The sequence below is a fragment of the Lacerta agilis genome, chromosome 2 (assembly GCF_009819535.1).
Source record: "Lacerta agilis isolate rLacAgi1 chromosome 2, rLacAgi1.pri, whole genome shotgun sequence".
NCBI classification, from domain to species: domain Eukaryota; kingdom Metazoa; phylum Chordata; class Lepidosauria; order Squamata; family Lacertidae; genus Lacerta; species Lacerta agilis.
The window spans coordinates 106,183,722-106,254,168 of NC_046313.1; the positions used below are offsets into that span (position 1 = coordinate 106,183,722).

Sequence of the window (70,447 nt, forward strand, 5' to 3'; positions counted from 1 at the left end):
TGATGCCCCTCGTGGTCCCTTCCAACTCTACAATTCAATGATTCTAGGACCGCGCCACCCAGCCCCTATGACGAGACGGCCCTGGACTTGAGTGCCTTCAGTCTTTGGGAAGGCAAGGGGGTATGGTTGGTTAGGGTTGTGGGCTGAAAAGAGCCCCACACTTCCAGGCCCACTAGGAAACACAGAAGAATCAGCAAACAGGACGGCCAGCATTTCATTGGGAGGAGAGTGGGACCTTATGATTATGATTAGGGTGGATGAAGGGGTGTATCAGGATTCTGTTATTTTCCAGGATACAAAAGGAGACATTCATAGTAGAGATTCCAGATTCCTAACCATCTCACCTTCTTTCTCCCTTCCCAGGGTGTTCAGAAGCTCCTGAATAAGTGAGTATGGTGTCTTTCCGCTAGTTTCATGTGTGAGAGAGCAGATGGCAACTTGCTGTAACTGGTATTCTGCTCCTCTTCCCACTAGGCTCCCTGCTGAAAAGGAAGCTGAGGACGTAGGAAACCAGGTTGACCGCTCTGTTGTTTGCAGGGAACTTTGCCTGGGCAAGTTCAAGGGTCCACTGCAATACCTAGCATGGAATAAGATGAGATCCATCGTCAGAACAGGTAACTGAAGGGAAGTTCAGGAATGATTGAGAGTAATGTCAGATCAGACGAAAGAAGACCATTCTTCGTACCACACGTGATTAACACATGGAATTCTATGGCAGAAGATGTGGCAATGGTGGCTTGCAAAGAGAATTAGACAGATTCGTGGCACGTCTGTTGACTTGCCATGGCAAGTGGAACAAAATGTTGCATTGTTGTGTGCTGCTGTTCAGAGTCCCAGACACTCGGTTCCAGGCAGAGGGCCTTCTCGGTAGTGGCACCCACCCTCCCATCAGATGTCAAGGAAATAAACAACTATCTGACTTTTAGAAGACATCTGAAGGCAGCCCTGTTTAGGGAAGGTTTTCAATGGTTGGTGTTTTATTGCTTTATTATTCTTACTAATATTCTGTTGGGATTGGGAAACCCAGCCAGATGGGTGGGGTATAAATTTATTATTATTATTATTATTATTATTATTATTATTATTATTATTATTATTATTAGAAATGGAAAATTGCAGGTGGGGTGACAGATGATGATGATGATGATGATGATTATTATTATTATTATTATTATTATTATTATTATCCTGTCACCCCACCTACAGTTTTCCATTTCCCCATCCCAGTCAGTGTACATTCTGCAGCCACTATAAACATTCAGTCCTCATTCGGACTCCCTTAGGTTTCCTCTCTCAAGATTTATCTATACCTCCGCCGTTCTCCTGAGGCCGCTGATATTTCCTTCTGGTGTGGGGGTTGTGTGTTTTGGTTACATGCCACTTACATCCTGAACACCTGATAATCAGAATAAAGGACATGATAGTGAAGTGGAACCTCTACATGCGGAGGCAGGGCACTGCTGGGGACCAGTCTCTAGGAACCAACAATGGGAGAGGAAATTTAATGCTCGGAGCCTGCTTGTGGGAACTTGGGCTACTGTTGAAGACAGGATGTTGAACAAGGTGGGCCTTTGGTCTGATCCAGCAGAACTCCTCCTTACATCTCTGTGTCCTTACGTGCACGGAGGCAGAGCTTGCATTCTGCAAGGATTCAGCAGAGGGACGACATTTTTATGTACAGCGGTGTTTACAAGTGGCAACCATTCATGTGGGAAAAGGCACTGCGACACTGTCAGGCTATGGTTTAAACCTGCCTGATGACTCCAGAAACACCATTCATATACAACCAAGGCTGTTCCTTGGCTCCATTCTGGCTTCTGTTTCTTGATGACGTTTATTTGTGGAACTGGCTTCTATAAAGGAAGAGAAGATACTTTGCCATTTCTTGAAAAGCTTCCGTCTAAGCAGGGATCACACTCTTTGCTTCGCTATATTTCCAGACTATTCACCCACATGAGGGCTAGGAGCTTGCATTTTAACATGTTAAACACCAGATTTCATTTCATTTTTAATTTGTATTTCTATACAGTGGTACCTCGGGTTAAGAACTTAATTCGTTCCGGAGGTCCATTCTTAACCTGAAACTGTTCTTAACCTGAAGCACCACTTTAGCTAATGGGGCCTCCCGCTGCCGCTGCGCCGCCAGAGCACGATTTCTGTTCTTATCCTGAGGTAAAGTTCTTAACCTGAAGCGTTATTTCTGGGTTAGCGGAGTTTGTAACCTGAAGCGTCTGTAACCTGAGGTACCACTGTATACGCAAGGCGGCTTACAAGCTGAAGAAAACAACAAAGACTGTGTGGTGTAGTGGTTAAGAGTGGTAGACTCATAATCTGGTGAACCGGGTTCGCGTCTCCGCTCCTCCACATGCAGCTGCTGGGTGACCTTGGGCTAGTCACACTTCTTTGAAGTCTCTCAGCCCCACTCACCTCACAGAGTGTTTGCTGTGAGGGAGGAGGAAGGGAAAGGAGAACGTTAACCGCTTGGAGACTCCTTCGGGTAGTGATAAAGTGGGATATCAAATCCAAACTCTTCTTCTTCTCCTCTCATCTTATGTTTTTAATGTAAGATGAGAGCCAAAGGAAGGCAAGGCACCCATGCCCACTTGTTTCTTTCCCTTTTGGTAACCTAGGATGGCGCTAGGGTAAAGGTAAAGGGACCCCTGACCATTAGGTCCAGTCGTGTCCAACTCTGGGGTTGCGGCGCTCATCTCGCATTACTGGCATGCCCCAATTTTATTGAACTCATTCTTTTCCTTTGCTTATCAGAAGCAGAACCAATCCACCTGGACTGCGGCACTGCTCATCCCGAATACACTTTCTTATTACAAAACTATCGTACAGTGTTTGGAGTGCTTAAGAAACCCTGGAGCTATCCAGAAATATTTCAGGACTCTCCCGTTGTGCTGGGGAAAGAGGGGTTCCATTCAGGAAGACACTACTGGGAGGTTGAGGTCCAAAGCAAGGGAGACTGGGTGATTGGCGTAGCCTTGGAGTCCATCCCAAAGCAAAAAGGCAAGGATCCCACTTCTCTGACGGACAAGATCTGGTGTCTGGAGCCAACGGAGGAGGATAGCGAGCCTCAAAATGGATCGTCTTGGTGGAAGGTTGGCGTGTACCTGGACTACGAGGGAGGCCAAGTTTCTTTCTATGATGTAACCGCCGGGTCTCACCTCTGCACACACACGGCCCGTTTCAGCGAAAAAGTCTACCCTTTCTTCCAACCTACACCAGCTGCTTTCAGGCAAAAAGGCACCATAAGCTTGAAAACCTGTCACCGTTAGGACATTAAAGCAACTCTTAAGAGGGTTATTATTATAAAAAGGAAAGGTAGGTGTGTCCGCCCATTAGATGAAAGTCCAAAATCCATACTAAGGCAGTGCTTTGATTAGCCCAGCCAAATGTAAACTCCATGACTTCATCATCAGCCAACTTTCCTCCCACCTCGCCTTATTTGCTATCCAACCTGATGAAGAGCTCTGGGTAACTTGAAGGCTTGCTCACTATTCCGTGACGTTTTAGTTGACCTATAAAAGGCATTGCCCTAATGTGGATTTTGGAACGATGTGCGCCACAATTCTCCCAAGCTTTGAGAGGTGTGTGCCCCTGGGAAAGAAATTGTTGGTGAATTCAGGCCTTTTGTGATATATACAGTGGTACCTTGGTTCCCAAACTTAATCCGTTCTGGAAGTCTGTTCCAAAACCAAAGTGTCCTAAAACCAAGGCGCGCTTTCCTATGCAAAATGGATTACTTTTTGCCGTTCCAGTCTTTTAAAAACAACCCCTAAAACAGCAGTTTAACATGAATTTTACTATCTAACGAGACCATTGATCCACAAAATGAAAGCAATAATCAATGTACTGTACTATAAAATAAATAAGACAGTATTGTAGATGATAAAAAAATAAAATTACTTTTTTTCCCCTTACGTGCACTGATGATAGTCATTGTTCGGATGGGGGGGGGCTTTTATCCACTTCTGCAGTCCCACAATCAGTCAATCAATCAATCAGTAGCTGAACTGGGTTCCACACAGTCACAAAAACGAAGTCACAAGCCACAGTCACAAGTCTGTCCCATAAAACGAAGAACAAGTCACAGTCAAAAAAATGAAAAAGCCAAAGCTCTAAATATCACCTCTGTGGTACTCAGGACTCAACAGCAAGCCTCTGAAAAGCAACTAAGGGACTCAATTTACAAAGCGAACACACTCAACAGGAAGCGGAACATGTTCTGCTTCCAAGGCAAAGTTCACAAACCGAAACACCTCCTTCCGGGTTTGCAGCGTTCTTAAGCCAAGCTGTTCGTAAACTAAGCTGTTCTAAAACCAAGGTACCACTGTAGTTCGTTTTCACAGGCCTATAGGTTAAGGATAGGTGGAGATTCACAGGCTTAACAGCTCATCAGATGCTGCATCCCTGCTCTGTCTGCAGCCTGACTCTGTATTCAGTCTCTCCATCCTGCACCTCCTCAAGGGATTTTGTTGTTCATGCAGTTTCAACCAGAACTCCTCACAGCTCTTTCCCCCTTTCAAAAAGTTTTTCCTCCTTGAGGAGAGACAGCGGTCTCCCTTATGAGGAAAGCTGCTTGCCCCCTTGGCCACTACAGAGGTACTGCTGTATCTGTATCTGAAGCCCTGTTCCGGGAAGTTTTTAATGTTTGATGTTTTATTCTGTTTTTAATCTGTTGGGAGCCACCCAGAATGGCTGGGGAAACACAGCTGGATGGGCAGGGTGTATAAATAAAATTATTATTATTATTATTATTATTATTATTATTATTATTATTATTATTTCCAGTGGGGGGGACTTTCCCGTAAGGAAGCAGTGTGGTGGGGACTGAGAGTACCCCACTTATGGGTTTTTTTTAAAAAGGCACAAAGACTGACTGAGGTGAGGACAGGGGAATGAGGAAGAGAAGGAATAATAATAGTAGTAATAATAATAATAATAATACTTATTATTTGTACCCCGCCCATCTGACTGGATTTCCCCAGCCACTCTGGGCTTCCAACAAAAATCAGATACAAAAATATCACACATTAAAAACTTCCCTGAAAAGGGCTGCCTTCAGGTATTTTCTGAATGTCAGGTAGTTGTTTATCTCCTTGACCTGTGATGGGAGGGTGTTCCACAGGGTGGGCGCCACTACCGAGAAGGCCCTCTGTCTGGTTCCCTGTAACTTTGCTTCTCGCAGTGAGGGAACCGCCAGAAGGCCCTCGGTGCTGGATCTCAGTGTCCAGTGTCTCAGGAAAGGAAAGGGGGAAAGACAGGGGTTGGCAGATCCAGCTGGAGTGACTTTTGCAGCACTGCCCACCACCGGTGTGCAGCCAGCTCCCCAAGATTAACCCCGAGGGAATGTTGCTCTCAACATCAGAAAGAACCCTTTCCAAAACACACCTATGAAGGCAAATGATTAATCATCCCTTCCTTATTGCAGGTGAGGAGCTGCAACTTGCTCCATTCACCCAGCAAATTCATGACCCAGGGACTTTAAGCTTCTCAGCTCAATTTCTTAACTGGGCATAACGTAAGAGCTCTACTAGATTAGCAATCTGATAGTTACAGGTGGGTAGCCGTGTTGGTCTGCCATAGTCAAAACAAAATCGAAAATTCTTTCTAGTAGCACCTTAGAGACCAACTGAGTTTGTTCCCCCACTCCCTCACTATATTTAAGGATCTGGTGACTTCTGTTTCAGTGTATCTGAAGAAGTGTGCATGCACACGAAAGCTCATACCAGGAACAAACTCAGTTGGTCTCTAAGGTGCTACTAGAAAGAATTTTCGATTTTGTTTTAGCAATCTGATAGATCACTGAGGGGGGGGGGGGAATCAAATAGCAGGCAGGGGATATGTATGTGTGCAACGCAGGCTGGAATCCTGGGAGGAAGGTAGATGAGGCCACCTGTCATTTGCACTGAAAGAAAAAGTTTCCGTTGGGTGCGAGGGGGGAGCTCTAGCTTTTCTTTCAGAGCAACAAGCAGCAGGCACGGAGGCCCCAATCCAGAATGAAGCACAGGAGCAAAAAAGCCCTTCTGATTCCCACAACCAACAGGGATCTATGATCTGGGTTAGGGCCTGCTATTCACTTTTTTTTTTTAAATCAAAAACACCCACCCACCCCACTCACACAGGAAACCAAAGATCACCACAGCCAACCACAAGTGAACCACCACACCCTACGCCAATCCCGACCTCTCTCACCGCCAAAGAAGCGCAAGCGAGCAACAGAGAACCTACACAAACAACGCTGACACCAAACCCTGTATATATTAAGTAAAATAGAAACATCGTCACCTCACCTCACCCATCCCCCCATCCTACCCACCTCTTTCCCCCTTTATGTCTCAACAACCAAAACTGATTTGTAAAAATGTTACATGGGGGAGGGGGAGAGAAACAAGAGACATTGCACACACTTTTGTAAATCAAGAAAACCTTTAATTAAAAAAACAACAACTATTCATACCATTGGTCTGAAGCAGGTGAAGCCAACACAGCATATTTGGCAGACTACAACTCCCATCATCCCCGGCCACGCTAGCTAGCTGGGGTTGATGGGAGCCGGGAGTCCAACCATCTCTGGAGGTTACGACAAGGGCAAAACTAGTTCTTGTATGGCCTGCCCTTTAGGCACATTTGCTAACATTGTTTTCGTACTAGTGAATCGTGTCAAAGATGGCCTTTCCTTATAACCACGAGGGGTAGCTCTTCCTTACTACATCCAAAAAGTATCAGAGAAAGGGCTCAAGATGGTTTGAAAGCAGATTAATTTGTGATTGCAGTGGATTGGATTTGTTATAAACTGGGATGTTTTTAACTGAAAATTAATAAAAAAATTATTTATAACAAAAAACTTGAACCTGCTGAGGCAGAACTGCAGAAAGCCCTGCATGAAAACAAAATAGAAAATTCTTTCCAGTAGCACCTTAGAGACCAACTGAGTTTGTTCTTGGTATGAGCTTTCGTGTGCATGCACACTTCTTCAGATACCTGTAACTGCATGAAAACAGTTCAGCTTCCATACAATTCCCCCCCCCACCCCACCCCTTGGCACAGCCACAGGAAATATGCATATGGGTATAATTGGAAATGAAATTCCCAAAAAAGATATAAATCTGTTTATGTACGGTACGGCGGCGGCAAGGATACTACTTGCCCAGAAATTGAAGCAGCAAGAACTTCCAACATTGGAAGAATGACAGACTAAAATGATGGAATACACAGAATGGGCAAGGCTGACGGGGAAGATCCGAAACCGGCGTGACAAACTGTTCGAAAAGGACTGGAGTGAATTCATAAAATATATGAAAGAACATTGGAAACATATGAAAACGTTTGTAGGGGTTGAGTTAAAACGTTTTGCAATGTTAATATTTGGAACTGATTACAACTAAAAGGGTAAGTTTTAATAAGACAGAAAAAAGGTAAAGAGGTTATTATGAAAATGCTTTTTGGTGATAAGATTAATTAATGGAATGTGCTTATGGAAAATGTAAACTCAATAAAAATTATTATATATATATATAAAAAGGAAATATGCACACCCTTTTCCACAGATACACGATTCCAAAGGAACCAGGTTGCTTTTTATACCCATTTTATTGACAGTGGTAAAAAAGAAAAAAGAAACACAAAGGAGTTATTTACAAGTTTAAGGCAACGTTGCCATGAGGTTCGGTATCAATGCCGCCTCTTGGCTCTGCTGGGCAAGGCTGGGGTTGCTGGCGCCGCAGCCGCCCTCTTCCTCCTCGTCCTGGTCGGGGGAGCGGCAACGGAGGGGGCGCTCATCCCGTCCAGCCTGTGGGCGTCCACATCGAGCTTCTGCCTGCAATATACCTGTCAGGATGAACTCTGCGTTGGCGATGGGGAGCTTGGCGTCCTGAGCCGCTTTGCAGCGGGGCAGGTCTTCGGGACAACGAAATCACAACGCACTTGTCCTTCAGCAAATAAATAAATAAATAAATAAATAAATAAAGGTTGAGAGTAAGGTCTCGCTCTCGGGTATCCCCCCTTTGCCTCAGTGTTTCTGCCAGCACAACCACAGGACGCCATGTAAACACGCACGGCTCACCTTGTAGGCGCGAGGCATTCTGGGTAAGAACTTCCCGCCGCCACACTGCACAATGTTCCTCATGTCCTCCAGCTCCAGGTTGACGTTAGGCGTAACGTGGATCTCGTAGCCCTGGAAGGGAAAGAGGCGGGTCTGTGATGTGTCAAAGGGGAACTTATGAGGAACGGCTTAGGGAGCTGGGTATGTTTAGCGTGGAGAAGAGAAGGTTAAGGGGGTGACATGATAGCCATGTTCAATATATAAAAGGATGTCATATAGAGGAGGGAGAAAGGTTGTTTTCTGCTGCTCCAGAGAAGCGGACATGGGGGAATGGATTCAAGCTACAAGAAAGAAGATTCCACCTAAACATTAGGAAGAGCTTCTGACAGTAAGAGTTGTTTGACAGTGGAATTTGCTACCAAGGAGTGTGGTGGAGTCTCCTTCTTTGGAGGTCTTTAAGCGGAGGCTTGACAGCCATCTGTCAGGAATGCTTTGATGGTGTTTCCTGCTTGGCAGGGGGTTGGACTGGATGGCCCTTGTGGTCTCTTCCAACTCTATGATTCTAGGGAATCTGAAGCTTAGCAAGGAAGGGTTGACCAGAATTGGATTACGCCTGCGACTCCAAGATGAAAGCTTACACCATAGAAATGATATATAATGAACTGAAAAAGATGTTTTAAATAACATTTGCGAAAAAACAACACACCCAGAAGCTTTTCTCTTGGGAATTATAGGGACAGAACTACCTAAATTGTATAGAAATTTATTTATGTATGCTACTACAGCAGCAAGAATGTTACTTGCCCAAAAGTGGAAAGAAGCAGAAGTCCCAGAAAAGGAAGAATGGGTACAAAAACTCATGGAATATGCAGAAATGGTGAAACTGACCGGAAGAGTAAGAAATCAAGAGAACAAGCTTTTTATAAAAGAATGGAAATGGCTTATTGAATATTGACAGATAAATTGAAAACAGGTAAAACACTGGCAGGATTAATGTAATAACCTGCCATTTTATGAGTACTGTATACCGGTATATCTAGAGCAGGTAAAGAAATGAGTAAATGTAAATGAATCTGGATATGTAGAAGATAGGAAAATGAATTGTAAGGATCCGCAGAAAGAGGGGAAGGAAGTAAAATTTCGAAATGTTAAATTGATTGCAAAACTAATGAAATGTACGAATTGAAAATATAAAGAAAAAAGAAAGAAGCTTACACCATAATGAAATGTGTTAAGTCTTTAAAAGGATTAGCAAGGCTCTAGGTTGTTTCTCCTGCAACAGACCAATACGGCTGCTCCTCTGAAAGTTGGAAGACGTTTTCTGAGCCTTCGTGCTGTTCTTGCCTCCCAGTTACCCTCAGGGGCGGTTTAGCATACTTCTCCTCATCCTAATACTGTAACACACACCCTGTGGGGGGGGGGGGGAATTCCACAACTCAGGGGCTGCCACAGAGAATGCCAAAACTTTCAAGGGCAGTGGAACTACCCAAAGGGACCCTCTGGCCGATCTTGCCCCTCAACCGCCAAAAGAACTGTAGGGCATGGGCGTCGCAGTGCCACTCGCTGTGGCCTTACAGCCCGCAAGAAGTGGGCGGTTATCAGTTTCCCTCTCCTTTTTGGATATCATTTTTAATTAAAATTTTCTGTTTTACCATTTAAAGTACTCAGTTTACATCCTTAAGATATCAGTGACTTGCCCTCTTATCCTTGCATGGTTCATATTTGTTGTTGTTGTTCAGTCCGTTCAGGTCGGGCTCATCCTCTGTCGTCCCCTTCTCCTTGTGCCCTCCATCTTTCCCAACATCAGGGTCTTTTCTAGGGAGTCTTCTCTTCTCATGAGGTGGCCAAAGTACTGGAGCCTCAACTTCAGGATCTGTCCTTCTAGTGAGCACTCAGGGCTGATTTCTTGAGAATGGATAAGTTGATCTTCCTGCAGTGCATGGGACTCTCAGAGTCTCCTCCAGCACCATAATTCAAAGCATCAATTCTTCGTCGATCAGCCTTCTTGAGGTCCAGCTCTCACTTCTGTACATTACTACTGGGAAAAACCATAGCTTAACTATACGGACCTTTGTCGGCAAGGTGATGTCTTTGCTTTTTAAGATGCTGTCTAGGTTTGTCATTGCTTTTCTCCCAAGAGCAGGCGTCTTCTAATTTCGTGACTGCTGTCACCATCTGCAGTGATGGTTCATATTACATATCATAAATCCCTACATGTTTTACAGAAACTATACCATTCAGTATTCCATTATACGTCCATCATAACTTTTTTACACTGTGAATTTATCTTAATGCTGTCAGCATTTTCAGCTGTGCCCAGTTATTTCCCATATATTCAAAAAAATTTCCAATCTTCTCTAAACGTATGTTCTTCTTGTTCTCTTACTCTGTATGTTAAGTCGGCAAGCTGCACGTATTCTGTCAGCTTAGAGTTGCCACTCTTCTTTGGTTGGGACCTTAAACCAGGGGTCAGCAACTTTTTCAGCAGGGGGCCGTCCACTGTCCCTCAGACCTTGGGGGCGACGGCGGACTATATTTTGAAAAAAATAATAATGAACAAATTCCTATGCCCCACAATAACCCAGAGATGCATTTTAAATAAAAGGACACATTCTACTCATGTAAAAACACCAGGCAAGGCCCCACAAATAACCAGAGATGGCATTTTAAACAAAAGGACACATTCTACTCATGGAAAAACACGCTGATTCCCGGACCGCCCGCGGCCGGATTTAGAAGGCGATTGGGCTGGATCTGGCCCCCGGGCCTTAGTTTGCCTACCCATGCCTTAAACTTAAAGGTTATCAGTTTCTTCCCTGACAGGGTTCCTGCTGCACATCGGAGAGAGAAATTCAAACCGGTGCAAACCCCATTCCAACAGCTCCGGGGCTGGGGGGAAATCCTCTGCCTGCTTCGCAGTGCATACCTGGGCTAGGTGCATACCCAAAGCTAACCATGACCTCACCTGGAGCACACCTCCCTCTTGCCGGGCCTTCTGCAGCGACGCGGAGAGCTTGAACCGGAAGTATCCTCCTTCTCGGGGTCGGAAACGAGGAAGCTGTTCGGGGCCAGGAAGAAGGAGTTCTGCCGGCTCTGCGAGGAGAGGAAACGTGGGAAGCAGGTTGGAGAATAGGCAGGGGAAACCACTGAAAGACCACCCCCTTCCCCTTAAAGGAGGCCGCCGCACACAGCCAACTGCGGAAAAGGTATAAGGCCCTACCATGATACCAACTGCTCGCTCATTCACCAAAACAAGGAGAGCCCTGCTGGAACAAGTCAATGGCCCTTCTAAACGGTCTCGGCCCTGTATACCTGAAGGAGCACCTCCACCCCGCATCGTTCAGCCTGATATAAAAATGTAATAAAACATTAAACACGTCCCTATTCAGGGCTGCCTTCAGGTGTCTTCGAAAAGTCAGATAGTTGTTTATCTCTTTGACATCTGAAGGGAGGGCGTTCCACAGGGAGGGCGCCACCACCAAGAAGGCCCTCTGCTTGGTTCCCCGTAACTTCGCTTCTCGCAGGGAGGGAACCGCCAGAAGGCCCTCGGAGCTGGACCTCAATGTCCGGGCTGAACGATGGGGATGGAGACGCTCTTTCAGATCACGGCTATGGAGCCTGATCAGGCGTCAAAGGCGACAATACACAGTATTCTCTCCCAGACTACTCCCTGGGAATAAAATGCCACTGCCCACCCCAGGACTGCAGGAGTGGTACATTCCTGCTGTAGAACAGAAGTAGCCAGTGAAGAAGAAGAAGAGTTTGGATTTGATATCCCGCTTTTCACTACCCAAAGGAGTCTCAAAGCGGCTAACATTCTCCTTTCCCTTCCTCCCCCACAACAAACACTCTGTGAGGTGAGTGGGGCTGAGAGACTCCAAAGAAGTGTGACTAGCCCAAGGTCACCCAGCAGCTGCATGTGGAGGAGCGGAGACGCGAACCCGGTTCCCCAGATTACGAGTCTACCGCTCTTAACCACTACACCACACTGGCTATAGATATGGTTGGCCTACAGCTTCCACCATCTCTGGCCACTGGGGCTGATGGGAGTTGGAATCCACTGGCACTGGAAAGGCCCCCTGGTGCCTAACCCTGCCCCAGAGGATTATGGGAGGGAGGAAAGTGAAGCAGCTCACCTTCTCCAGCCAGCTGAGGGTCACGATGGGAATGCCCCGCGCCATCGCGCACAGGAACTTGACCGTACGCCGGATGCGGTCCGTCACCAGGTGGGTGCAGTCGAAGACGGACTCTGCCAAGGAGCCGCCCAGCTCCGTCACAATGTGCTCCCCTTCTTCGCCGGTCCCTGCCATGAACAGCACCTGAGAGGGGAAGCAAGAGAAGGAAAGGGAAGTCACTGGGGCCAGAGGGGAAGGGAATATAACCACAACCCTCAGCATGCAGCCACCGGCAAGCCATTCAAATCCACACTTCTCAAACCCTACAGAACAGCCCCTTTTCAACCTTGGGTCCCCCAAATGCTGTCGGACTACGACTCCCATCATCCCTAGCTAGCAGGACCAGTGGTCAGGGGCGATGGGAGTTGTAGTCCCACAACATCTTGGGGAAAGACTACTGCAAAACTTGGGCCACGACCTCTTCTGAATTCCCTTTGTGTGTCTTCGCTCAACACAAATACGTGAAACAAGAAGCTGAGGCACGGTTTGCCGACAAGCTTCCCGTCACACTCGGCGGCCTGTGGATTGGGCTCCTAATCGAACGCTGACAGGAAAAAAGCAGAAGACGACATTTTCTGTGACCCCTTCGGCACTACTATCTCCCAACCCCACATCAGGGATGGGGAACCTGATGCCCGTGGGATATTGCTGGACTACCAACTCCCATCATCCCTCAGACCGCTGGCCTAATGGGAACAAGGCCAACGACGTCTGGAGAGCCACAGCTACCCCTCTTGCCATTCCCAAGATGGTGGGGGAAGCATTTTTTTTTTTTTTGCCCTGTTTCATTCCATGTTCCCTCAGGGCAGTGTTTCTCCAACTTGGGTCCCCAAGCTGTGGTTGGACTACAACTCCCATCATCCCTAGCTAGCAGGACCAGTGGCCAGGGACGACGAGGGCCTCAGCCCAACTACAACCAGGGACCCAAGTTGGAGAAGCACTGTCTCAGGGGTACAGGTCAACGGAAGGCCGAAGCCAGCGGTGGGCATGAGCCTGAGCCAAAAGTGGATGGAGAAAGGGCTTCTTTCTCTCTCTCTCTTTCGGCCATCCTATTTTCCCTCTCCCTCTGCCGCCCCCTGATCCCACTTCCCATCCCCGTGGCCCACATGAAGCAAAGCCAAGAGCCGCAAGACCAAGTATGTCGCAGCAACTTCTTCTTCCCTGTCTAGCCAGCCACAATTCACCTCCCCTTCTTCTCTTGCTTCCCTTGTGCCTAGACCAGGGGGCGGCCGACCACCCTGGCCCCATCTGCCTCACCAAGGCCATTTTATGTCCCAGCCCAGCCCCACTGGTTTTGCAAATAATAATAATAATAATATTAATAATAATAATAAAACGCAGTAGACACAGCACTGCGGCTGGCAGAGCCCAGTGCTATCGTGGGGACGCAGATGAATAGAAGAGAAAGTGACACCCTTTCCTCAGCTGGAATACAGATCTGCCAAGGATGGGGGGCCCCCCAAGAGAGACAGCGGGGTGACCACAGCCATAGGCAAGGACAGGCAAGGGACCACCTGCCCTAAGAGGGAAGCGAGGGAACTCTCGATATGCACAAGCCTGCATATTTTTGAAAGGTCTGTGGCTAGCCAAAAACGTATACATGCATTAACAACTGAAGCACATGCTTAATTCTCCCACAAAAACACTGTGAAATTGAAAGTGCGGAACCCTGGGCTAGATTGTGCCCACGCTGTTTATTGTGCTGCATGCAAGAAAACTGCTCTCACAGTAACAATGCGAAACTTCATATATAGCATTTTGCACGTTTCTGTACAAATATGAAACGGTCTGGACATTTCGAAGTCTTGATGTACTTTCCGTGTTACCTCTGCAAACGTCATCTTGGATTAAAACAAACTCGTCGTTATTTGACCTCAGTATTCTTGGCCTGTCCATAAACTGTGCAACCGGCCTTCATTACTGTTCCGACCGTAACAAAAAACCATTCCCGTTCCTTATCTTTTAAAATATTTCCATGAAAGTAGTTAAGAACTTGCTGGTTTTACAAAATAGCTTTCCCCCTGTTTACGTTCCAGTTGAGTTCAGAAGGTGGATGCTTGGATTTAAAAAGTCATTAAGTGGAAAAAAAGAAATAAAATAAATATATGCACAAGCTACTGCTTCCCTGCTGCCAGAACCTACGACCCCGGAGCTCGCCCTCTGAGGGTGTTCTCCCTCCAACCCCTTCCTCCACCCCAAAACGTGTGTGCAGTACCTTTGGGACAGGATTGCCCAAGACCCCCGAGTCCTGGGTCTGCCTCCGGGGCTGGCTTCTTGTTCCCCGGCTTGCTCCCTGTGCTCTGCTTCCGTGACCTCCTTCCCGAGGTCGGAGTGGACTGTGTTGGCTCCTGGGGAAGGGAGGCAAGCAAATAATAATAATAATGAAGAAAGGGTCATATCGAGACGGAAAAGTTCGCCGTCTTAGCCAATCCCTTGGCTCGCAAGCCCTTCCCCGCCACCGGACATCCCGCCTCCTGATTGTCAAGGCCCAACTCTCCCTGCCTACAGGTTACCAAGACTATCACACCGGAGCCAGGAGGATTCACACAGGAGGCAAGGCTAAGGCGGGTTTACTGCATGGGAGCTCAGCAAAGGAGCATTTTCCCCACAGGAAAGGTGCGGCAGGATTCTGGAACCCGCCCGCACTCGTGCACCTGACTTCGTTTTCAGAACAGGCTGCCCAACGGGATTCTGAAAAGGCCAAATCCAATTTAACCCGTCATCTTTAAGACCAGGCAAGAGACCGCCTCATCTAAAAGAGTCATTAATGACCTTCGAGCCGCTGTGCTGCTGCTGCTTCCTCCTGCTGCTCCCTTACCCCCTGCCCAGGTTTGGCTTCTTTCCCAGAATCCTTTGGGCTGGGCACGCTCACTGAAGAGCAGCTCGACCGGCTGCTGGATGCTCGGGTCCTCGGGCGCGGGGCCTCCTGTTCTTCCGCAGACTCGACCGCTGTCCCCCGTTTCCCTCGCCTTGCCCGCTCCCTGGGGCCAGGGCTGTCTACGGTCGTCGTGGCCCTTCCTGAAGCCTGCTGGCGGCCCCTGTTTTCCTCTGCGAGCCCCTGGCTCGGCCTTGACGCGGGGTGGCCGCCGGCTCCCTGTTCTTGGTCTTCTTGCCGGGGCTCGGTCCCTCTTCTCTCCGGCTGCTCTTCCAGCTCTCCCATAACTCGGGTCGGCTTCCTCCGCCGCCGCAGCCCCTGGCGCCTGGTGACAGGGCCGCCGGTTCCCTGGACTCGGCCGCATCAGCAGATCCCACACGGCTACGGGTCAGTCGCTCTGGAACGGGAGCTGGGGAAACGGCACTGCTGGCAGACCGCAGACCGCGCCTCCGCGGGACAACAACAGAGGCCGCCGCCTCCTCCGGCACCTGTAATATGAAGGGCGATTAAGGCCTACGGGAGCTACGCAGGGAAATTCAGGGAGGGAGTAATGAAGGGCTGTAGTGGCCAAGTCCAAGCCCACCTGCTCAGAATTCCCTGCTTCTCCTGCCGGAGCCGAGCTCCCGTCTTCCGACTCCACGTCAACAGGAGCTAGGGAAGAAGCAGAGTGAAAAGCCTTTAAGCCGAGTGGCGCAACTTCCACTCCAGCCACCAGGAGGCAGCGCCGACCGGAGGAACCGCCACTCCTTTCCCGTAATCGACCTGGAAGGGGATCTCCGGTTCCAAAACACGAACCCGACTAAACCCTGGCTCGCCCCTCCCAGAGGATTCCCATAAAGTCGAGCCTCCCAGGTTCGTCAGCTATTCCTAACATGCAGGAAAGAAAACAGAAACCCACCATGGTTTGGCCTCTGCCTCCCCCAGTCTCCCTGCTAAGCCCCACTGGGCCTGCTGTTTGGAGACTGGGCCAACTCCCGCATGACAGACCCTTAAGAAATCCTCCAATGAACAAACAGGGGGTTTCCCACCCACCCCCTATGAAGGGTTGTTGCCCAAGATGAAATGGATGGAGCCAGAGAGAACGCCGGGCAGCCCTACACAGCGCTCTTTCCCTGCGATAGCAGAGTGCTACTTCACCCCTTCCCTACCATCCACCCAACTTTCATACATACAGCAAACCCCTCTTTACTTGGGCTTTTGATGCATATTTTTAGGACCAACCCAATTCTGGAGATTGTATGTATTTACCCTGGTTTTGGCGTTGTTGTTTTTGATTGTCAAAACCTGCCCTGGGACCTAAGGGCTTCTGCTGGTGGAGTTTATTTAATATACACAGAGAGGGAAAGATACACAATGCACACGCAAGGAAGGAATTCCAAGATAGCAAATGGGGGGGGGGGGGGTCCTGCTGTCACGGAAAGCCAGACGACGAGCAGTGTCTCAACGCACTTGCAATAGCCATATCTGCAATTGGGACTCTTACTCTCGGGGTCGTGGGTTCGAGCCCCACGTTGGGCAAAAGATTCCCGCATTGCAGGGGGTTGGACTAGAGGACCCTCGTGGTCCCATCCAACAAGACTATTCTATGATTCTATTATTAGTCCTTTCTTGGACGACCACACACTCCCAAGCCTCCAGCCATGCCCACCGCTCACCTGCCTCGTTCTGTGCCTCTAACTTCGCTTCTGTGCTTCCACCTTCGTGGGCTGTCACAACCTCCTGTTTCGGGCTCCCGGAGACCTCTTTCGCCAATGTCGAGGGTTGACTCCTGCCAACAGAGGGAATCTGCGCTGCGCAGATCAGCTGAGCTACCTCTTCCTGCTTTTGCCGCTGGGCAGCAGTGCCCCCTACTGGCTGCGATGCAGGCTGAGAACGGGGCAGTCGTGGAGTGCTGGTCCCTAGGAGGCTGCCTGCCTGCTGCCCCCTACAGGCTGCCCCTGAAACTACCATCTGCGTCGCCTGCTCGGACGAACGCGGCAAGATTAGTTCTGTATCTTCCTCCTCTTTGCCAAGAAAGTCCTGAGTGGGATCTTCCGAGAGCCGCCCGGGGTCCTGGCAGAATGGCTGAGTGGCTTCCATCGTGTAAGCATCCGAGCTGTCATCATTCAGAAAGCAGCCGCTCTCTATGCAGAGAGAAAGAAGAGGGGCGATCATTCTCCCCCGACTCTAATCTAGGGGATGGGGGATCTTCTTGCCAGATGTTACTGGACTACAACTTCCAACAGCCTCGACTGCTGGCCATCCTTGTTGGGGTTGATGGGAGATGTAGTTCAGCCACATCAAATTCTCGGCCCTTAAATCCTCCATCACGGCCTTATGGAAATAAATTGGAGGTGCTTTTTAAAGTGGCCCTTTGACTAGTGTGATGACCCCGGGTGGGGTAGGGAAATCGACCGAGAGTCTTGCAGCAACTGAAAAGGCCCCAAAAAATGGGTAACGAAGATGATGGACTATGCGGAAATGACTGGGAAGATCAGGCACCAAGATGATGATGAATTCAACAAAGAATGGCATAACATTATAGAATATATTAAAGAACGCTGTAAACACTTAAAAAACGTTAGCAGGATTGACACAGCACTTGTAATTTAAAAAGACAAAGGATAAAATTAAACGGTAATAATTTAGATAAACATAATTAGATGCAGAAAAAAGGAAGATAAATTTTGGAAGCCATGGAAGGGGGGGGGGAAGCCCGGGGGTTCAGGGAACCTTATAAATGTATTGATATGGACTATGGTTTAATGTAAACAATTGTGTGTGTGAAAGAAAGAAAGAAAGAAAAAGAAAGAAAGAAAGACCCAATAAATTTTATTACGATCTTTCACAGAGTAATGCCTAGTTCATCTGTGCAAATCTCTTTACCTGCATTTATACAAATATATTTTCCTGGTGGTAAGAAAACTAGGAGTTGTAAGTGAAGCCAAAGGAAATGAACTTAATATACCTGTATGTATATATGTGTGTGCGTGTGTGTATATATATATATATATATATATATATATATATACACAATATGTGTGTGTGTGTGTATGTATATATACAGATAGGGACAATTCAAGCAGAGCTGATGAAGACGACAATCTAATCTGCAAGAGTTTATGCCATGAGATTTTCAGCAAGATCTATTGCTCCCTTACGGCTTACACGATGCTGCCCCTTCTCCCTTTGCTGCCCCTCATGCCTGAAACCACCCTCCAAAGTTTGGATTCCCTATCCCCATCAGCCCCAGCCAGCATGGACCAATCAGGGCAGGCCCAGACATTTGGTACTGAACCCCAATACCAAATGGTGGAACGTGTAGAACGGGGTCACCTCAGACCATGTGGTGGGCCAGACTATATTTTTTTGGGGGGGGGGGAATTAATGAATTCCTATGCCCCAGAGATGCATTTTAAAAAGCACACATTCTACTCGTAAAAATATGCTGATTCCCGGACCGCCCGCAGGCCGGATTTAGAAGGTGACTGGGCTGGATCCAGCCCCCAGGCCTTAGTTTGCCTACGCATGGTGTGTAGACTATAAGGATTGAGGCAAGTGGCGCAGTCTGGAAGAGTCCATCTGGACAACCGCGGGGAAGAAGCTGCCGTGTGGACATGGGTCAAGATGGACTCACCTTTCGCAGCCCAGAGTCTGCATGGCACAGAGGGGGACTGAAAGACAAACGCTTCTGCAGCCACTTCTTTGAGAGCACAGCTGGCACCTGGGTGGAGGGTGGAAAAGACAGGAAAGGTGTTCAGCCTTTTGAGAGGCTCCAATTTTTATATATATATAAAATGTGCTGGACCTGTAAAAGGGTAAAGCATATTGGGAAATAATTTATAATGAACTGGGGGGGGGATCCTTCCAGTAGCACCTTAGAGACCAACTAAGTTTGTTCTTGGTATGAGCTTTCGTGTGCATGCATACCATGAACAAACTTAGTTGGTCTCTAAGGTGCTATTGGAAGGATGTTTTTTATTTTTTATTTTGTTTTGACTATGGCAGACCAACATGGCTACCTACCCGTAACTGAAAAAAAAATGTTTAAAAGCACTTTAAAAACAAAAACCCCAGAGTCTTTTTGGTTGGGGATAATTCAGACGGAAATTCCCAGGTGTCAAAAAAGGTTATTTATGTATGCCGCTACTGAGGCCCATGTTTTGTTAGTCCCAAAATGGAAAACAAGCAAGGTCTCAACTAAAGAAGAATGGCAACTTAAACTGATGGAATATGCGCAGCTTGCGGACCGATCATACAGAATAAGAGTACAAGAAGAACATACATTTAAAGAAGATTGGGAAATGTTTATTGAATATGGGAGTGGGATTGTGTGAAAATTAATTGTTCCAAAAATGAAACTTTCATCTGGTTGTAAATATTAAGATTACACCAGCAAGAATGAGTCTTTCTGTGAAAAAAAATGATTTAAATCAAGTCTTACTGCCTAGTGATTTAAATCAATTTGATTTAAATCAAACCACCCTGCTTTGTGGCGAATCAGATAATTGGTTACCTTGGCTCAATACTGCCTGCACAGGCTGGCAGCAGCTCTCCAGCATCTCCAGCTCTCCCAACCCCACCTGGGGATTGAAACTGGGACCTTCTGCATACAAAGCAGGTGTCCTGCCACTGAGTTACAGCCCTTTCCAATGGGTGCATTATAACACAAACCAATGCAACAAAAGAAGAGGATAAAAAAAAAATCAACCAGATAAAAAATCGTAAGAGGAAATGTTTGGGCAAATAACAAGGCTTTAACTTGGGGCTACTGGATGCCCGGCGTACCTTCCACTGGTGGGTCGGGGCATTCAACAGCCAAGGTCCTCTCTCTTTTCTACATATTCCCCCCCCCACACACACACTGATACTGCAGTGCTTAGAAACGACAGTGTTGGTGTTTATAAGCTAAGGCCCAAATAGTGGCCCCACGTGGTCTCACATGTTTTCCCCTGGGAAGCCAGTTTCTCAACCTACCCCTGTGACAGGGACGCGAGTGGCGCTGTGGTCTAAACCACTGAGCCTAGGGCTGGCCAATCGGAAGGTCGGCGGTTCGAATCCCGGCGACGGGGTGAGCTCCCGTTGCTCTGTCCCAGCTCCTGCCAACCTAGCAGTCCCAGAGCACGTCAAAGTGCAAGTAGATAAATAGGTACCGCTCCGGCGGGAAGGTAAACGGCGTTTCCGTGCGCCGCTCTGGTTTCGCCAGAAGCGGCTTTGTCATGCTGGCCACATGACCCAGAAAAACTGTCTGCAGACAAGCGCCGGCTCCCTCGGCCTATAGAGCGAGATGAGCACGCAACCCCAGAGTCGTTCGCGACGGGACTTAACTGTCAGGGTCCTTTGCCTTTACCCCTGTGACAGCTGCCATGGGCTTCCCTCAGAATCCTGCAAAACTCCTTACCTGCTGGGGATGGATCTCTTTCCTTTGCAGCCACGGGATAGGAGGTCTCTGCAGGCAAGAAACACTGAGTGTCCTGGAGAGCCAGGTCAGGCTCCTCTGGTGAATGAGAGGGAAAGGGGGAAAGAATGAACCTTATGTTTCTGATGTCGAAGGCCATGCATACGTAGGCCAAAATGGCAGCACTCCCACAGAAGTGGGTAGTAATCAGGTTGGCTGAAGTGCAAAAAACCCTTGGAAAATGGGGAAAAAGTTCAATGGGGGCAGAACACAGTCAGTGGGTTGAGAAATGCGGGCTGATTATCGGCAGGGAATGGAATGGAGTATTCAAGACTCGCTGACTTGAACACCGACACTCGGCATTGCCACCTTTCCTGGCGGGTCCAACTGCGAACCCGACACCCAAGTAGGCACTGCTCCTGCACAGAGCTCAGAGCTGCCGAGCCCCTCTCCCTTGGCTCCGAGCAGGCAGGGGGAACCTTGGCCCCCACAGCTTGTTCATCGACAACACTCATCAGCCCCTAGTACAATGGCCAACGGCCAGGGATGCAGGAAGCTGCATTTTGGGAACACCTGGAGGGCCAAAGGTTCCCCACACCTGGCTCAGAGCTGCTGAGGGAAAAGCAAGGATTTGAGGGAAAAGATACTGGGGCCTGTAATGCAGGATAGAAGCAGTCTAAATAAAATACACTGGTACCTTGGTTCTCAAACACCTTGGTACTCAAACAACTTGGTACTCAAACTTACCCGGAAGTAAGTTTTCTGGTTTGCGAACTTTTTTCAGAAGTCAAATGTGCTCCGTTTTAAGTGCTACACTTCCGTTTGAGTGTTACGCTGAGGTCTGTTTTTGCTATTTATTTTGCGTTTTTGTTTTTGCGGCTTTTTTTGTTTTGTTTTTGTGACTGTGTGGAACCCATTTCAGCTACCGATTGATAGTGTGACTGCAGTACATTGATTACTGCTTTCGTTTTATGGATCTCGTTAGATAGTAGAATCATGTTAAACTGCTGTTTTAAAGGGTTGTTTTTAAAAGTCTGGAACGGGTTAATCCATTTTGCATTACTTCCTATGGGAAAGTGCGCCTTGGTTTTGGAACGCTTTGGTTTTGGAACGGAGTTCCGGAACGGATCGAGCTTGAGAACCAAGGTACCACCGTAAAATGAATCTAAAGGGCACCTGACTTGTGCAAGGCCCTGCTCAGGACAACTGCACAAGCACAAACCTGGTACCGCATCTCAAGTGTATTCCAAGTCCAACGAGAGACCCAGTTTTTCGTATCGCTTTACTTCATACCCACCATCAGTGTTGCTGCTGTCTCCTGGGTGGGGCTCCTCTCCTTCTGCATCTGTATCTTCATCCTCTTTGCAAGGTTCTCGGCCGACGCTTGCTTCCACCGCGGAGCCAGTAGACGTCTTCCCATTCAGACAGGGTTTCACGGGGACCAGCTGCGTGCCTTGCTCTTCCGAGGGCTTCCCGGGAAACGGTTCGGCCTCTCCCTCCACGTCCGTATCGCTGCCTTCAGCCACAGATTCCTTGTGGGATGGAGACGTCGCTTCCGCATCTGTGTCGGCGTCCTCTCCTTCAACGGTTCTGGAGATCTCCGAGGACCAGAAACGTCTGGTTTCTCAAGAGCGATACATCCTCCGCTGAGCCAGTGGCTGTGTGGTCCTTGTTTGAGCCCACATCTGGATTTCCAGCCTCCTCCTCCTCTCTTCCACATCTGTATCACTGTCAACAGAGAGAGCAGCTAAGTGTTGACTTCCTGCAACCTCAGGTTTCCCCAGGGGCTCCTTCCCACCTAAACCGCTGGACTGTCCACTGGCAGCTTCACGACTCCTCTGGGGTCCAGCGCCAGGCTCCTTTCTCTCCCCTACGGCATCAGCACCATCCCTTACACCGTTGCCCGGGCGACTGTCACCCGGCAGCGCAGCCCTCGACCGAGACCTCTCCCGCGCTTGTCCCGACAGGCTTGCAGCTTGACGGACGGGGCCTGTGAGCAATGTCTGAGTTCTCCAGCGCCAAGTCGGCCATTTCTGCATCTGTGTCGCCACCGCTGTCCCCACGCCTCGTGGGTCTTTGGAATCCCAGCTGGATGCTCCACGTCGAGGGATGGGTCTTCTTCCACATCTGTTTCGCTGTCCCTCATCCTCCAAAGCAGGCTTGGTCCTCCTTCCATGCACAATCCGGGTTAGCTCCTGCCTCTTCCCCATCTGTGTCACTGCTCCCCATTCCCATTGGGCTGGCGGCACTCATGATGCGCGGCCCCTTTGGCCCCTTTGCAGCCAACCCCCTCCTTTATGGGACAGGGAGGATCCAGGCCTCCGGAGATGCAGCAATTGGATTCTCCAGTCTTTCCTCTGCATCTGTGTCGCTGTCTCCATCTTCAACTGGTCGGCGCGCCTGCAAGCCCACAACCCCAGGGCTCTCTGCTGGCTCCACATCGGTGGCGCTGCCCACCGTTTGGTGGCTCTTCCGGCAGCCGGTGTCTGGAGCCCCCACCGCCGGCTCCTCCTCATCCGTGTCGCTGCCCACCTCTAAGTCCCAGCCCACTTTCCCTCAGGCCCCCCGACTTTGGCGTTTTCAGGGGTGCTGCCCGCTCTCTGCGCATCCTCCACGTCTGCATCGCTGTTCCTGGTGGGAACGGACGAGATTCAGCTCTGATGGGGGTGCTGAGTCTCCCGACTTCACTCCCGTCCCTGTGATTCTTGGCTGGAGGGGATGCCCCTCTTGGCCTGGTTTACCATCCTGGCTCTCGAGAAACAGGCGCAGGGATGGACAAGGCGGTTCGCTGGCAGAGGGTTCCTCGTTCTCTTCATCACTGCGGTGGTACAAATAACAAGCAGTTGGGGGGCGGGGGAGATTAAAGCTCACAGCAAGTCCCTCCACTGTAGAACCTGGGGCTCTGACCCATTTAGAGATATCTTAGTCAATGAATCTAACAGATTTACGTAGTGGATAAAGCTTTTGGTGGGAGTTGTCGCCAAGACCACATAACACCGGTCCTGAAAGACCTACACTGGCTCCCAGTACGTTTCCGAGCACAATTCAAAGTGTTGGTGCTGACCTTTAAAGCCCTAAACGGCCTCGGCCCAGTATACCTGAAGGAGCGTCTCCACCCCCATCGTTCAGCCCAGACACTGAAATCCAGAGCCGAGGGCCTTCTGGCGGTTCCCTCCCTGCAAGAAGCGAAGTTACAGGGAACTGGGTAGAGGGCCTTCTCGGTAGTGGCGCCCACCCTTTGGAACTCCCTCCACCAGATGTCAAGGAAAAAAACATCTATCTGACTTTAGAAGACATCTGAAGGCAGCCCTGTTTAGGGAAGTTTTTAATGACTGGTGTTTTATCGTAAGTTTTTAATATCCTGTTGGAAGCCGCCTAGAGTAGCTGGGGAAACCCAGCCAGATGGGCGGGGTATAAATAATAATTTATTATTATTATTTCGGTGGACTTTATGGATGTCTACTTCCACTGTCAGAGGCAGCAAATGGGCTCCGGGGTGTCAGGGGAATACCAAAAACCCTGCAGAGCTGGTTGGGGCCACAGGGCATTTAGTGCTATTTCGAAATCCATAGTATTATCATATTGTTGCTATTACAAGTATAGATTGGAAGTGATGGGTGATGAGGAGGAGAGAGAGAGACATAATACAGGCAACTCCCCGTTTTACGTGGAGCTTCCTTTCCGAGGCACTGCACGTCTAAGTGAAATTGCGTATATTTGAAACACAATTGGAAAAAGCCTGCAAACACCTTGTTCTGCTCATGGTCCGTCCGCCCATTTTTGTGACATTTTGGGGTTAACTTCCAGGTTTGGCGCGATGCTTGCATGGGCCGTGGGCACATATTGAACGCGCATAAATTGGGGGGGGGGGTTGCCTGTACTTAAATTGGCAGTGAGCAAAAATATTCCCCACCTAAAAAAAAAAAATTAGTGCTCTATTACTCTTAACACTCTTTCATATAAGGAGCATTCCGAGGGTTTAAAAATATGTATGTAACTGGGAATGTGTTTTGGCACTAATTAAAAATTAACACCACCCCTTGTTGACGCCTCCAAGGGTCTGCTAGTTGAGGATATACCATCACTGGACATGGGGCTGCATTTCTACCTATCGTCGCTATGAACCCACGGATCAGTCCACAGGTACGTTTAACCCTTCCCACAATGCTTACGCACCCTATTTCTTCCGCAGGGACTGCCATATTCCAGGCCTGCTTCCCTTGAGAAAAGGCAGCTAGAAAAAAAAGGCATTACCTTTCAGGCACGGCAGTAGCAGAGGGAGAGAAGAACACAGAGGAACCCAAAGAGGAGCATCTTCTAGCAACATCTTTGATAGAGGAATCTGACCCTAGTGGGGAAGACAGAGGGAATTTAAAGAATCAGGAACGGCAGGGATGGGGAACTCCAGATTAAACAAACCTAAACAAATATTCATACACACACACACACACACAGAGTGGTACCTCTGGTTGCGGACACGATCCGTTCCGGGGTGCCATCCGCACCCCGAAAAGTCCGTAACCAGAGCGGCGCTTTTGCACATGCACGAACCGCGCAGAACGCTTCTGTGTGTGGCGAAACCCGGAAGTAAACACTTCCGGGTTTGCCGCATTCTTAACCCGAAAAAAAACCGCAACATGAAGCGTTCGCAAGAGGTATGACTGTATGTGTGTGTGTACTTTTCAAGTTTATACATTTTACTAATTTCCAATCACTTTGACATTTCAAAGCCTGACTTCCCCCCCCCCTCTGCGGTTCCTTAATTTTATTTTTAATATCTTCTGCGTATCCAAATTAACATAATCTGCTCATTTATTCTTCCCCTTTAAATATATACTCTTATGAAACTGCAGGTCATTACAATATAATCCTGCCAATGTTCTTATCTGTTTACAGTTTATCGGTGAAAATTCAATAAATTATTATTATTATTATTCAACTTAAACCATTTCCATTCTTTTATTTGAAAAAAATTGTCATCTTGATTTCTCAAGCAATCGATACATCTAACACACAACAATTAAGAATGTGCTGCCTTCTCTTCAAAAAGGAGAGGGCTGAATTCTGGAGTGTGTAACTTCCAAGGGGCTGATGTCCCGCCATGCTACAGGAATGGCTGACCGGGTGTGGGTGTGTGTCAGGAGGTCCTACACACGAGTAGGAATCCAGCAAAGACACATGCCTGGCCGGCATGCTCTTTCCCTCCTATCGGTCGTTCGGGAGACTCAAAAGTCTTTCTCCAGCCCAAACGCCAGATGCATCAGCACACTTCAGGAACAGCAGAGTATGGGTAGCCAACATAACAGGTTCAGTAGCGCAGCATTTTGGCTAAACTACTTTATTTACATATAATACACTCAAGAGCATTCTAACTCAGCTCCTTCCTCATCAGTGAAAGAACTAAGGACAAAAATCCTACGTCACGGAAACACAGTAATTAAAGCATCCTGTCTCCGTCACTTCCCACAATGTGGAATGAAACATACACCACCATGTGATATAAACAATCCCATGACTGCAACACGGGGAAAGAATCCTAACAGTGTGTGTGTGTGTGTGTGTGTGTGATGCTGCACACCTGTCCTCCTGGCAACGGCATCTCTGCTACTTACTGGGACTCTCTTACCTGGCACTCTTGCCAATGTGACTGTCACAGCCCTGGCCTCCCAACCCATCTCTCGCAGTTAAGTGGCAACGCCACTGGGAGCCCAGGTGGCAGGGTGGATTTGATTTAAATCAAATCGATTTAAATCATGATTTAAATCACTAGTCAGTAAGACTTGATTTAAAACATATTTATTTTACAGAAAGACTCATTCTTGCTGGTATAACCTGAATGTTTACAACCAGAGGAAGGTTTCATTTTGGGAATAATAAATTTTCAGAGTACTTTTTACAGTTATATCAAAAATCACTCATTTGGTTATACTGTTAGAAATACGTAGACAGATAATTAAGAAATCATTGTGAGGTTCAATAAGTTAACTGTTTATATTTGGACAACTTTCCTGCTGCACTTTATTGGAAGGAGAAAAAAATAATCATTTCCTTAATAACAATTTTAACAATTTATTTAACTAAGCAATAACATTATAGCATATGTACCTATGTTTGTTAACTGATGCGATTAAACAATTAAAAAAAAACCCCACACAACTTCGACTGAGTTTTAGCACGCATGAAAAACTTAAAACAAATCCTTATTTCCCGATGAATAGCCTTCGGGCTATAATGTACGGTAACTTAAAAACTGAAAACTATCTTTAGAAAGATTTTTCCTCCAAAAGCATCTTATTTTAAAAATCTGATTTAATTTTTTTAAAAATCCGATTTATTTATTTTTAATCATTGATTTTTATCCACCCTGCCAGGTGGATTTTCCCACCCCCCCTCACAACACCCACTTACCATCACTTGCTGGGAGATGTCGGCTCCTGCCTGCCCCATTCACTGATTCCTCTCCATCTTCCTCCTTGTCGGAATCCTGCACCAGGACTCCTACAAAGGCCATCCGCTTCCCCGGTGCTGGCGTCTCCTCAATGGCCAAAGCACCGACGTCCACAATCTTCTGCGTGGGTGGCACCTCCTCGGACTCATCGAGTGACTCATCGGCGCCTTCCGGGACCAGCATGAAATACTGGCACCCCACATCCCCAAAGAGCAGGGCGTCTCCATCCTGAAGGCTGTATCGGACATGTGGGGTCAACACCATGCGCTGCCGCCGTGTGCGGTTCAGGCTTCCCTGGTCATACAACAGGTGGGGTCCCTTGTAAGAAGGAACCTCGATCACAGCGTGAGTTTTTGGAAACCGAAGCGGCGGGCAAGCAGACCTGACAGCTTTCCAAACGGCCAATGACATTCTCCCCAGGGTAGATCCAGAAGTCTGGAAGGATTAATTGATTAATCAATCGAAAAATATTTATATCCTGTCCTCCATCCAAAGAACTTGGGGCAGGGAGTAATAACTTCAATACAATAACTACCGTAGGCCAATAAAATAAAAATACATATAAACTCCGGCATATCAAAGAAGAGTTTGGATTTGATATCCCGCTTTATCACTACCCATAGGAGTCTCAAAGCAGCTAACATTCTCCTTTCCCTTCCTGGAAAGAGAAGTAGACTGGAAAGAGAAGTGGCTGAATTGCAACTAATCACCAAACTTAAAACCATGGAGAAACCTGGTCTGAACAAAGACATTGGATTCTTATCTCATTATACATAACAAAGCTATCTTTAGCCATCTCACCCCTTGCCTTTCCCTGCAAGACTAATTGCAGCTGTTAAGAGTTTCCCACACCTATCAGCTGATCACCCATTCCCACCACCCTTCTGAGTAATACCCCTCCCCACTCCCTCACTATATTTAAGGATCTGGTGACTTCTGTTTCAGTGTATCTGAAGAAGTGAGCATGCACACGAATGCTCATACCAAGAACAAACTCAGTTGGTCTCTAAGGTGCCACTGGAAAGAATTTTCTATTTTGTTTTCCCCACAACAAACACTCTGTGAGGGGAGTGGGGCTGAGAGACTTCAAAGATGTGTGACTAGCCCAAGGTCACCCAGTAGCTGCATGTGGAGGAGCAGGGACGTGAACCCGGTTCACCAGATTACGAGTCTACCACTCTTAACCACTATACCACACTGGCTCAGCTGGGCATAAGATAGCTCAGCTGGGCATAATTTCCAGAAGCTACGTTTTCGTCACCCGACACCAAAATGGTATCAGCACCGATGCCAACCAGATTTCAAGGGGTGTGTAGTTTCGGGTGACCTATTCACACCTCCACAATGAAGCTCTTCATGAAAACCAGGAAGCAGCCCTTAGGTAGTAGGAATCCCGAGAAGGAAACAAGTTCTCTGAAATATTAACACACCCTCCCTTCTTCTCTTCTGTACAAGGAAGGCCTTGCCTTTTATGAGTAGCATATATTCTCCATAAGTACTTCCAGTAAGTTGCACACTCGTCCTAGTGAATCAGGAAAGTAGTTATATAGTTATGCTTGAAGTCAGCCCTCAACCAACTTCCAAGTCCGTCCCTCAATATGATCAGTGCTAGACACTGCACGGAGGGAACCACAGCTCTCCACAATCCAGGAGATCCACTCTGCCCACTCCATTCCTGTTTTCCACCGAACTCTGTTATTTAGGCGGTTATTTTTATTCGATTGGTGTTAGTTCTTAATTTTTAGCTCCCTCTTGGTTTGTTTCAATTGCTTATAGCTGCTGTTCTGTGTATTTACCTCAATATTTTGATTATATGCTTAAGCAGGTTATGTTGGACTATGCCAAAATGGCAAAACTGACTGGAAAGCACAGGAACCAGAAAGACCAAAACTTTAAGAAGAAGGGGGGGAAATATAATTTATCTTGGAGACCACTGTAAGCAGTTGAAAACATTAGCAGGATTGCTATAACACTTGTAATGTAATGATTACTATGGACATAAAGGAGTTATTAAAAACATGCATTATTGAAAAAAGATGCAGTAGAAAAGGTTTAACAACAGAAACCCATGGAGGGGAAGGTGGGAAGTCCAGAGATTCGGCGGAATCTTCTAATTGTGGATGTGTTGTGATATTATTTTCATTTTTAAAATTTATAGAAGCAAATAAGAAATATTTTTTTAAAAAAATAAAAAGTGCTTAAGCAGGTTAAGGCACCCTGACCACTTTTCTGAGCAAAAAGGCAGGATAAAACTCCACCAACAAACCTACAAGTCCCTGACTTTCAAACCTCCACCTGTGTTCATCCACCTGTTCAGAGGCAAGCCTACTTATATGAACCATTAATCAGGTATAACCACACCTGAATTGTTTACATAACCAAGGGTAAATCAGACCATGATCAATGGGATTTGGCAACTCTGGCCCATCCCTAAAAACCACAGTCTCTCTGGTGGATGAAATTTCCATAAAGAAACGCAAAAAGAGCCATCAACAAAGGGCTAACCCATGCAGAAACTGATGCTAAGCCATAGCTGTCAACTTTCCCATTTTTTTAAGGGAAATTCCCTTATTCCGAATAGGATTCCTCGCAAGAAAAGGGATAAGTTGACAGCTATGTGCTAAGCACGATTCCCAAGTTCAGGTTACTCCCAGGTTAATCAAACTCAGGTTTACAGCATTTGACCCTTATGTATTGCGAACTGCTATTACTCGCTTTTAGTCAAGGTGAGCTCCGAAAGTAGTTTACGAATTATGATGAGGAATCCAAAGGAAGGCAACACCAAATTAGGGACAAGTGTGGAGCAGTGTGTTTTGGCCCTAGGCTACTTGCCTCTGGGAGGAGCAGCAGAAATATTCAAGGGTAGGTTGAGGTGGGCTGATGGCAAAGATGCCAGCATATGTAAGCAGCCCCTCTGTTGCTCAAACTGGCCCTCCTTCCTACGCCCCACTGCCAAGGAGTAACTTTATATTATTCACGAAGCAACCCACACTTAACAGTAATCAGCAAAACCCCTTTTCTCCCGGCAGGAACTGAGTGCCCCAGGATTCAACAAGGCAAGGGCTGGTTTTAATTTGCATTCCTTCTCTTTCTCTCTTCACACAGATCGAAAGATAGCAATGGCTCCTCGTACAGATCAGAGATGCATATAACCCTTCATACCCAATCAAACACAGCAGAAAAGGCTTGAGAGCTTCTTAGGAAAATTGCAACCGGAGGAGGCACCGTCCTCACCTTTCTCGGGGCCATACTTGCTGCTCAAGAGGTGCAAGCGTCCCACGGGCTTGGGGGGCTTCCCAGAGTCGCCGGCCGGATCGGAGGAATCGTCAGGATCCCCTTCTTCCCCATCCCAGACCAAACGCTGCGTTAGATCCATTCTGCAAGAAACAAAAGGAGCCATAGCCTCGCATCGTGGCAGGAGCGCGCACAGAGACACACACACGCCCCCTTCCCCAGATCTCAGTTGCACTGACCCTGACCCTGCAGAAACCCCCCTGCCAACCCATTTCTGACGCCCCCTCCCTTCGATTTTCCACCCTACCCGCAAACCCATTTTCCCAACCAACTTTTTTTTTTTTTGCACCTTTCAATCCTAAAACCTCACCGCCCCCACTGTCAGCCCCGCCAATAAACCCCACTGCAAGCGGCTTCAAGCGACCAACCCCTGAAACCGAACGCGGGACAAAAGTCTCTGCAAGCTGCAGCCCCAGGAATTGGGCTCTAGGGCTCACTCTCTGCATGCGACCCGCCTCTCTCGGAAGCGACTGCTTTCCATTGGTCAGCCGCGCCGCCACTTCAAAGCTCTCCTCCTCTCTATTGGTCTGTCCGCCGGTAGGAGGGAGAACGGAGAGGGTTAAACGGTTCTCCCGCCTGCCCGGGAGCCGAATGGCAGAGGCAAAGAAGAGAATGACCACGGAGAGGAGAAACGTCGGGCTAGAGGGCCACACAGGCACGACAACCATAGAGTTATAGTAACATGGTACAAAGATTTCAGCTTCCGGTTGCCACTTTTTGGTGTTTGTGTGTCGGCCCGGATGCGGAAGTGAATGTTGCACATGCAAAAATAAAGGATAAATATTATGTTTTATCATTTCCGGGTGCCGCGCGGATGCTGATCCTGATATCTCCGACAGTCTTCGCGAGGGGTTAGGGGAAGCGCAAAGGCTGTTGTTGTTGTTCAGTCGTTCAGTCGTGTCCGACTCTTCGTGACCCCATGGACCAGAGTACGCCAGGCACGCCTATCCTTCACTGCCTCTCGCAGTTTGGCCAAACTCATGTTAGTAGCTTCAAGAACACTGTCCAACCATCTCATCCTCTGTCGTCCCCTTCTCCTTGTGCCCTCCATCTTTCCCAACATCAGGGTCTTTTCCAGGGAGTCTTCTCTTCTCATGAGGTGGCCAAAGTACTGGAGCCTCAACTTCAGGATCTGTCCTTCTAGTGAGTACTCAGGGCTGATTTCTTTGAGAATGGATAGGTTTGATCTTCTTGCAGTCCATGGGACTCTCAAGAGTCTCCTCCAGCACCATAATTCAAAAGCATCAATTCTACGGCGATCAGCCTTCTTTATGGTCCAGCTCTCACTTCCGTACATTACTACTGGGAAAACCATAGCTTTAACTATACGGACTTTTGTTGGCAAGGTGATGTCTTTGCTTTTTAAGATGCTGTCTAGGTTTGTCATTGCTTTTCTCCCAAGAAGCAGGCGTCTTCTAATTTCGTGACTGCTGTCACCATCTGCAGTGATCATGGAACCCAAGAAAGTGAAATCTCTCACTGCCTCCATTTCTTCCCCTTCTATTTGCCAGGAGGTGATGGGACCAGTGGCCATGATCTTAGTTTTTTTGATGTTGAGGTTCAGACCATATTTTGCGCTCTCTTCTTTCACCCTCATTAAAAGGTTCTTCAATTCTTCCTCACTTTCTGCCATCAAGGTAGTATCATCAGCATATCTGAGGTTGTTGATATTTTTTCCGGCAATCTTAATTCCAGTTGGGGATTCATCCAGTCCAGCCTTTCGCATGATGTATTCTGCATATAAGTTAAATAAGCAGGGAGACAATATACAGCCTTGTCGTACTCCTTTCCCAATTTTGAACCAATCAGTTGTTCCATATCCAGTTCTAACTGTAGCTTCTTGTCCCACATAGAGATTTCTCAGGAGGCAAATGAGGTGATCCGGCACTCCCATTTCTTTAAGAACTTGCCATAGTTTGCTGTGGTCGACACAGTCAAATGCTTTTGCATAATCAATGAAGCAGAAGTAGATGTTTTTCTGGAACTCTCTGGCTTTCTCCATAATCCAGCGCATGTTTGCAATTTGGTCTCTGGTTCCTCTGCCCCTTCGAAATCCAGCTTGCACTTCTGGGAGTTCTCGGTCCACATACTGCTTAAGCCTGCCTTGTAGAATTTTAAGCATAACCTTGCTAGCGTGTGAAATGAGTGCAATTGTGCGGTAGTTGGAGCATTCTTTGGCACTGCCCTTCTTTGGGATTGGGATGTAGACTGATCTTCTCCAATCCTCTGGCCACTGCTGAGTTTTCCAAACTTGCTGGCATATTGAGTGCAGCACCTTAACAGCATCCTCTTTTAAAATTTTAAATAGTTCAGCTGGAATATCATCACTTCCACTGGCCTTGTTGTTAGCAAGGCTTTCTAAGGCCCATTTGACTTCACTCTCCAGGATGTCTGGCTCAAGGTCAGCAACCACATTTCCTGGGGTGTATGAGACCTCCATATCTTCCTGGTATAATTCCTCTGTGTATTCTTGCCACCTCTTCTTGATGTCTTCTGCTTCTGTTAGGTCCTTTCCACTTTTGTCCTTAATTGTGGTAATCTTTGTACGAAATGTTCCTTTCATATCTCCAATTTTCTTGAATAAATCTCTGGTTTTTCCCATTCTGTTATTTTCCTCTATTTCTTTGCATTGCTCGTTTAGAAAGGCCCTCTTGTCTCTCCTTGCTATTCTTTGGATATCTCCGACAGTCCTTTGGATATCTCCTTGCTATTCTTTGGATATCTCCGACAGTCTTCGCGAGGGGTTAGGGGAAGCGCAAAGGCTGTTGCGTACCCCTAAAAAAACCCCCAAAGGGGATCACTTTGGGATCTTCGGGGACCTGCTGCTCGAGAAGCGAGCTCTCTTGCGATCCCCACCTGCTCTGAAAGGTGCAGGAGCAAAGGATCTAACGGAACCCAGTGAAGAAAGGCCTCAAGCTCCAGCCGACAGTGGTGGTTGCCGCTCCAAAAGAAAAAAAAAAGCCTGCAACGCTGAAGAAACCCCTTTGCATTAATATTTGGATTAATTTGGATGTGAAAAGGGAAGTCCATCCCAAACCGTGGATGATTTTACTCTGCCTGGGAACATTCCACAAATATAAGAGAGGATCCCTGTTTGACTTTTACTTTAATTATCCACCCCACCCCACCCCCGCTTATGACTGTTTAATACCAAAGGATTAAATAGCGTTAAAAAAAAACCTGGATAGAAGACTTGGCTTGGATCTTATTTAATATTATTTTATAAGGTCAGTTTTTTGGAGGTGGAGTGAAGACAAAAACCATTTCTTTGCGCTTATTTGGACATGAGTAAACCGCTTGGGGATCTGAGCACCTAGGTCAGTTTTGAGAGTTGAATTTTGCGCAATAATTTTGGTTTGGTGTTTTTTTTGTTTTTGTTTTTTTAAAGATCAGGACATTGAACTTGAAGCTTGAACTTGGGACATTGAACTCGATACACTAAAATTAAACTAAAACTCCCGCGGCGACCTTACGAGCCACTGAGTGATCGGCGGTTAGTGGGGCTGAGCGCGAGCAGCGGGCGTAAGGCCGTGCTGCTTTTCACGCGCGGGAGCGGCCCACGAGCTGCCGATCATGCGTGGCAGCCCCATAGCGGCGCTGGTGGGTGGGCCCTGGACGGGCCGCAGGGCGGAGCGGCCTCGCTCCGCGGCTTGCTCAGGGCCTGCCGGCGGGGCGGGGTAAGACTAGCCCAAGTGTCAACCCCCTCCCCTGGAACACGGGGCTCCCCGACCCCTACGCCCCGCCCTCGCTACGCCACTGAGAACAGCTACTAAACCTGGCTGCATACAAAGCAGAGTTGGGGAATCAGTGACCCTACAGCAGAGCTTTCCAAACTGTGTGTCGCGGATACGTTAAATGTGTTGGCTGCAGTGGGTAGGTGTGTCGCACAAACGTTCCCCACACTTTCCCCATGGTCAATGGTGAGGGAATACGCAAATTGTAGTCCAGCAGCATCCAGAGGACCACAGTTTCCCCACCCCTGATGCAAAGCCATCTTCCTTGGAATTGGACCATTTGTCCATTTGACCAGACAAATGTCTCTCCCATTGTCTGCTACCTGATCCTTTTTCAGAGTGTGGGTTGAGATGCCAAGGCTTGACCTGGCAAACAGAGCTTCATAACTCCTCCCCTTCCCAGTGACCTGAAGACGTTTAAAGAACGCCTTCCCTCCTGCCTTAAGGGTGCTTAATTTTTTAGGCTTGCCGTACATCCAGAAATCCCCAGACATATCCGGAATACTGCGGTTGGCAGCAGTGTCCAGACGGAAATTGTGTGTGTGTGTGTGTGAGAGAGAGAGAGAGAGAGAAATGTCCAGAAATAACCTGGACGTATGGCAGCCCATGTTGGCAGTGCCATTTTTGCCGATTTCCCATAGAAAATAGCTCAAAAATGGATCTTCACTGTTTGAAATATGGGAACCCTAATTTATTGAGCATTGCTTTCTTAATGGCAGTGTAAAAGTGTCCTAAAGATGGCATACAAAAGAAATCCAGTTACGATTCAGCTGAGTAAATACTAAATACCGGAAGCCGCGATAGAGAAGGCAGTCCCAGCTGATGAATCCTAATGGCTGTTAAAAGCCCAGTCAAACAGGATGGACGCAGCGTTGTGCCTAAATTATTCAGGCGCAAGTGCCATGGATGTTAATGCAATGTGCTATTAGGCAAAGTGCGGTGGCCATCTCAGGAAGCAGATGATGTGGAGCTGGGTGTGGCAGTGAAGTGCTTGGAGTACAAAGCCAGGTAGAGATTCTTGGAGGACCACATTTGGCCTCTGGCCCTGAGGTTAATCCCCATTACTGGGCTAGATGATCCAGACACCTGACTTACCATAAACCAGCTTCATCCATGAGTGCAGCCATGCCTTTGTTAGGGGGGACAGAACCTCAGTTTGCTATGCATTTTTTATTGATTTTCATTGATGGGGGGCAGCGCAGCTGCCCCTCCCTTGCCCCCCTTGGCTATGCCCATGGCTTCATCTGTTCCACCTCCAGTGAACCCATTCAACATTCAGGGTTTGGAGGAAGCCAGCTACTCCCATGTGAATAATGAGGATAGCAGTGGAGGTGCCGGGAAGATGGAGCCAGTTGTGTGTCTCAAGGAAAGCTTCTGCAAAGGACATGGGAAGGAGGAGGAACAGCCTGATGAAAAGTCCCCTGGAGAAGGAAACAAAGGGAAACTACAGGTGAAACTCGAAGAATTAGAATATCGTGGAAAGGTTTGTTTCTTTCAGTAATTCAACTTAAAATAAAATTAAAAATTCCTTCCAGTAGCACCTTAGAGACCAACTAAGTTTGTTCAACTTAGTTGGTCTCTAAGGTGCTACTGGAAGGATTTTTTTATTTTATTTTGTTTTGACTATGGCAAACCAACACGGCTACCTACCTGTAACTCAACTTAAAAGGTGAAACTAATATATGAGATAGACTCGTGACATGCAAAGCGAGATATGTCAAGCCTTTATTTGTTATAATTGTGATGATTATGGCGTACAGCTGATGAGAACCCCAAATCAACAATTTCAACTTTGGGGTTTTCATCAGTATGCCATAATCACCACAATTTTAACAAATAAAGGCTTGACATATCTCGCTTTGCATGTCATGAGTCTATCTCATATATTAAACTCCAGTAGCTAATGAAAACAATTGCTTACATAAATGGACTTTTCCACGATATTCTAATTTTTTGAGTTTCACCTGTAGAGCAGAGAGGAAGTGATGGATAAGGTCATAAGGAGAAACAAGGGAGAAAATAATACAGGAAGAAATTTGAGTCTGGAGTTAGCCTGGAAGAAGTGACTTTCTCCATCAACACCACAAGAAGGGGGTACGAGAAGTTGCAGCCTGCAGGCCATATCTGGCCCACTAGCCCACTCAAGCTGGTGTCTGAATGGTACAGTGAGACTCTAGCCAGGGTGGGCCCAAGACATGTTGGCACCTGAGGCAGACCCCGAAATGGCGCTCCCCTCCCCAGCATGGAAGAAAGGGTGAGGGATGATCTACAACAGAAGCAAGGCAGGGGGGAGATTGGCATCAGGAATCACTGCTGCCCCAGTGGATCCTGCCACCTGAGGCAATCGCCTCACCTTGTCTCTTGGGTGGGCCGGCCCTGAATAAAGATTGGCATTGGGATGTGCTGCCCCTGTGAATTTTGCCGCCTTAGGCAGTCACCTCACCTTGTCACACGAGTGGGCCAGCCCTGCCTTTAGCACAGGGCAGATGGCACTGGTCTTTCGACCCCATTTCAGGCTAGCACTGAGGGAAGTGCTTTTGAAAATGAGCTCGGGAGCCTTGACCTTGAGGCAAACCATAAAAGAGAGCTAAGAGAAAAGGCCGAACAAAGAAGCTGATGTGGCTGTGGCGGCAGAAGACGGAGATGAGCTTAGCAGAGACACTTTCCACTTGTGTTCATAAATGCTGTATTGTGCAGCTGTAGGATAGCCACACGAAGATGCACCACAATCAGAGAGAAGACACCCAATCACATAATATTTGCAGATGCTTTTTTACATGTGTAGATGCAAATTCAGGAATCATAACTACTGTTTGAATTACAGGTAGGTAGCCGTGTTGGTCTACCGTAGCCAAAACAAAATAAAAAATAAAAAAATATCCTTGCAGTAGCACCTTAGAGACCAACTAAGTTTGTTCTAGGTATGAGCTCACGAAAGCTCAGACCTAGAACAAACGTTGTTGTTGTTGTTTAGTCATGTCCGACTCTTCGTGTCCCCATGGACCAGAGCACGCCAGGCACCCCTGTCTTCCAACTTAGTTGGTCTCTAAGGTGCTACTGGAATGATTTTTTTTTTTTAAATTATATCGTTTGAATGGAATTGCATCCAATCATGGGGTGATCTGTCGACCTGAGTGCTGCCCAAGGCTGGCGAGACAGGGGTTTCCTACCGGTAGTTGGGGCCTGTGTGGCCAAGGCACCCCAGACAGGTCTCCAGCGCCCACATTTGCAGCATCTAAGTTGGGAGGAAGACTGGCCGCTCATTGTGGCTGGCCAGAGAGCAGAGTTCATGGAAAGCCAGGAAGGTCGGACAAGTGATGCAGCAGTCCTCAGCACTCTTACATGGAAAGTAAGCATAGCTGTCAACTTTTCCCTTTTCTTGCGAGGAATACTATTCGGAATAAGGGAATTTCCCTTAAAAAAAAGAGAAAAGTTGACAGCTATGAAAGTAAGTCATACTAAAACCAATACCATTTACTTCTGCATAAACATCAGCCGGTCCTCAAATTATGGGGGGTCTTCCTTAAAAAAGCTCAACAACTTCCGGGGTGTCCTGGTTTTTATTTTCTGAAATATGGCAACCCTGGTAGAGGGAGGCTAGCCCCCTTTAGCTGCTGGTTCTTTAGGGTCCCTGGGGGGTGGCAGGGAGGAGTCAGGGGCGGGGCTTGAATATTTTATTAAGGGGTCCTCATAATTATTATTGTATTATTCCTCTTAATTAATGTTGTCAAAATAGGCTTCTAAGTGGTTTACAGGTATCATAAGCAATGACACATTAAAATATAAACGCCCATAATTAAAATGTAAATTTAAGAACCCTGTTAAAACAACTCAGCGATTCAAACATAAAATTAAAACATTGGTTTCATTTGTACAGTATGCTACTTTCCCACAGCAAACCACGCCTCACAAAGGGAAAAAACGCATAAGATATAGCAACATTATCTTATTAATTCAGTCAAAGCACACTGGTAACATTGTAATGAAACAGCACCAAATTTGCAATCTGTCCATCAAAATATTTAACATATTGCACAAAGACTGAACAATCTGCTAATAAAACACACCCAAACCTGCCAATAGATGTTATTGCTTTATAAAAAATGCCAATTCTTAACATTTCGGTCACAGCTTGGTACACCTCTACATGCCCTTCAGAATGCACTCCCAATGAACCACCAGTCCTGGCATTTAGTTGCCTGCTTAAAACTCCTTTGTTCTCCCAGGCTTTCTCTGCAGGGTGATCCAATTATATTAGGCTGATCTACTGACTTGTGATATTTTTCAAACTCCGTGCATGGATGTAATCTTATTATAGATATAGATATAGATATAGTGGATTTATCCCGTTTACTGTCATGGTGAATACACACACACACACATTCTGGTACTACATTAATATTTTTTAATTTTGCAAATAAATACACCAGGACAAAGCTACCCAGGAATAGAGAAAACTTGATTCTCAAGCCTCTGACAGGGAGCAATTTATCACTCACAATAGCTGTCACTGAGTGCGACCGGGGAATGGGGAGCTGAGTGGTCCTCCGAACAGCTCTCCTCTTCCCTAACCATTGGTCATGCCGGCTGCGGCTGATGCAGCGCAACATCTGCATGGCTTGCATGCTTTTAAGTATACTGCAAATGAATGACTCCCCTTCATTCCTGGAGGCGACTGCATGAAATTCTGCCCTCCATTGGGTGGCCAATTTTGCAAACCGTCTATAATCAGTATTACATCACAGACATGCTCCGGCATTCTAGGGTGTGCGCATCAATATACATACTATATGTGCACCACCCGCCATCATTCCGGCCCCAAGACCTCTCGATAGCGGCCCCCTTACTCCCCATTTTGTCACAACAAAAGGAAAATCGCAACTCCCAACATCCCCCTTCGCCACACCCATCAGCCGCCACACCCAGCTCCTGGCCTTCCCCCTCCTTCCACCACGTGTCTCTTGTCGCTGCCATCCAATCAGCTCGGCGTCCCTGGGCCTTTTCGGCCAATCGGAGCGCGGGCCGCCCGCTACTTTATAAAAGCTTTGTCTGGCTTTACCCAGCCTACCTCGCCAACCTCTTTAGAACGTTCAGCCTCCGCCGCCGCGTTCGGAGAAGAGAACCTTGAGCTCCCCAACGTTCTGTGTCTAAAAAAAATAAGAGAAAGCAAAAAGCGGCGTTGTCCCAGTGCGGTCTTTTTTAAGCGTACAAGCTAAAAGTGTGGGGAAGTGATTTTTTAAAAAAAAATCCAAGCAAAATGAGGGAAATCGTCCACATTCAAGCTGGGCAATGTGGTAACCAGATCGGTGCTAAGGTGAGGAATTCATAAATAAATATATATATATATATATTTCTCGCGTGAATGCAACAGATACTATTTAGGGGAGGGGTGCAGCGGGGTAGAACGGGTTAAAGTACTTGCCACGGTGGCATAATCTTTCGCTTTGTACGTCGGCGCACTTAATTTTAAAATAAGGGCAGTAGCAGGAGTCTCTGACCTTTTTTTTTCTTTTTGTTTCCAGCGTGTGGCCATTGCTAAATATAGTCCGATTTTTCGATTCTTTCGGTTCTCTAGAAAGCGCATTGGCTGCCTGTAGGCGAAGCCATTGTCCGGGTGAAAAGGATTTGGGTGGGAGGGTATCTTGTGTCTACCTTTGGGCTTGCTTTATAAAGCTAGCAATGTTTACTGGTGTGTGGGTTAAAAAATAAAATAAAAATAATGATCTTCCTCTGAAATAAGGAAGAGGGGAGAGCCGTCCTCCCGTAATAAATGCTGCGATTTAAAATTAACGGGATTAGACTCTTCGGCGGATGAGTCAACCAGAAAAGCTGTACTGTATTATCTCCTCCTGCCCCATTCCCGCTCGCTCGGCGTGGTGGGTTTGGACGAGCGAGCGCGCCAGTTGATCTGTCCGTCTAACGTTGCGTGTAGATTTAAGCGCCAAATCGGCTGCGGTACGAAGGTGCGATTTGAATTTTTTTGGAGGGGAAAGAGGAGGCGGGGAGCAAAAGCCCGGGCTGCTCCATTCGCGACCGTGTTTTCATGTTCTCAACCTGGGGTGGCAATTGGCCGAATAAAATGCACAAATATGCATGCATTTATCATTTAACCTAAAGGGACAGTGGGTGGGAATGGGAAGATTTTTTTTCCCGGAGGTTAAAAAAAGCGGCAGCGTAGGGGGCAACGGTCTCGAACGATCGGTAGGCGTGGGGAGATAAAAACGCGCATGACACAGCTGGAGAAAGGGGGGGGGGTAACTCCAGCAAGAGGGCTTGACTCCCCTCCCCACTAAAAGACCCCCCCCCCCGCGTAATTGAACCAGGCTCAGCTCTGCCCGCTCCTTAAAGTGCAAGGCGCAAAGATACGGTTTGTCTTCCTTGCAACGGAATGGACCAGATTAGCGCCAACCACGCGGTTGTCCGCTTCCCTCTCCGCTCGCCCGCCACACCCCGGCTTCCTTCTGGCTTTGGGCGGCTCGAGCCACGATTCTGCTTTAAAAATAAATATATTTGAGGGTTGGTTTTTGTTTGCTTAACAAAAAGCCCCTCCGCTGCGCTCTCGAGAAAATGGCTTTAAAAAACAAAACCGACACTTGTTAGTGATGTAAAAACAGAGGGGCCGAAACTCGATCCCGGGTGCATTTTTAAGAAGCTGCTACAGTATTTAGTAGCAAAGTAGGTTACTGGCCGCAAAGCCGGGACCCATCGGTCAATGCAACAGCTTCGTTGTAATCTTAGATTTGGGAGGGTGCTTTTCCCACCCCCAGATTCAAGTGGGGGGGGGAGCTCTAGAGTTTGTGGTGTAAATGCCCCACTACGTTTCTGCCTCTCCCACCCTCGTATTCGGACCGAGGAAATGTGAAAACGTGGGAGCTGATCTTTCCCCTCCCCCACCCGGCGCAGTCAGAGAGAGTATCCTTTTGTTTGGGGGGAAAAATGGGAGAAAAGAACCGCGAGGTCTCTGTTGTGATTTTGTTGCAACAATGGCCCGTCAAATGTTGCGGAGAACGGTTTGGATTCTTGGTATCTTGTTATTTCATTGACCTAAAAAAGAAACTAGGGTTTTCCGCCTTTCCCCTTCTCCATCCCCCCCCCCACGCGCTCTTTCCCGTTTTCTGCTGAGCAAATGCCATTTCTGGCGCCAAACGGCACGCCCACCATCTTCCACCTTCTTTGTCTGCGAGGCAGGCTCGGGAGCACATGGCTGGAGGGCTGGCGGATTTCCTCTCCTCTCCCCCCCCCCCACTTTAAATTTCTGGGTGCTCATTGATTCTTCCTCCCCCAGCCTCTTTTCCCTCCCCGTGTCGAGGCTCCCGGGCAGCTTCTCTCCCCTCCGATTATTGCAATTGCCTTGGAATGGATGACTCTTGTCTCGTAGCCACGACACCACTTTCCTCTCGGTCCTTTGTGCCTGTAATGGCTGCTGCTGTCTGGTTGGGTGGGTGGGTCTCTCTCTAGCAAAGGGAGGGGTTGTAGCATTCTCTCTAGCACTACTTGCTGCAGAAACCAAGATTGAGCATGTGTGTGTGACCTAAAAAACGTAGCAATCTTGTGGTTTCTCCCATCTGTCCGGAGCATCAAGATACATCTCTCTTTCTCTCTCCCTTTTTGCTGGCTTGAGTAGTAAGAGTGTCTTCCAAGCAAAAAGAAAAGGGGGGGGGGGAGCCTGGTCAACTTGAGCTGGGCTTCAAGCCATACTATCAAAACAAAACAAAAAAACACTCTGTAGTACTGGGTATGCAGATTTGGGGGATAGCCCGTCTTATTTGTATGCTAGGCAGGACCTGCAAGATGTGACAGCTCTTAAGGTGTGTCCCTTACAGCAGAGCTGGGAACAATGGAAGGGCACCCTGTGGTCGGCTGCTTGCCCCCCTTCCCCACAATGCAAATAAAATAAAGGGGAATTTTGGATTTTCACTTCTGTGCAAAGCAGGACCCCTACATTCATTTCACTGGAAATAGTAAATATTTTCCAGTGCTCACTTTCTATCTGGTGTAAATTACAATCAAAATGGTGCAGAGCAATTGTGAGGCACATCTTTAAATGAAGGAATCGGGGTATCTGATGCGCTTCCCTAGTACAAAAGGGGTAAAAGAAATAAAGGACATCTTGTCAAGAGTTTGGTTGTTGTAAAAGAACTATGCAAGCTTTGGTTTTTCACAAGACGCTTCTCCACTTGAGCAAGTTTGTGTGTGTGTGTGTGTGTGTGTTGCAGTCCAAAGCTTGCATATTACTATGTCAATCTACATTTCACAAAGGAATGATTTCCTCCCACATTTTATCACCTTAAATGAGGGGCAATATTTCTGGAGCTTTGCCTGCTTAATTCTCTTCCATAGAATCGTAGAATTGGAAGGGGCCAGATCAGTGTGGGTGGATTTTACACTGGTCAAATGCTTGCATTTTGTGAGACTGGATGTGTGTGCATGACTTTTAAACAGGGACCCTTAGGGGAGATCACAGAGACATCTCTATACACATCGTGATGGGCAGAAGGCAGGTTTTTAATATGGGGGGGGGGTGAGGAAGAGCCACCAAACCCAGATGTATTAAAGGATGGCATTAAGGGAGGGGGCAGGGGGGGTTAAACCTGACCTGCAAACCACACTTGCTCTTATTAGAATGTGGTGGGATGTCAGTAAAGTTGTAGCTTGGGAAGGTTATAAACTGACTTGTGTCTGGTTAAAAATGATATATTTTAAAACACACACAGATTGAGGTCGCGGGCATAAACTTGCAATTGCAGGTAAGAGCCATCCAGTTTGGTGTAGATCTTTGTTGGGGAGAGAGAAAGAGAATCTGATTAACCAGCCTTCTTCCTGTGCGCTGGGCTTATAAAATACTATAGAAATCTTTCATACTAGGGGATGGTGGTCCCATTACCTGAATACTCAGCTGCTGAGTAAAATGCTACCGCTTTTATGATATTGCTTGAAGATGCACCTAAGCCATTGCCTGCAATTTCCCAGGTGCCCCACCCAGCTCACCTCTGCATGACCTACATTGCGGCACATGCTTTCGTATGCAGGAGGGTGTGTTTGCGCATCTCTGCTGGTACCTGATGAATAAAAAAAGAGAGTGTGTGTTCTGTCTCCCACAGCTGAGAGGAATAACTCCTCGGGTGCATTGTTGCCATATCTCTCTACAATATGAGGAAGATTGATTTTTGGAACGTGCCCCCCCCTCCATTTCCTTTGAGCAAAAGCTTCCTACCAGAGCTACATACTCTGGAACCTCTTAGAGCTGCCAAATCCAGTAGGTGCTTAGCTTGGCGCATATATATATATATATATATATATATATATATATATATATCTGCAGTGGGGTGAAGCCAGACCAAGAGAGTCTGCCCCCACCTCTGGTGTATTTAAAAATTCATGGCTCTGCAGTGCCTTGGGTGTGTTTGGCCAGCAAATGGCACATACAGGCGTCCAGAGTTGCTTTGGCTATGCCTTGGCGTAGCTGTCAAGACAAAAACGAGGCCAGAGCCCTCAAGTGGGACAAATTGTAAGGTGACATAAGCTGTCAGATCTTTTGAACAGATCTTTTTTTTTAAACTTTCTCCATTTAAACAAGCAAGCCTGGCCATAAAGTACAGATAAACTTGAGAGATTATTGTAAAACAAAAAGTAGCTTAGTTTCAAGTTAGCTTTTTGTGGGTTTTTTAAAAAAAATATGTTTTACAAGGGTGTTAAATGTTTCAGTTTGGTGTGACTTGCACTACCTTTAAAGGACACGCTGGCCCTCAAAGAATTCTGGGCTCTGTAGTTAACTCCACACAGAGTGACAATTCCAGTCAACCCTGAAAAAACTACAGTGCCCAGAATTCTTTGAGGGGAAGAATTCGCTTTAAAGGTAAAGTGTAAATGCAGCCTTGGTAACTTCAATAGGGCATTCGAAGAGGGGAGCTGTAGGGTCACAGAGTTTGTTTGGTTGCCTCGTTTTCTAACTTAACCAATGTTGGCCACTCAGCTCCGGCTCTGAATTCAGCTAAGAGATTATTGTATACCAAGTTAGATTTCTCTCCCATGTTACGTTTTAGATGTACGTCTAAAATTCAAAATGTTTGAAGCGATTGTGAGTTTCTGCTATCTTGGGGAGGGAATTCTCTAAAGAAGATAGCGGATGTTTTCGAATTGAAGTACAACTTCCTGCAGCAGTGGTAGAAATAGCATTACTTTTCTGACTGGTCTTCATGATGGAATGAGTTAAGAAAATAAAAGATTAGCATGCATTTTAGCCTCCCCCCTTCCCACTGCCAGGCCTGCGGTTCCCCTCCCCTGCTTTGAGAACATTTTTGGTCACAACAAAATTCATTTTCTGTGTACTGTCCCTCTCTTCCCTGAACCACCCAACCACTCCAGTCAACGATAAGACAATATTTAAGTTGTCTGTGAGTATAGATGGTCTGTTGATTAGTGGTTAACTTCTGTTCTTCACTCCTTTTCCCCTACAGGATATACCTGTCCCTGAACGGTGTTTGGGGGGGACGCGACTAGGCCGCAGCCTGTCATGTCTGCACTGTTCCACCTTAACCTCAGGGCAGCTTTTATTTGCTTTTGTGTCCTCCAGTTGTGCTGTTGGACTGCAGGTCACATCAGCCGCAGCCATCTGACTTAAGGCTGCACCCATACTAGGAACTTGAAACATGAGAGGCTGGTTGGGGAAGACGCTAATTGGATTCTGAGCACCATAAAACACAATTCCCATGGGAACAAAGGAAGCTGCCTCCGACTGGATGGGAGCATTGCCTCATCTAGCTCAGGATCCTCTGCATGGATGGGCAGAAGCTCTCCAGGATTTAAGAGAGGGGATCTTTTCCTAGCCTTCCTTGGAGATTCCAAGGGATTGAACCAACTACAGCCATGCCCCATGATTCTTTGAAGCAACCAGTGGCGGTGTAAGCCATATAAAACCCAATAATGGCTTTGGGTAGTGCAAGCATCCCCTAACACGCCATAAACTCCCTTCTACAAATTTTGTTCCGTTTCAGATATTAAAGCAAGAAGGAATGAGGAATGCAGGTCCCTCTTAGGATATATAAATCTGCTAGTGCACTGAGCATTGCCTTAGTAGGGCTAATGCCTTTTTTGGGGAAGGAATAACACAGAGCCATGGATATTTTCACAGTGCATCATCTGAGGTGCTCTGGGAAACGGGTTCCTGATAATTATTTGTATGCAGTACGAGAACATAGCCTGCCCTGCTCCTAAACAAACCCCTGCCAGTTTGCTCTTGTTCATAACGGTGGAGCCTGAAATATTTAAAATAGTCTTTTTGATGTAGATCCCTGTGAGATTCCTGCAAGCATGCAGCGGCCTTGTCGCTTGATCACATGAGGACTCTTTATGACAACTTTAATCTCCCAATAGCAGTAGCTGATACACATAGCAGGTGCTTACATAACCGTAGGTCTTAATCTACCTACTAGAGCAAAATTGCAGTTAATGTTAAATATTAACCTATATGGGAGTGATCTCAAAACATGGGCATATAATGCTGCTCTTAAAAGATTAGAACAGCCACGTTTACGAGATAGTGCTGCGTGATCGCATAGCACTTTACATAAATTATCTCGGCGTCCCTTAATTGTCCTGAAAGTTAGGTAGTTTGGTACTCTAATCCTCCCCCGTTTTTGAGGAGGGAGCTAGAGAGAGGCTGAAAAAAATGCCTTTACACACCTGCAGTTGCCATGATTCTACTTTGCATTAATTCTCTCTCGACTCCCTTCTTCCCAGTGTGAGCGGCAAGAGAGGCTCCTCCAGAAGCCCCCCCCCCCCATAATCTGCTTCACAGGCAAACCAGATTGCAACTGAGGTGCATAAGGAGACAACTTTTGACACGGAGAAAGTAGTAGAACCCATGGACATGCAATGAAGCTGGATGGTGAAGGATTCAGGACAGCAGGTGCTTCACACCGCATCATTAAACTATGAAACCAACTGGATGGTTTCAAAAGAGGATTAGGCAAATTTGTGGAGGTTAAAGGCTACCAGTGGCTATTGACCACTGTGGCTGCTCTCCCTCTGTAGTTGTACGCTCCTGGAAGTTGTATGCTCTTAGTCGGCCAAAGAAGTCTTGTGCAGAGCTCCTGGCTGCCTTACTGCTCTTGAGTAGAAACAGGCAGCAATCTTGTGAATGTCCCCCAGGATTTAAAAGTCCTTTGTGCTCTGTGGGAAGAACCTAGAAGATGTCTCCCTTCATCAACGTTGGGTAACTAGATTTCACACAGGGTGAAAGTCCCTTGAACTTCGGTAGCGCTGTTTAAATTTTTTCCAGGGCAGAGTTAAGATCTGCTGTGTTCGCCTTCTTAGTTATCCTTTCCTTCCGAGCAGCTGTCTTCCGAGAGAGTCCCTTGGGGGGCATGTGTGTGTGTGTGTGTGTGTGTGTGTGTGTAAGGGTGGTTTGGGCAGTCCGTGTCCCTCCAGTCAACCATTACCCTGGCGCTGAAAAATGTGTGGAATGTTTTGTCCAACCACCCACAGCTGTGGCCTAAAGAGAGGTGATGGGGAGGGGTGTGTGTCCTCAGAAATGGAAAAATGGAGTTCTGTTTTCCCCAGGCCATGAGATGGATTCCTGTGGCAGCTTAAGGGGCCTCCCTCCCCATTCATCACAGGGGATGGACAGATGGGGCTGTATAGTAACCCTTTCCCCGCTGGATTTGATTTCTGTAGAAGTGAAGGGCCTCCCTGAGGGATGTGGGCTCTGTGTATATGTGTGACAAACACACACACACACACGAATTTGCATATAATTTGCATAGAGTTTGTCTCCCGGATCCTCAATGAACTCTGCTCTCTTCTCCAACATGGCAAGCTTAGGCAAGGGGGCAAGTCCTCCTGTTCGATGGATAAAGTGAGGATCAATCTTAGGGGTTGATGGGTCATGACGCCATCACCTGCCGTGATCACAGACTAACATCTCAGTGGTTCTGTAGGGCTCTACCTCCAGGCTTCTATTCCAGGATTAGAGGAAACCTTGTTCAGGATAGACAGCTGAGTTTCCAATGCCTTCTTGCATCACCCTATAGCTCCTGCTCTTATCTGGACTAGGGGGGAAAGGCACCAGGCAGTGAGGGAGATTAATTTATCACTGCCAAATTTCCTCCTGTCCCTGTCAGATTCCAAACCTTATTGCAGGATAAAGTAACCCCATGCATATATATATATCTGTTGCATTTATGTACTACCCAGACAACCTGGTTCTCTGGGTGTTTTACAGACCCATTAAAAAAAAACAGCAGCTAGCGGAGATGCAGGCAAATAGCACACTGTAGTTTTCATGAACAGCAGCGGGGGCTCCGCTTATGTATCTCAGCTGCCTAGTCTTGAATGTCTGAGTAGCTGACGGAAACCTGTGTTGCTGCTTGCACTGGTTAGCAGAGGTCCAGAGCCCTTGGCTTGTCCCAGTGTTTGGCCTTTGCTCGCTATCTTAATTCACAAGATACCTTTTGTTTCTCTCTCTCCTGGTCTTAACCTGCCCCCCGCCACCAGTGGAAACGTCTTTTATTTCATTCATGTTGGCCTTGGGGTATATCTGTTTTCCTTCCCTGGGTCTAATTGGGCTCCCTCAACTAATTCTTCTCTCCTGTTTGGGACTTCCAGAAGGAGCTCTAATCCACACCCACACACCCCGCTGGGGAATTGATCCACAAAGGCCGGATACAAGCAGCTTAACCTCAGTCCTTTGCCATCTGTCCAGTCCATGCAGTTGAAAGCTTATTGGCATGTGTGAGAGACCTTGCTCATGTTCGAAGCAGCTGGCCTGAAGACCCTGGGGCTGGGGGAAGGGGCCGGAAGAGGCATCTGAAGGGTGGGTGGGTGGGGAGTCTGCCCGCTTAGGTTAATGGGGATGGAGGTGTCTGGAGTGTAGTCATGTTGGCAGGCGTGCAACACCCAGAAGTGTGTGTCTCAAACACATGCACCTTGTTAGAACCTCAACAGCAGCAGGTGGCTTGCACTCTTGACGGGGTTATATTTAATGTCCGCATGTCGAGGATTTAAAGATTTAAATCGGGAGCTAGGCTGGTGGCTCAGTAGGCCCGCAAAGTATTTCCTGATTGCCAGCTTTCGCTGTGGGGGTGGGTGAGGGGGGCAGGTACGCAGCAATGGTGTTTTGGAGCAGCGCGTTACAAAAACTTGCCATGGTCTGTGGCAACACAAAATCAGGGGGCTAAGGAAAACTTGTCTCTTGTTCTTCTCCTTCCCAATCAAGACCCTTCCCCACCCCAATCAAGGCCTTCTGCCATTTTGGAAATTATTATTATTATTATTATTATTACTATTATTATTATTATTATTATTATTATTATTATTATTATTATTATTATATTAATACCCCACCCATATATTAATACCCCACCCAATAAAACATCAAACATTAAAAACATCTCTAAACATAGCTGCCATCTCTAAACATAGCTGCCTTCTAAAAGTCAGATACTTGTTTATCTGACAGGGTGCACAGGGTGGGTGCCACTACCGAGAAGGCCCTCTGCTGGTTCCCTTTAATCTCACTTCCCCTTTCTGATATTAATACAATACTGATCCATTTCCCTCCTGCTGCTCTTTATTGCGTCTCTCTCACCCTCCTGTTATAGGACCCAAATGCATTTGTCTGTTAGGTATATAATACTCTTAATTTTATTACTGCAATTGCTTGCTACAAATTCTGAGGAGCGGGAGAGAAACTATCCAAAGTGCTCAAGTTTATTATCTTCAAATGCAATCAATTAAAACTCTTTCAAGACCAGGAAGTCGAGTGGAGCGAGACTAATGGCAGGGGTTTTCGAGCTGTGCTTTGAGGAAAAGTTGGTTTCCCCCAAAGTTCAGAGTAATGGGTGGATCAAGTTTCCCTAAAAAGATGAGTTGTCCACCCACAACCAAGCTTTCTCTGCAATTTGAAACCGCAGGGGAGTGTTGGGTATGTTAGCGGCTTTCAAAACGCCAGTAAACCACTTGGAAATTGCTAGGCAAGATGTCACGTGAGGTAATTTAATAATCTTTTTAACAACCCCCCCCCCCAACACTAGCATAACTTGCACTGAACTTGCACTGCATGGCAGGCCATGAATGTGGTTCTAGGGCTGGCTGCCGAGAAGAGTCCCCTTAGCTGTGACATTTTTTTGGGGGGGGGATGAAGTTGGTTAGTCCAGCATCATGTTTATCCATTTAAAATACTTCAATACAGTGGTACCTCAGGTTACATACGCTTCAGGTTACAGACTCCGCTAACCCAGAAATAACACTTCAGGTTAAGAACTTTGCTTCAGAATAAGAACAGAAATCGTGCTCTGGTGGTGCGGCGGCAGCGGGAGGCCCCATTAGCTAAAGTGGTGCTTCAGGTTAAGAACAGTTTCCGGTTAAGAACGGACCTCCGGAACGAATTACGTACTTAACCAGAGGTACCACTGTACTGCTTTTAAAGCGGGGTGGGGTGGGGTGGATGCTCTGAAGTTTGTGTGCAGTTACAATACAGTATGACAACAAAATTGATAAAGCAAGTGAAAATAAGCAACAAACATTCAGCCAAAAATACAAGGAAAACCATCATTTGGACCACAGCTGAAGAAAAAGCAGACAAAAAGGCTCTTCTGAAGTATTGGGGCCTGTCAGATCACAGCTGGTAGTGTTGGGGAGATGTAGGGCCGCTGCAGAAAAGCCCTCCCCCATCCCTTGTTAAATATGACCCCTGATCAGAATTGCCTCTGTTACTGAGGATGGGCGATGGCTCAAGATGGAGGTCGCCTCAGCTGTTGGAAACCACTTGTTCTTGAGACAACAATGCACTTTAATAGGCTGGACCAGTACTGTGAAGAGACACTGCCCTCTTCAATGTGAAACCATCGGTCTGGTGGATTTCACAAGGCAAGAGTTTGTAATTATGGTTTGGAGCAACGTTCTTCGATCCCTGGGTCGTTACGTGGTGTTGGACTACAATTCCCACCACCCCTTAACCATTGACTTAAGCTGAGTGGAGCTTATGGGAATTGTAGTCCAATGACATCTGGGGCCCCATTTTTGCTTTAAATCAAAATGGCGTCCCGCTGATTCCTAGCAATGGAGCAAGGGCTTCTGGGAGTGAGGGTGAAAGAACACTTAGGAGTGAACCGTAACTGAGTAAAATAGGGAGGAGGATATATTGGGAGTGCTGCTTTCAGGGTATGTGTGAGACAGAGGCTCTGATTATGAAGTTTGTGCCCCATTAGTTTCTCTTGAGAAGGGTGTTTACTTTTTCTTGACCAATGGGCACTACTGAGCTGCAGCTAAAAGTCATTCCCCTGCCCCCATGGCCTGCCATCCGGGGAAACAAGGCAGTGCTTGTGTTGGCTGCTGCAGCTGCTGAGTCAGCCCATCTGCCTCCGAGGGAGATATGAACAGTCTCTCCTTTAAGATGACTGGATGGGGGAGAGGAGCGGAGATGCTCCTTTTAAGGTAGTGTGGAAGTAGTCTAGCATTTTCTCTCTCTCTCTCTCTCCCACTCGTATTTCTGCTTTTCCCAAATCTGTATTCCAGGTCTTGATTTCAGCTGACATAGGGCCACGGAAGTAGATTTCAGTGTGTTGGTTCGACCTGGAACAGCCTGAGGTGGTCACGAGTAGCTCTTGAGCATGTGCAAAGTCCACTCCTCTCACCACTGAGCAGCCGCTGTGCAGTAGAGCACAGCTGCTAGATGAAGAGTGGTACGTTCCTGTCAATTGGGACTACAACCTTTTGTCATTAAAGTTTTGTTGTTTTTAGAAGAATGGGGTTGCTAACCATTTTGGGCCTGTGGGCGCATTCGCAAAGTGGAGAAACTCTTGTGGGTGCTGCACACGTACAGCAATCAGTTGCACAGTGCTCCCATGTTTACAAACGGGTGAAAAGCAACCAGGGAAGGCTAGTCATGCTGCGCAGGGCAGTCTTCCATGATATTGGTGCAGGCACTAAAAAGGCCCTGCCTCTTTGGTGTAGGGCCTTTTTAGTGCCTGCACCAATATCATGGAGAGAGCCAGTTTGGTGTAGTGGTTAGGAGCGGCAGACTCGTAATCTGGGGAACCGGGTTCGTGTCTGCACTCCTCCACATGCAGCTGCTGGGTGACCTTGGGCTAGTCACACTTCTCTGAAGTCTCTCAGCCCCACTCACCTCACAGAGTGTTTGTTGTGGGGGAGGAAGGGAAAGGAGAATGTTAGCCGCTTTGAGACTCCTTCGGGTAGTGAAAAGCGGGATATCAAATCCAAACTCTTCTTCTTCTTCTTCTTCTTGTGATTGTCATTGTCCTCAACTGTGTCTCGAATCTTAAGTGGAAGGCCCTCCTCCACATGCAGCTGCTGGGTGACCTTGGGCTAGTCACACTTCTCTGGAGTCTCTCAGCCCCACTCACCTCACAGAGTGTTTGTTGTGGGGGAGGAAGGGAAAGGAGAATGTTAGCCGCTTTGAGACTCCTTCGGGTAGTGAAAAGCGGGATATCAAATCCAAACTCTTCTTCTTCTTCTTCTCTCCTGATCTTGGTAGAGTAGGCTGGGTAGCATAGGAGGAGATCCCACTGGTCTCCTGGGCCCAATCCGTTTAGATAAATCGCCTCTTTGAATTGTGTCAGTGAGTGAAATGGCAACCAGTGGCAACATGGCAGGATGGTCCTGCTAAACATCCTAGCTGGTGCATTCTGGACGCTTGCTGCTTCTGAAGGTGCATTAAAGACAGCCCTGGGTAGAGCGCATTGCATTAACCCAGTCTTGATGTGGCTTCAGGCTTGTGTTGCCTTAGCAAGAACTGATTTCCTGGTGTCTTGTGGTCACGTGGTGCTGGTTCCATGATTGGGGTGTGTCCACAGCCATTAACTTGAATCTTCCTTTCCTTCTTATTCCCTGCAGTTCTGGGAGGTGATTAGTGATGAACATGGGATCGACCCCACTGGAACCTACCACGGCGATAGTGACCTACAGCTCGACCGCATCAGTGTTTACTACAATGAAGCCACAGGTGAGTGTTCATCTCTTCCCCCACCCCCAAGGTGTTCTGGAACATTTTGGTTCACTAAGTTACTTTCGCAAATAGCGTGTGTAACTCGGTATCTGAATAACCAGCCTTTTTTCCTGGCTCCCTTACCATTTCTTCTCTTTATTACGCCTTCTGTCCTAGGTATAAGTAGGAAAAGGGAATATGGAAAGTTTCCCAAGTGTGAAGGCGTGTATACTGGATCTGTGCATTTCAGGGTCATACTGCCAGAACTTTCTTGGTGCCACCTTTTCAGTCTTTAGAGAATTACATCTTTCATTGTGTTAGCTTTAAAAAATAATAGAGTGGTACCTCGAGTTACAAACGCCTCAGGTTACAAACGCTTCAGGTTACAAACTCCGCTAACCTGGAAGAGGTTCCAGTTACAGGTAGGTAGCCGTGTTGGTCTGCCATAGTCAAAACAAAATAAAAAATAGAAAAAAATCCTTCCAGTAGCACCTTAGAGACCAACTAAGTTTGTTCTTGGTATGAGCTTTCGTGTGCATGCACACTTCTTCAGGTACCTGGAAGAGTTACCTCGAGTTGAGAACTTTGCCCCAGGATGAGAACGGAAATTGTGTGCCGGTGGCACAGCAGCAGCAAGAGGCCCCATTAGCAAAAGCACGCCTCTAGTTAAGAACAGTTTCAGGTTAAGAACGGACCTCCGGAACGAATTAAGTTCGTAACTAGAGGTACCACTGTAATTTAAATGCAAGCTCCTAGCTCATTAACAACTGCTGAGGGCAGGGAGGGCAAGCCTCAAAATGGAACTCGGAAAGGTGTTGCTGGACCAGAATAACCCAACCAACAGAATTTTAGGGACCACAAGGGAGGCTTCCACCAGAATGAGCAGGGGAAATGACTCAAAAGCTCCATACACTTTCCAGTGCCATTTTGCTGCTTGCCTCTCTTGTATTTGGTGCTGCACTCTTCATCTACTCCCTTCCTTTTGCTTTGTTTTTCAACCCTTGATACTAGGGATCTATATGGGAGGCTATCCCTATGTGCAGGCAGTAAAATAGATGAAGCATCCTTGAGCTCAAATGGGTTCAAATGAGCCTTCAAGCCGTGTCGTCAGCCTCGGCACACATTTGTTCCCTGTCCAAAGTGTCTCTTGCAAACAGCTGGAATGTGCTTGTATTCTAATGTACCGTATTTTTTGCTCCATAAGACGCACTTTTTTCCTCCTAAAAAGTAAGGAGAAATGTCTGTGTGTCTTATGGAGTGAATGCATGGTCCCTGGAGCCGAATTGCCTAGGGGCCAAAAGCAGACCGTGTTCTTTTTTTTTTACAAAGAGAGAAGGGGTATTGAAAGGAAGCCGCTGAACAGCTGTTGAGCAAGTGATCGGGAGAGAGATAAGGCTCACTTTCCAGCACCGCCCCCTTGCCCAGGCCTCCATTGTTGAATGCAGAGGGAGGCTGTTTGTTTCCCCAGCAACATGTGACTGGCTGATTAGATTATCTGTCTGGAAACTAGAAATGGCTGTAGGACTAGAAGCTGCAGAACTGTGAGTTGAACCCCATAAAAACAGGGCTTTTCCCTTTGCAAAAAAAGCTGCACCACTTTCAGCTGATCCTCAAAAAACAGGGCTTTCCCCCATTCCTCCTCTTAAAAACTAGGTGCGTCTTATGGAGTGAAAAATACGGTACTTTCCTTCTCAAAGCTCCTTGGTGACTTACTATTCTGTTCTACTGAGAAACCTGAGCACCATTAAAAAGCTTGCATTTGACTTGAACGGATATGAAGCTAGCAACATGGTTTCTTTTATGGAAGGGGCCATGGATGGGGAACCGCAGGGCTCTTTCTCAGGTATCCTTTGCCCTTCTTTCTCCCAGGTGGCAAATACGTCCCTCGCGCCATCTTGGTTGACCTGGAACCAGGAACTATGGACTCCGTGAGGTCTGGACCTTTCGGTCAGATCTTCAGACCAGACAACTTCGTGTTTGGTAAGATGCAGTCCCAATCTTTGCTGTTTCTATCTGTAGTTGGGAGGGAAGGGTGTGTGTGTGTGTGTGTGTGGACGGCAGGACGGCAAACAAACTAGTTGGGTTGGCCTTCTTTATCGTGGAAAGGAGAAGAATAGGTTGCTCACATTGAGAAGGTGTGGGTGTGCACTTTCGGCCAGTTTCAGGGAGACTGGAAATGCCACAGTTCCTCTTCTGCTTCTGTTACTTTCTTTTGCAAGTTGTGCGTAAGAGACACCAGGCTTTGAGAGTAGCAGGGAGTGATGCCAAGGAGCCATTTCTCACCACATGTTCTCTTCCCCCTGTAATCAGCCTGGCAAGGGAAGCGCTGCTGCGTACACAGTTTTTGTAGGCAGTTGGCCATCTCTGAGCTGCCCAAAAGCACGGTGCCCAAACCAGCATTTTAAATGACGTTAAGCCTCGCCTCTAAAAGACTTACCAATGGTCTGAGCAGCGCATCTAGGGCAAGCCTGGGGGAAACTTGCGGTCTTCCAAAAGTTGTTGGACTCCCAACTCTCGATAAGCATGGGCAGCGGTCGGAGATGGTAGGCACCAAGATCCCCCCTCCAATGCTGTAGAGGAGTAAGGCCCCCCATGGTGACACATCATTCCTTGTGGATATAGCCCCTTTGAGCTGCATCTCATATCACTTCCTCGCATTGGTTGGATTGGTTTGTCCTTCCAACTTTTGCAAAGTCCCAACAGTCCATAATCACTAGCTTTCCCCCTTTTCGGGCCATATTCATGTAGCAAACTTTTTCGCCTTATCCAAGCAGAAGATGCAAATGAGCTGAATTGGGTTGGTTTTCTTAAAACAGGTTGCACAAGAGAGTTGTCCCTTGCTACTGAGGGGCTAGAGGATTTACAGTTCTACCTTGGAAATCGAACGGAATCCGTTCCCGAAGTCTGTTCGACTTCCAAAACATTCGGAAACCAAAGCGCGGCCTGGTTGGCTGCAGGAAGGTCCTGCAGCCAATCATACCCCCGCCGGACGTTCGGCTACCAAAAATAGTTTGCAAACTGGAGCAGTCACTTCTGGGTTTGCAGCGTTCGGGGGGCCAAAACGTTCAAGAACTAAGCTGTTCGAAAACCAAGGTACCTAGTTTTAAGTTCAGGGAGACACATTGAATGTGAACGATGGTGGTGTGGTGTGAGAATGAGCCAGCTTAGCCCAAGCTTCACTGTTTCTCCCCATCTTCTCCTGCCTCCTACAGGCCAGAGCGGAGCTGGCAACAACTGGGCCAAAGGCCACTACACAGAAGGTGCTGAGCTGGTGGATTCTGTCCTGGACGTGGTCAGGAAGGAAGCGGAGAGCTGCGACTGCCTTCAGGGTTTCCAGCTGACCCACTCCTTGGGCGGCGGCACCGGCTCCGGGATGGGCACGCTTCTGATCAGCAAGATCCGCGAGGAATACCCCGACCGCATTATGAACACCTTCAGCGTGGTGCCATCTCCCAAGGTCTCCGACACCGTGGTGGAGCCGTACAACGCCACCCTCTCTGTGCACCAGCTGGTGGAGAACACGGACGAGACCTACTGCATCGACAACGAGGCGCTCTACGACATCTGCTTCCGCACCCTCAAGCTCACCACGCCCACCTACGGCGACCTGAACCACCTCGTCTCGGCCACCATGAGCGGCGTCACCACCTGCCTCCGCTTCCCCGGGCAACTGAACGCCGACCTCCGCAAGCTGGCGGTCAACATGGTCCCGTTCCCCCGCCTCCACTTCTTCATGCCCGGCTTCGCCCCCTTGACCAGCCGTGGCAGCCAGCAGTACCGTGCCCTGACGGTGCCCGAGCTGACGCAGCAGGTCTTTGATGCCAAGAACATGATGGCGGCCTGCGACCCCCGCCACGGGCGCTACCTGACGGTGGCAGCTGTTTTCCGCGGCCGCATGTCCATGAAGGAGGTGGACGAGCAGATGCTGAACGTGCAGAACAAGAACAGCAGCTACTTCGTGGAGTGGATCCCCAACAACGTCAAGACAGCCGTCTGCGACATCCCTCCCCGAGGCCTCAAGATGGCGGTCACTTTCATCGGCAACAGCACGGCCATCCAGGAGCTCTTCAAGCGCATCTCCGAGCAGTTCACAGCCATGTTCCGGCGCAAGGCCTTCCTCCACTGGTACACGGGCGAGGGCATGGATGAGATGGAGTTCACAGAGGCCGAGAGCAACATGAACGACCTGGTGTCCGAGTACCAGCAGTACCAAGACGCCACGGCGGAGGAAGAAGAGGATTTCGGCGAAGAGGCCGAGGAGGAAGCTTGAGGCGAGTCTGCTGGCAGTTCGAAAAACAAAACAAAAAAGTAAATAAATCCGCACAAAAATAAAAATTAAAAAAAACCCTGCATCTCCACGTTCTGTTTCTTTTTCCTTCCTCTCAAGCCTGTCAACCCCTTCCTGCATCTCTTAATGGGCCAGTCTCCCCATTTTAACCTTGCCTGCACTCTGCATTTCTTCTCAGTGGTGGGAACAGCCTGTGGCCGATTTAACAGTGAAACGGCTGCTTAGAGAGTCCCTTGAGAGCGGCTGAAAAAGACAGAAGAGGTTCTGTCTATCCATGATTATATTTGGTCACTTAGTGATGTTTGGTTTCCAGGATAAGCAGACCCTTTCCCTGATTACCACAGTTAAAATCAAGCGAGCTGTTAAGAAGCCACAAGGCTCAGAACCTTTTAATTGCAAAAGGGTGTGAGAGGATGTTGGATCAGTTCTGACACGGGGACCCATTCCCGGTAAAAGTAGAAAGGTAGCTGACTTAAAAAGCATGTTCCTGAAAGGCAAGTTTATTTCTTTCTGTCTGTCTGTCTGTCCAATCTGGCTTTATTAGAAAACAATAACCTGTTAATCTGAGCCACAGGCCAATGGTTTCAGAGTGCATTTGCTAATAGGAAGTTGAGTTTTGGGGTAGCCTGCAGAATGGGTGTTTAAATGGTTTGAAGTCTAGTGGATTCCTACCCCAGTAGTGGGGGGGGGGGTGGTCTCTAAAGATTGTGTGGACTTCCCTATATGTTTGTTTCTGAAAAATCTGCCCCTGGAACATCTTAAAGCAGCCAATATTAATGTAGAAGGCATTTGTTGACCAGGGGAACAAAATGCAAGTTCTCTTTGGAGGAACCACCGGGTCAGATGTCTTTACCTATATGGTATGCCTGCAGTATAAAAACACTTGGCATGCCAGGCTTCTGCATCTTCATTTCTCCGGGGTCTGCGCCTCTGGATATTTGTGATCTCATTCTTGTTTGTGAAGTCAGCCAAAACTGGTGTGAAAGCCAAAAAAGTTTCTTTCCCTCTCCCCCCGATTTTGCCAAATGTGACGTCGTCCAAAAGCCTGACCTTCAAACTATTTTATTAGAACTTGCCTTGGCTTCTCAAAAGCCCTGGAGCTATAGGAGAAAGAGCAAAGCGCACTTTTTTTGACATGAATAACATTTGAGGCTTGGACCCCTACCAAAGGTTTGAGGCAGAGATTGAGACATTGCTGATTTGTCTGGGCCTGAACACAACTTTTGCTCAGTTGTAAAAGTTAGAAGTAAGACTAAAGATCAGTTAGGAGTGATGGAGGTTAGCACTTAAAAGGACAGCAATGACCACCACACATAGAGCAGATGGGAGAAAGGTCTATCCGAAAAGGGGCTGGGAGATGCCATGTTTGAATGTTTTGGGTGGTTGGGGGGGAAGAGAAACTGCATTAGGAAAGAGGAACTGAATTAGGGTTTCTTTCAGTGAGCTCTATCCATGAGAATAGTCAAATGTCCGATATTTTTTAAAGCCTCTGCTGTTGATGTAGATCAGTCTATCTTCTAAAGGTAGTATCCAACCTGTAGGAATTAGCTAAGGGAGGCATATTGTTCCAAGGGATCATTGAGCCAGTGGAAAGGGACATCTAGTTCTGAATCTGCCTAAACAGGGTTATACATCTGAAAAGTCACACTGCCACCACGAAGCCTGGCTTTTTCAATCTCCTGCTTGTTGCCTCAGCATCTTTTTCTCTTCCCTTTCGCTCCTCACTCATTTCCTCCCTGCCTCATCTTACTCTTTTTTTAAAGGAAAAATAAATAAATCCCTGCTTTTTCATATTGAAAAGTTGTCTTGTGAACAAATAAAAGGGTTTCTTATGTTTTCCTTTTGGTGTTAAGTGTCATCACTGTCCCTCTGCAGACCCTCATCCTTGCACAGTAACTTAAAAACAAACCAACCTATTTTTGCTTGTTTATCATGAAATGAGGCTTGAGAGAAAACCCATTCATTTATCCCATATAGCAGGAGTGTGGAAGCTGCAACTGTTATGTGTTAATTCCTATTTCCCCCCCGACCATGGGCCATACTTGCAGGGGTTGATGGGAGTTTAGAGTGCAACACTGGGTTGTCCCCACAGGTTTGCCATCTCTCGATATAAAGGAAGTTTAACACATTGCAAGTGCGTTTAGCAACGTGCATTTTAGAAGTGGTGTACCTGAAAGGGTTGAAAATAGTACCAAGTTCAAAAACTAGTCTGAGAACTTCAGTGTCAAAAAAGATGGTATGTGTGCATGAGAGTCTATAACCTTTATTCCTTGTGCTGGAGGAGGAAGGAATATGAGTTGCAAGAGTGGGTGATTGACAGCTGCAGAGCAGTGGGTATGATGATGAGTGATCTTAGAATGAATTTTGCTGGGGGGGGGGGCTGGTGGTGCCTGCAAAGTGTGTTGATTTGACCGTAAAGGTAAAGGGACCCCTGACCATCAGGTCCAGTCGTGTCCGACTCTGGGGTTGCAGCGCTCATCTCGCTCTATAGGCCGAGGGAGCCGGCGTTTGTCCATAGACAGTTTCCGGGTCATGTGGCCAGCATGACAAAGCCGCTTCTGGCAAACCAGGGCAGCGCACGGAAACGCCGTTTACCTTCCCGCTGGAGCGGTCCCTATTTATCTACTTGCACTTTGACATGCTTTCGAACTGCTAGGTGGGCAGGAGCTGGGACCGAGCAACGGGAGCTCACCCCGTGGCAGGGATTCGAACTGCCGACCTTCTGATCAGTAAGCCCTAGGCTCAGTGGTTTAACCCACAGCGCCACCTGGGTCCCTGATTTGAGCTTACAAAGCAGCTAAAATTAACCGAATGTGCATGTTGAGTTTAACAGTAGTTTTCCCAAAATAAATGCCCCTTGTTTCTGGGTCCATCTGGATACAGTACTTGAAAGTATTCTTTGAACTTGTCTGTTCAGAGCAAAATAGGATGAATGCTGTCATGCTGGTTAATACTCACCCAGCCTGAATGTCCTCACAGGGAGATTACAAAATAGGCCTGACTCATTAGGATTTGTGCTGGGCACAGAAAAGCGAAGCGAAACGCCCTCTGGTAACAAGGCCATTAAATAACGACCGTGAAATACTCTGAAAAGCACTAGCGTCACTAACATCAGTTTAGCACCAGATGAGATAAAAACATTTAAGCGTCTTCAGTTCATAAAGCAATAAACTGACAAAGTTTAAAATCTCCACAATAAGGTTCATGTGGGAGCTAGATGGACCCAATGGCCTAACTTGGTGTAAGCAAGCTTCCTATTGCAATACCAAAGTGCTCCTGGGCATGTGAAGAGTGCCTCCACTCTGTCAACACACTATGGACGTAACTTCCTCATGTAGTGGTCGCTGCTGGGTGAATGGGTGACCTTTCCTGAGTGGCTGGGCCAGAACATACTAATGGAACAGAAACTGTGTGCAGCTGAAATTGGAACACGCAACTACCAGATTCAAAAGGGTTTGAGTGAAGTAAAAGGAATTCAGAGCATAATCATACACACAAGTGCCTCAGAACACACTAACCTGCCAGGAAGGAACTGCAGCCTGTCCCTGACCCTTTCATGTAAAGTAAATAAATGCCAGTGTGGTGTAGTGGTTAGAGCAGGGGTCGAGAGCCCATGTTCTTCCTTATTAAGCCACGTTGCCTGCGATTGATGGGGGAGTCCCAACAACAAGTGGAGAGTCCCTGGATTTTTAAAAAAAGGGTTGGGACTAGGATTTGGGAGGTCCAGGTTCAAATCCTGACTCAGCCAGGAAGTTTACTGGGTGAGGGGCCAGCAACTACCTCCCCTTAGCAGAGGGACAAGGATAAAATTCATGAAAGGTTTGAGAGCTCCTTGCAGGAAAGATGAAATCACTAAATGAGCAGATAAAAGTACTGACATTTTTATTTACTCCCAGCAGTATTTGCGTTCCCTTCCTTCACACGTTGTCTCAGCTCTACCCCGTTTTGGAATACCCTGACGCCGTGGTTGGATGATGATGATGATAGGTGTAAAAATTAAAATTAAAAAGTAACTCGCGCATGCCTGGAATCTGCATGGGAATCCCTGCCCCTGTGGAGTGCAATGAGGTAAATGCACTCTGCACATGCTCAGGGGCAGGCGGGAAGGCCTCAAGTCTCGGAGGAAACCATTTCCCCCAGTTCTCTCCCGCCTATCTCATGCCTCGACTGAGGTCGCAAACTGCAAGAGAGAGGCGCGTGCACGGGCAGCCGCCGAAGAAGAAGAGGAGCAAAAGCGGGCGAGGAGGAACCAAGGGCCGGCCAGCCAGGGCGATGCGACGGGGGCGGCGCCGCCGCTCGACGTGGCAGCGCGGGAAAAGGACGGGGCCGTGTCGGATCTGCGCCGGCCAAGGCAGGCGGAGCGAGGCGGACTCGGGGGCGTTCTGGGCTGTACTACTTCGGGCTGCAGGGAGGGTGGGAAAATCATCTTTTTAAAGCAAGCAAGCAACACGGCCCGCTCCTCCATGTAGTAAACTGGTACGTCGCGGAGAAATGTTTTCCCAAAGGGCAACTTTTATTACACACGCAGGGAGACTGACTGTGATGATGATAATAATAATAAGCCCGCGCTGAAATGGTACAGCCCAGACTCCTGTCGCTTTTGTCCCGCCTGCTGCAAAGGGAATGTGTAATACAAAAGTAGTACAGTAATAATTTCTTGGCCGCCTAATTACTTATGTTTGTTGAAACCTCCGCAATACAGAGACTAGCGACGCTTTTCTTTTCGTTGTCATTGTTTGCAAATGGAAAAGGAAGAGAAACGCAAATGATCTATATTGGTTCTGGGTTTGTTTGTTTTTTGAACCCCCCGACACAAAGCATTGTGAGCTGACATAAGCGATAAGGATACCCCGCCAGAATTGAGATCGTTTGTTCAAATTCTCTCCACTCAAAAAGAATGAGAGCTGCTGTATTTTCCTGCTGCTGCGCGGCAGGTAGAAATCCAACAGGTGTGGCTTCCCTAAGGCCTCGCCTCCCTCCGGCCCAGGCAAAACAGCCACGCCTGTTGGTTTGCTGCCTGCCACGTGGCTGCTTAAGGGAGCAGGAGTCTGTCTGGCAGTGGGAGAGAGAGTGGGGAGGCAAGGTTGTTTAGTGGCAATCCTAATCGGATCAGGCTATTCTAGGGGACACAGAAAGTCCTGTCCTGTCCTGTCTTTCTCCAAGGTTTTCTGCCTCTCCTCCGAGTCTCCTAGATTCAGCGCACACAATCCAAATCCAATTCTGATGAGCTTCATTCATTCTCCTTAGCCCAGCCCAGCTCATTGGAGGAAAGATAGGGTGTAAATGTAATAAATACATGAGGTGGATCGTTTTGGCTTGGTATCAGAAGGCACACATTCCCCCTGGTTTCCCTCCTAACAGGCAGGAACTGAGTTTGCTGCAGAGTCACAGAAGCTAAAGGAATTAGCGGACGTCTGCAACCATAATTATTCCTTGCAGAATTCCTGAATTGCATTTTAAATATGGGTAGACCTATGGATACGGTCAGCGAGTGTTTTGCGACAGACAGAAGGGAGCCAGCCAGGGCTGGAGGGAAGCGATGTGCCAAAGAAGCTGCAAATGTTTGATGTTTGGGTTTTAGGTGGTTTTTTCCATTGGAAAATGCAAGCTTTGGCTCCTTTTTTTCCCTGGCACGGCTCCTGTCCCTTGGTTCTACAGGAGCAGCTTTCTCTCCTGGTACGTCGCTGGGGCAAGGAAAGCTTTACTGTTGAGTCTCTGCCTGCCACGTTACACGGGGATCCTGCTAGACAGAAGAAAGTGCCAAATAACCCCTCCTGGGACACATTATATATACAGTGGTACCTCGGTTTAAGAACAGTCCGGTTTAAGGAACGATTTGGTTTATGAATGATTTGGTTTATGAAATAGTGTCCCAGTTTGAGAACTTTACCTTGGTCTAAGAACGGAATCCGAACGGTGGAAGGGAACCAGCGGCGGGAGGCCTCATTAGGGAAAGCGTGCCTCGGTTTAAGACCGGTTTTGGTTTAAGAACAGACTGCCGGAACAGATTAAGTTTGTAAACGGAGGTACCACTGCATAAGGGATGTAAATAGGTATTTCGCTGAGATAGGAAAAGGGGTAGGCCGTAATTTGTTTCTATTAAAGCAGGCATGTCCAACAGATCACTGGTAGATCATTGGCTCCCCCCAAAGAAACGGAACTGTGGCTCCCCTAAAAAAAAGCTCAACATTTTACCTCCTCCCTGTAAAAACTCAACATTGACCCGAACCCCCCCAAAATGGGCCTTCCTCCTTCCTTAAAATAAAAGCTCAACTACTGTATATTCTGGCATATTTTTGTTGTTGTTCAGTCGTGTCCGACTCTTCGTGACCCCATGGACCAGAGCACGCCAGGCCCGCCTATCCTTCACTGCCTCTCGTAGTTTGGCCAAACTCATGTTAGTAGCGTCGAGAACACTGTCCAACCATCTCGTCCTCGGTCGCCCCCTTCTCCTTGTGCCCTCCATCTTTCCCAACATCAGGGTCTTTTCTAGGGAGTCTTCCCTTCTCATGAGGTGGCCAAAGTACTGGAGCCTCAACTTCAGGATCTGCCCTTCCAGTGAGCACTCAGGGCATATAAGAATACTTTTTAATCTACTCTGGCATATAAGACTACTTTTTAATCCATGAAAGTCTTCTCAGAAGTTGGGGGTCGTCTTATACGCCGGGTGGAGAATCTGCGGTCAAGTATATCTCAAACTCTACATTTTAACTGGAAAAGTTGGGGGTTGTCTTATACGCCCAGTCGTCTTATATGCTGGAAAATACGGTACTTTGACCTGAACCCCCCAAAAGGGCGTAGATCACTGCCAGGTTTTAACTGTGAGTAGATTGCAGTCTCTTGGGAGTTGGCCACCCCTGTATTAAAGGAAAGAAGCGAAGGTTCAAGCTGGCTTGAAAAATATTTATTCCCCAAAAGGAGCCCACCAGTGGCAGCATCAGGGCATGTCTTTGAGGTAGAAGCCCAGTTCCCCACTCAGAAGAATGAGCAGCAGGGTCCCAAACACAGCAGGCTACCGCATTTTGAAATGGTGCAAGGCAAATAGCATTCTTTACACACACCCACACCAAGTCTTATTAGTCACAAGTTACCTAACTGTGGTCACTTCCAGATGACTGCAGGTTTATTGAGCATTCCTCTAGACTTGGTTCATTTTAGCCTTTTTTATTGAACTGGTATGCATTACACGCCGTTGATGATGGGATTTTAAAACATTGTTTCGGTGTTTTATTTACATTGGAATAAAAATAAGTTACTGGAATAGTAACGCAAGTTAACGTATCTTGCGTGAAGTATCACAGTGAGATAAAAGATGTAGGATTTGGCAAAAAAACGAGCTGCAGTGGAAAGGAAACAGCGTTCATTGTGAGCCAGGATGGAATTCGCTGCCTTTTCGCATCCCAAGCGGCAGCAAAGGAAAGTGCCTGGGTGCTGCTTCTCCCTGAGGCAATTGCCCCATCTGCCTAATGGCAGGGCCCATGCACGCTGGTTGTTGCTGGGAGTCCAAAAGCGAAGGAAAGGAGCCGCTTTGTTCCCTGGTGTTCCTGACCGAAGCCATACTTGTCACGTTCCTTCCAGCTGGCGTCTAAATCACTGGACTTTAGTCACACAGTTGCACGCTCTGCTCCGGCCAGACTATCACATCATCCCGCTGAGAGGAGTTACAGCTCCATCGAGTAAGCTCAGCGTGATCGGGGGGGCCAGACGTGGCTGACCTTTGCAGCTGCTGCTGCTGCTGGATCCGGGAAGACAATTGACAATAGACACACTCAGGGTTAGAGGCAGAAGGAAAAGCAGGATTAAAAGGCAGATGGACAAAAATAGTCTTGCACTGAGGCCTGCCTGTATTTCTCACCCCCGTCAACATGGCAGGGGTGAGCAGATCAGGGTCTGCTGGTAGGGTGATCTGTATCTAAACAGCATGGGTGGCTTTTTGTGTGCAAAAACATGAGATTAATTAATGGGTTTACTTACTGACATCATTCATAACTGTTTTAGTATGGACAAAACAAAATAAAAAATTCCTTCCAGTAGCACCTCTCTCACTATATATATATATATATATATATATATATATATATATATGGCTGGTGACTTCTATTTCAGTGTATCTGAAGAAGTGTGCATGCACACGAAAGCTCATGCCAAGAACAAACTTAGTTGATCTCTAAGGTGCTACTGGAAGGAATTTTTTATTTTGTTTTGACTATGGCAGACCAACATGGCTACCTACCTGTAACTGTTTTAGTATGGGTTTTTTTTTTTAAATTGGCATAGTTGTCCATTTGGCATGTTGAGAGCCCCTTTGGGGCAGTGTTTTCTTTGAAGTATAGCATACAAATAGATGAATCAAATTGAATTAAATCAACAATAATAATGGTAGCGGCGGCGGCAGCAGCCAAAGCAAAGTGACTTTTTGTTAGGCTGCACAAATGAAGAAAGCTAACCAGGAGAGCTACTTTTTGCATTAAAGGACAAAACGGAGCTTTATGTATTTATTTCATTTATATCCCACGTTTCTTCCCAGGAGCTCAAGGTGGCATTCATGATCCTTCTCCTCATCTTTCAACTCTGTGGGGTAGGTTAGACTGAGAGGCAGCGAGACCCAGTGAGCTCCGTGGCTGAGTGAAGATTTGATCTCCCAGTTCCTAGTCTTGACACTCTTAACCACCACCACTGGGCAAACACCTGCACTTCCAAGCCTTTTTGAAATTTAGTTACGAGTTCAGCGTTACTAATTAAGTGTGCTGATCTTAAACCAGAATTTCAATGCAGGCAAGTCTCCCAGGCCACCTTGCCCAGAGCTAGCAGTCCTGGCATGACAGCAGCGGCCCAAAGTGGTGCTAATGTACCCCCTGCCTCTGCCTGGGGCAAATAACTGCCCACTTGCGTCACTGAAGTGCCGCTCTGCAGCTAATGGAGCCAGAAGGACTGCAACTATTTCCTGGAAGTCAGTGGCAAAGTTGCCAGGGGGACGTCTTCTCTTCAGTTAAAACAATTTTTTTAAAAAAATCCTTCCAGTAGCACCTTGTTGTTGTTCAGTCGTTCAGTCGTGCCCGACTCTTTGCGACCCCATGGACCAGAGCAGGCCAGGCACCCCTACCTGTATACTATTTCCCAGAATGCTTTTATTACTTTACAAGACCACCACATATGATAAAAGGTGCCTTCTTTTTCTTTACACTTCCAGCAGATATTTGTACCTGTCCTATAAATTTTTGCTAACTTTGTTGTTGTTGTTCAGTCGTGTCCAACTCTTCATGACCCCATGGACCAGAGCACGCCAGGCACCCCTATCTTTCACTGCCTCCTGCAGTTTGGCCAAACTCATGCCAGTCGCTTCGAGAACACTGTCCAACCATCTCATCCTCTGCCGTCCCCTTCTCCTTGTACCCTCCATCTTTCCCAACACCAGGGTCTTTTCCAAGGAGTCTTCTCTTTTCATGAGGTGGCCAGAGTACTGGAGCCTCAACTTCAGGATCTGTCCTTCCAGGGAGCACTCAGAGCTGATTTCTTTAAGGATGGATAAGTTTGATCTTTTTGCAGTCCATGGGACTCTCAAGAGTCTCCTCCAGCACCATAATTCAAAAGCATCTATTCTTCGGCGATCAGTCTTCTTTATGGTCCAGCTCTCACTTCCATACATTACTACTGGGAAAACCATAGCTTTAACTATACGGACCTTTGTCGGCAAGGTGATGTCTCTGCTTTTTAAGATGCTGTCTAGGTTTGTCATTTGTAGCACCTTAGAGACCAACTAATTTTGTTATTGGTACGAGCTTTCGAGTGCATGCACACTTCTTCAGATACTTCTTCAGTTAGTGATAAATGGCACAAGGTTCTTATGAGATCGTTGGAGATGACTCATCCTTAGTTTCCCCCCTCCTCCAGCCAGAGGGAGGGAGGAAGAGCTAGATGAGCAAGAAAAACAATCAAAAGCATTTTGGGAGGCAGACTGTAAGTTTTTCAGTAAGACGGGCTGGAAAAGAGAGAATGCTGGACACATTTTGAGGTGCTACTGACACTGGCGGAGGAAGGGGGTGCGGTGCGTGCGGCCCGCACCAGGTGTCATCCCTGAGTGGGGTGACATCGCCCCCCCAGGACGTTTGCTGTGGGCAGCGCCCCCTGGGTCACTAGCCCCGCCCCCACAGGCGGCTAGCCCCACCCCCAGGTGCACAGCATGTGCGCCGCTCTGGGTGCCAGAGCAGCTAGCTCTGCCTCTGGACACATTTTGAGGTGCTCAAAACATTTTTAGTTTTGGAAGGCAGGGAGGAAGAAAAAGCCCAGCCAGGGTGGGCCACACACAAACACACAGAGAGAGAAGAAGAAGAGGAGGAGTTTGGATTTGATATCCCGCTTTTCACTACCTGAAGGAGTCTCAAAGCGGCTAACATTCTCCTTTCCCTTCCTCCCCCACAACAAACACTCTGTGAGGTGAGTGGGGCTGAGAGACTTCAGAGAAGTGTGACTAGCCCAAGGTCACCCAGCAGCTGCATATGGAGGAGCGGAGACGCGAACCCGGTTCACCTAACCACTACACCACACTGGCTCAGAGAGAGAGAGAGAGAGAGAGAGAGAGGCAGGCACAGGCAGTAATCTTGGCTTTTATTATAAGCGGAGGATCTTGGTAGCAGAAAGGACGATGGGGGCAACTCTTTCTCCTTGGCAAAGAGTTAGACAAGGCACCGTGCCGAGGCCTTACTACACAGCAAGCAGGGCAAGAGGTGGGATAGGCACAAACAAGCGGCTTCTCTGTTAGGGTCAAGTGGGCTCCATCTACAATCAAGGGGGCTTCACCTCGGGAGTGAGCAGCAGGCGAGTGAACATGATTTGCGGCACGAGGGAAGAGGGCAAAAGCGACACAGCGGAGTCTGGCTACTCACAGCTAACACTGGGAAGCTCAGACATGGCTCAAAACAGCTGAAATGTCAGGACAAGACCAGAGTCTGGCAGCAGAAAAGTGTGTGGGGGGACGCTCTTTAAATGGTCCTTTATTAGGGTTACCCAATCTGAATGAAGCAAGAGCAGATTGTCTCTGTTTTGACAGCCTTCCTCAGAGGGCCAACCCACCTCACGGCAAGGATTGCCAAGGCAGATCTGAACGCAGCAGGCGAACCATGTGGCGCAGATTCCCCATGTCCCACTGCACTTAGAATGCCCTCCTTCAGGAAAGCTCCCTGCATGCAGAAAACTAGCATATCAAGGGGAAAGGCTAGGCCAAAGCCACAGCCAGTTTTCTGCAAGTACCATATAACCCTCTTGGCCCACAATCCAAACTAGTAAAAGGACAGCAGCATCTGTAATCTTGATTGTGTATCCCACAAGCCCATACATGCACCTGCCTCCTATTCAAGCCACAGGACTGGTGGCAACGTAGGATTGTTCCAGAAGCTAACACAGGTATAAGGCACAATCAGACGTTGATTTTAAAGGAGGGGGGGGGAATAAATATGCATTCATTACACATCTTGTCTCTGTTAATAGGCACCTACCAGAACAGCGTCTGGCCACCTGCCCACCGTGCCAAATGCAGTGTGGAATGTGCCTTTGGCTTCATATACTTGCGGCTGTAAACACATGCCCCTTGAAAAAGTGAGATAGTACATGTGTGTGTGTGTGTGTGTTTTTAAAAAAGTATAAAAGCAACAACAAAAGGGAGCAAGATTATTTGAATTTTGCCAAGCGGGGGAATCTCAGCCATGCCCAAGAACTATGGCACAAAGGGAGAAAGGGCTGAATTAGCATGGGCATACATACACAGAAATATATAAGTGGTTTTAGGTCTATGGAGCTAGCAAGAACTGTGCCCATGCCCATTCTTTAAGCATCGGTCAATAGTGCAGGAATGACCCTCTAGAACGTCTCCACTCGCAGAAGGCAGTTCCTTAGAACATCCACTGGACCCACCCTACATAAACTCGGAACTCCTTGTCGGCAAAGCATCCAACAAACCAACCTCTAAAGGGCAGGCCTTGCATTCCCCTTCCTCCCAGATTCCCTCCTTGCTGCCTCCCCAGTAATTCCAGCAGCAGATCCTTCCTTAAATTCTCCAAGAACGGTCACTTGCAGGAGGTACACGGTGACCCGGCGAGCTCAGGCAACAAAACATAAGAAGTGGCATCGACGGTGCATTTGGTGGTGGTGGTGGGGGGACGAGAGCAACAGAAGCACGGCGTGACAAGCGATAATGGGTGCCGGGGTGCTTACAAGGTACACGTTGGGGTTGACACTGGGAGACAGGCAGGGTGACAGACCTCAGCAGTTTCAAGGATTGTTGGCCAACATGCAACAGTTCCGAGTCCATTAAAGGTTTTGCGATTACAGGAGGGCTCAGGATGGGGAAGAACTCTATATATGGGACACATACAGATGACGAGGGTCATGTTCGGGAAGGGTTTCCCCCTCTCCCTCCCCCTCCGCAAGTCTTCCGCATTCAGTTCATCCGCCTTGGCTTCTGCTGATTCAACTGCTGGTAAGACGGAAAAGACAAAGTTCGACAGGTTAAGCCCACTTGGATGATCAAGGAGCTGCGATTCGAAAACTCCCATCCCCACGATCTTTCCTCCTTCCACAGAATATGGCTCCCAGGTTCCCCTTGCTGCGGGAACGGGAGGGAGTGATGTTGGGGAGAAAGGGGGCAGGGATGGCTCCTTATTCGTGCTTCAAAACGCCTTCCCACTGCAGCTAGAAAGTTGCCAGTGACCAAGGCACCAGATTAAGTCTTCTCCTCCCCACCCCGCCCTCATCTAAGAATCAGTGGAAGCTGGTCTGTTAGGGCAAATGGGGCACTGCCCCACCAAGCTCAGCCAGCTGCCTGCCTCCCCACTTACAAACTGCCCAAGAGGTGCTTTTGCTGTTGGCTTCCTCCTCCTCAGCATCGCCTAGGTAGAATCCAGCAGGGAGGAGGATGGGGAACAAAACCAGGAGTTGGCTCCGCCCACCATTGGCTCTGGTTCCACCTACTCTCTGCCACCCTGCCTTCTACCCTTCCAGTCCTGGGGGGACGGGATGGGACCAGCCTCCCTTGTTAAGAACCTAGCAGCTCTGGCTTGGTACCTGAGAGATGCTAACGCCAGTGAGTTTCTCCACGGTGTCAGGCAGCCTGGTCATGATTTCCAGCACCTCCCCAGTTATCTTGGCAGCCCCCATGTCCCCAGGTCCGCTCGATACCATGGTGATCTTCTTCACTGAAGTCAGGGGCTTGCTGATCTCGTCGGCCATCTGTCGGCAGAGGGAAACAGTAGAATACAGTCGTACCTTGGATCCCGAACGCCCTGGAACTTGGACGTTTGATTGTTCGGTTTGCGAACGTTCTTTCGGAACCTGAACGTCCGACGGGGCTTCCGCGGCTTCCGATTGGCTGCAGGAGCTTCCTGTAGCCAATCAGAAGCCGTGAATTGGTTTTCGAACGTTTTGGAAGTCGGACGGACTACTGGAACCGATTTCGTTCGACTTCCAAGGTACGACTATATGAACATTTACGTGTGTGTGTGTGTGTGTGTGTGTGTGTGTGTATCTCTCCCTGTATATATATCTTTTACTTTCTCTTTCTCTCTCTCTCTCTCTCTCTCTCTCTCTCTCTCTCTCTCTCTCTCTCTCGTATCTGGCAGAGAATCCGGTAACTGGCACAAAACTGGACAGCTCTGCCAAAATCGTGAGCATCTGAACAGAACCAAGAACAAAAACAAACATCTAAGTTCTAGAACGTTACAACATTTAGTTGATTAACTGATAATAAAAAAGACTGGCTAAGAACATCTGATTGGTCAGCAGATATATATATCAGAAGGATGGATAAACATGGCCCAAATAACTGGTCAGCAATTTCTATTTTTACCAGAAGGAATTATAAAAAACGGAATTATACAAGAAACAGTAAACAGGTTATTAAAACCACTCTCTGGACCAGTTTTGCTCTCTCTCCTGCTACCATCACCGACATATAGTGTCCACTTATGGAGAGAGCGGGGACTCACCTCTGGAATCTTCTCCAGAAGCATGTCAACCATGGCTACTTCCTGGTACTGCTGGAAGGCCTCAGCCTTCTTAGACATCTGCTCGGCATCAGCCCGGGCCTTGGCCTCAATAGCGAAGGCCTCAGCCTCACCCTTCACCTGAAGACGAGGAGCAAAACGGACCATGAGCTGGCTTCCACCCCTCCTGCCCGGAAACATTCCTCCCACAACGCGGGGGGACGGGGACACACACAGGGGCGTAGGAAGTAGGGGGCGGGGGGGGCGGTTCGACCCATGTTTCATCATG

General features: G+C 47.6%; 4 protein-coding genes across 6 annotated transcripts in view; 2 read left to right on the forward strand and 2 right to left on the reverse strand.

The window, feature by feature from the left end:
* Positions 1 to 3,559, forward strand: part of LOC117042113 (E3 ubiquitin-protein ligase TRIM69-like) — a 4,671-nt gene extending 1,112 nt beyond the window's left edge. The window contains exons 2-3 of one of the 2 annotated variants that reach the window (XM_033141593.1): positions 475 to 614; positions 2,767 to 3,559. In XM_033141593.1, the coding sequence (XP_032997484.1) occupies positions 593 to 614; positions 2,767 to 3,281 (537 nt within the window). In that variant the 5' untranslated portion in view covers positions 475 to 592 and the 3' untranslated portion in view covers positions 3,282 to 3,559. Of the gene's footprint in view, positions 1 to 363; positions 879 to 2,766 lie in introns of those variants that run through there. The other variant, XR_004426050.1, reaches the window with a different exon arrangement.
* Positions 3,560 to 7,675: 4,116 nt separating this feature from the next.
* On the reverse strand, positions 7,676 to 30,337 carry MDC1 (mediator of DNA damage checkpoint 1). Its single transcript, XM_033141937.1, is given in 25 exon segments — positions 7,676 to 7,824; positions 7,826 to 7,915; positions 7,917 to 7,937; positions 8,072 to 8,182; positions 11,016 to 11,077; positions 11,080 to 11,143; positions 12,187 to 12,369; positions 14,441 to 14,510; positions 14,512 to 14,570; positions 15,044 to 15,435; positions 15,438 to 15,588; positions 15,684 to 15,751; positions 16,756 to 16,966; positions 17,048 to 17,223; positions 18,717 to 18,803; positions 20,481 to 20,576; positions 21,775 to 22,075; positions 22,116 to 22,184; positions 22,187 to 22,480; positions 22,782 to 23,033; positions 23,064 to 23,295; positions 24,732 to 24,825; positions 26,886 to 27,273; positions 27,275 to 27,360; positions 30,160 to 30,337. Coding segments are annotated over 25 exon segments (3,867 nt in total). The 5' UTR covers positions 30,326 to 30,337; the 3' UTR covers positions 7,676 to 7,680.
* An 8,779-nt stretch (positions 30,338 to 39,116) lies between these two features.
* On the forward strand, positions 39,117 to 56,431 carry TUBB (tubulin beta class I). The gene is made up of 4 exons (XM_033141594.1): positions 39,117 to 39,267; positions 51,807 to 51,915; positions 53,767 to 53,877; positions 55,110 to 56,431. The coding sequence occupies exons 1-4, from the start codon at positions 39,211 to 39,213 to the stop codon at positions 56,165 to 56,167; spliced, it is 1,335 nt and encodes a 444-aa protein (XP_032997485.1). The 5' UTR covers positions 39,117 to 39,210; the 3' UTR covers positions 56,168 to 56,431.
* An 11,907-nt stretch (positions 56,432 to 68,338) lies between these two features.
* The window catches only part of FLOT1 (flotillin 1), a 22,440-nt gene continuing 20,331 nt past the window's right edge, over positions 68,339 to 70,447 (reverse strand). Inside the window, exons 11-13 of one of the 2 annotated variants that reach the window (XM_033141596.1) lie at positions 70,162 to 70,299; positions 69,242 to 69,406; positions 68,339 to 68,651 (exon numbers count right to left, since the gene is read on the reverse strand). In XM_033141596.1, the coding sequence (XP_032997487.1) occupies positions 68,619 to 68,651; positions 69,242 to 69,406; positions 70,162 to 70,299 (336 nt within the window). In that variant the 3' untranslated portion in view covers positions 68,339 to 68,618. Of the gene's footprint in view, positions 68,655 to 69,241; positions 69,407 to 70,161; positions 70,300 to 70,447 lie in introns of both variants that reach the window. The other variant, XM_033141595.1, reaches the window with a different exon arrangement.

Coding starts and splice junctions, on each gene's coding strand:
- TUBB (XM_033141594.1), top strand. CDS start 39,211: ATGAGGGAAATCGTCCACATTCAAGCTGGGCAATGTGGTAACCAGATC. Junction 51,916..53,766: donor TTACTACAATGAAGCCACAG/GTGAGTGTTCAT, acceptor TCTTTCTCCCAG/GTGGCAAATACGTCCCTCGC. Junction 53,878..55,109: donor ACCAGACAACTTCGTGTTTG/GTAAGATGCAGT, acceptor TGCCTCCTACAG/GCCAGAGCGGAGCTGGCAAC.